Genomic DNA, 72,089 nt, shown 5'->3' with positions numbered 1-72,089 from the left:
AACCGGGGTCTGAACACATGGTCTGACAGGGCCATAGACCGCAATAGTGACAGGCAGAGCGAACGTGCACCCTGCCGTGCACTTTTTTCAGGAGTGTATGTGTGGCACCCCAGGGGTCTGGTTTTCCACAGTAATGTAATGTTATGTCTGAGAGCAGGTGGGAGGTCCTTTGGTCAGGGATCCTGTGCATGCCACACCTCCTGCCCAGTCTTGGGAGGGGAAGAACTTCCCCTGTATAAACCCGGGGCTGAGGCAGGGTGAGTCAGACAAGTGGAGTAGAGACAAGAAGCAGCATAGGAAACAGCAGAGTTACAAGGAGTCAGGGGCTGGCAGCCGCAGAGCTCGCCCTGACTAAGAAGACTTCTTTCCGGACCCGGAGTCCGAGGCTGTGGGGACTAACTCCTACCCAGCAGCAGAATCCGTCAGGCAGGGGATTTCAGGTCCTCTGGCCCAGAAGCCCGAAGGCACGGTCACACGCGTGGGACCAGCACCGCCATCGTGGAGCGGAAGCCATTAGAAGGCCCCGAGTCACCGGCCATACGGGTGAGCACCACACGGTACACTCAGGGACGTGGGCTACTTACATCAGCTTCTAGCAAGGTAGCCAGAAGAGTACAGTCAGTTTGGGAGGCCTACAACTACGCCTGGCCAGGGGAGATCCCATCTGCTCAAGGACTGACCAGGCCCCGTTCGCTAGCAAGTACTCCGGGAGGGTCTATCATTGTCACCAGTAAAGACCCTGAACTACACCGTACCGTCTCTGAGTGGTTCCTGCTACCCCCATCATCCACGTCGGCTGCCCTGAGACCATACCCCTCCCGTTGGGGGTTATACTATCACGCTGCATAATCCTACCATCGGCCTCAGCGGTCTGCCCCGCAGCAGCAGCTCCCTGGCTGCACTCAACGGGTGGCGTAGTCATCAACTATTTACTACTAGTAGACTGCCGTCCAGTTTGACTCCCTGGGCACGGACCGGGTCACCGCCACGAGACTACAACCCTCCACGGATCCGGCTCCGGGTAAGCTCCCGCGTGCGCACCGCAGCGCGACACAGGCCCAGGGGCGCGTCAACTTTGGCGTAGTCGGCAGGATTTCGTGCCCGCAACCACCGGGTACTGCGTGCCTGAAAAGCAAAGACTGTTCAAACTTACCAGTGGTGAAGATTCCCGCTATCCGTGGAGGTTTCCCACCATCCGGCGCCATCTTCTACCTTCTTCCCGCCATCCGCGAAGTTTTCCCGCCATCCGGCGCCATCTTCGACCTTCTTCCCGCCATCCGTGGAGTTTTCCCGCCATTGGACGCCATCTTGAGGACGCCGCGCGGGAAGAAGAGGGGCGTGGACTCCGAAAGCGCGCGAGAACTGAAGCCCCGCCTCACGTCCGGACGTTGCGTAAGGTCCTGGAAGGAGCCCAGCAGACGCCGACGTCACAGGAGCGCGACGGAAGGTCCTCAACCCTGACGATCCACTGCGGAGCCGCGGCCTACGGAAGAGGATCATCGCAAGGTAGGCCACGGTCCACTAGGGGGGAGGAAGATGTCGGATACGGAGGAGAGCTTCACTGCCTCAACCCCCGCCAGCGCTACCGCTGCTGCAGTTATGCCCTTCACCATGCCCTATATCCCGGGAGCAGCTTGGCTACCCCAGTACTCAGGGGAGTCACATACCCTGCATGACTTTAGAGAAAAGCTGGATAGCCTCTTCCAGGTGTACCCCCTCACAGAAGAGCAAAAAGTGAGCATCCTGGTGGCCCAACTAACAGGGGCAGCCAAAAGGGAAGTAAAATCCTGGCCACCTGGGAGGAAGACTGTCGCAGGGATACTAACCCGGCTGAAGGACACCTTTGATACCCGCACCTCAGCCGAGATTAAGCTTAGATTCTACGGGTGCAAGCAGCGAGCGCATGAGAGTATAAGGGACTATGCACTAAACCTACAAGAGGCCCTGAGGGCCATAAAGCAGACCGACCCTGATGGGGTGGGAAACGAGGACAGGCTGTTGACTGAACAATTTATAGAGGGTTTATATTGCAATGCCCACCGAACCCAGTTGCGGGCAATGGCCTTACAGGATCCCCATCTGGACTTTGCACAGTTCAAGGACAGAGCCATCCGGGTGCTCCGAGAACCGGCACCAGGTGGCGTTGTGACCCACAGACGCCCCACTACCACTTACTACCAGGAGGCGGCGCCCTTGTCAGCAGGGCCTGTGGGAGCTGATGCGCAGGCTTTGGACAATGACCCGGCTCCAGACCTACACCATCAGGTCCAAGAGCTAGCTAAGAGCGTTGCTGCGCTAACCCGAACTGTGCAGTCTTTACAGGTTTCCACCCCAGGGAAGATCCAGCTGGCATCCGGACCGGAGGACATCCCGTGGCGTCGACCAAGGAGGACCCCACCGGCCAGAGGAAGACCCAGTGACCGATACAGTGAGGACGGACGACCCATCTGCCGCCGCTGCAATCAACCCGGACATATGGCAAGGTACTGTTCTTTAAACGGGCACAACCTGGGGTAGAGGGCCAACCCCCAGGAAAAAGATCACCAGGCCCATCGAACTGGCGCGACAGATATGTGGGAGGACGTCCAGTCTTGCCTGTGGTACTGGATGGCATTCCCATGAGTGCCCTACTGGACACCGGGTCACAGGTCACCACCATCCCGTACGTGCTCTTCAAGCAGTACTGGAATGACTCGGATATTACCCGCTACCCCGACGACGACTTGAGTATCATCGCCAGCAATGGTCAGCCCGTGCCACAGATCGGATTTAAAGAGGTGACCATCAAAATTGGTAGAGTCGAACTGGCCGCACAGGGACTGATCATTGTAGATATTGATAAACATGAGAGTCACCCAAAAATAACTCTAGGAACTAATGTAATTGAAAATTGTCTTGCAGAGGTGATTTTCCTTTTACAGCAGGTTGCCAAGAATGCCAGCTCCGGCGAGCAGCGGGTGCTCCAGAAAGAGATCCGGGCACTGATGCAACGGCAACAAGTGGAACTCTCCGGCGGTGAGATTGGTAGCGTAAGAATGTGTGACCCTTTTCCTATTGCCATGCCCCCAAAAAGTGAAATGATGATTTGGTGCCGGGCAGCTATTGGTCTGAGAGGTAGAGATTACCAGGCAATGGTAGAACCAGTTTACTCAGACAGTAGGCCCACCATTTTGACAGCACGGGGGGTCGTCAATGTACGCCATGGGAGGGTGCCCGTTCGCATAATAAATATCGGGGAGAGGGAAGTGTACCTGCCCCGGTATGCCACGCTAGCCAAATTATATATCACTAATCAAAATTCTATACAATCTGTGGAACCCTTGCCTCCATCTCACCCGGAGGAAGGTAACGGCTCTAAGAAAGACATGGAGGACTGGTGTCAGCAACTACATCTGGGTACTGACTCCACTCCCTCACATCAGAAACAAGGAGTCTATCGGGTGGTTCAAGAGTATGAGAGAGTGTTTAGTAAACACCCGTTAGACTTCGGGCGAGTCAAGGGGGTAGAACATCGCATCCCCACGGGAGATCATCCTCCCATAAAAGAGAGGTATCGACCCGTACCCCCTGCACATTACCAACACGCCAAGGGGATGCTTAGAGACATGAAGGAGGCTGGGGTAATCCGGGATAGTTGTAGCCCCTGGGCAGCCCCATTAGTTTTAGTCAAAAAGAAAGACAACACCATGAGGATGTGTGTAGATTACCGGAAAATCAACCGTATCACACACAAGGATGCGTACCCCTTACCAAGGATAGAGGAGTCATTGGCTGCTTTAAGATCTGCTAACTTCTCTACCTTGGATCTCACTAGCGGGTACTGGCAGGTTCCTGTAGCAGAGGCGGACCGGGAGAAGACCGCATTCACCACCCCGATGGGACTTAGCGAGTTCACCTGCATGCCGTTCGGACTCTGCAACGCACCAGGAACCTTCCAACGCCTAATGGAGTGTTGTCTGGGCCACAGAAACTTCGAGACGGTCCTGTTGTACCTGGACGATGTCATCGTATATTCCAAGACGTATGAGGACCACCTGAAACACCTGGCGGAAGTGTTCAAGGCTCTGGCGAGTTACGGCCTAAAGGTGAAACCCTCCAAGTGTCACCTCCTGAAACCAAAGGTGCAGTACCTGGGACACGTAGTGAGCGCTGACGGAGTGGCTCCCGACCCTGATAAAATCACCGCAATTAAGGAATGGCCAAGCCCCTCCAGCGTAAAAGAAGTGCGGCAGTTCCTCGGGTTGGTAGGCTACTACCGAAGGTTTATTCCCGGTTTCACCAAAAAGGCAGCACCTATGCAGGACCTCCTGATAGGCCAGTCCCGGAAGGCCAAGAACCAGAAGCCGCCCTTCAAATGGGAAGAGCTGGAAGAAGAGTCCTTCCGCCAGCTGAAGATGGCCCTCACGGGGGACGAAATCCTGGCGTACCCGGATTATAGCCAGCCCTTTATCCTCTACACCGACGCCAGTAACATCGGGCTAGGAGCCGTACTGTCCCAGATCCAGCAGGGGAAGGAACGAGTAATCGCCTACGCCAGCCGAAAACTGCGACCCACCGAAAGGAACCCCGAGAATTACAGCTCATTTAAGTTAGAGTTCCTGGCCGTAGTATGGGCAATCACTGAGCGCTTTAAGCATTACCTCGCTTCTTCCCAGTTCACCGTGTACACGGATAACAACCCGCTGACACACCTGGACACGGCAAGACTCGGTGCCCTGGAGCAGAGGTGGATGGCCCGTCCAACTACGAGTTCACAATTAAATACCGGGCAGGACGCTCCAATACCAACGCGGACGCCCTGTCCAGGATGCCCAACCTGCCGGACGGAGGAGAAGATCCGGAGGGACTGGAAGAAGTTGAACTCCCTGCGTTCCACCGTCATGGGACTATTCAGTATTCCCACCGGGTAAGGAGTAAGCAGGCTGCTACGTTGAACCCCTTACCCCACTACAACTGGGCGGAAACGCAAGACAGCGACCCTGCCGTCCGACTGGTGAAGGAGATGCTGACTCGGCCGGAGGCTCGCCTTGAACCAGACGCTCCGGAGGAAGCCAAACAACTATGGGCAGAGAAGAGTCGACTGTTCCTTTACAAAGGGAAGTTGTGCCGCAGAATGGTTAACTCCCGGACGCATGAATTACTCTGGCAAGTAGTGGTGCCACGAAGAGACGCAGCCATGGTGATGGAGGCATACCACGACGGAGCTGGACACTTTGGGTGGAAAAAGCTGGAGTTCCTGCTGCGCGAGCGGTTCCACTGGGTAGGCATGAGGGGAACCATCGAGAAGTGGTGCAGAGATTGTGGCCCGTGCAACCTGAGAAGGAAGGACCGAGCCAGCCAGAAGACTCCCCTGCAGTCCATCGTCACCCGGCAACCGTTGGAACTGGTAGCCTTGGATCATGTAAAACTGACCCCAAGCAGAAGTGGCTACGTCTACGCGTTAACCATCGTGGATCATTACTCCCGGTTCTTGGTTGTCGTCCCCGTCAAGGACTTAACGGCTCAAACAGCAGCTAGAGCCTTCCAGCAGCACTTCTGCCGTCCACACGGGTACCCGGACCAAGTGCTGACGGACCAGGGACCTGCCTTTGAAGCGGAGGTCTTTCAGGAATTCTGCAATCTGTATGGCTGCCGGAAGATAAGGACGACACCCTACCATCCGCAGACTAATGGACTTTGTGAAAAAATGAACCAGGTGGTAATGGATCTTCTAAAAACGTTGCCCCTGGAAGAACGCAGTCTGTGGCCTGAAAAGTTGCCCGATCTGGTGGACCTATACAACCACATCCCGGTAGGTTCCACCAACTGTACCCCGGCTTACCTAATGAGGGCAAGACCTGGTAAGTTACCTGTTGACCTGGAAATGGGAGTCCTGACCCCCGAGGACACTTCACCAGAAACAGACTGGGACACAGAGAGGCAGCAGCAGTACCGGAGAGTACAGGAGAGCGTGGAGCGAAGTCTCTGTCAGGCTAGGGAAAGACAAGAGAAAACTTACAACCAGTATGCTCCCGCTGTTCCCCTGGTACCCGGAGAGCAGGTCTTGAAGAGGAAGAGACGGCTCCACAAGTTGGACGACCAGTGGGAGAAGGACCCGTACACCGTACTGCCCTCAAGCCACGAGAACCCGAAGGTCTGTACCATCAGTAAAGACGGAGGGGAAACCACAGCCATTGTATCCCGGGACCACCTGAAGAAGTGTCCCGAACAACTGAGGAACCCTGAAGAGGAACAAGAAGACCATCGACCCGTGGAAGAAAGGGAAGATATGGTTAATACCGTGCTCGGGGACTTCCCTCAGTCTTGGACTCAAGTCAATGGTGCAGTTGTGGTACCCGTACTCACCTTCCTCCAACCATCATCCCAAGAACCTACGGAGCAACGGGTAGAGCTGGAAGAACAGCCGGTCCAGGAGGCAGAAGACTCCACACAAGCAGAACAGGAGAATCAACCCTCTGCTTATAGTGAGCCTGCCGTACCCCTAGTGAGACAAAGAGCCGGTAGACAGCTGCCCAGTTTACCCTTGACAGCTCCTACACCCTGTAGTTCAGGGCCAGACAGTCAGCTCCGTAGGTCCACTCGGGCCACTAGAGGCCAGTTACCCGCACGCTGGAGAATTTAAAGTGTATAAATTGTTTTATTTATGTTTTTCTGTGTCTTGTTGCTTGTGTATAATTTTGTGTTTCTAGTTATTTTTAGGAATCCTTGGTGGATTTACCGGGAATCCTTGTACATAGTTGGAGCGTAACCCAGGATGGACTAGAGACTGTTAAGGACTCGGGGTAGGACAGACCCCTACCTGGTTACGTCTCCCTGTGTTGGTGAAATGGACACCTTGCTCTCTTCAGAGACTGCACCCGGTTGCGGACACGCCGTAACCATCTTTATATGTTTTCTTATTGTATTATTAATGTTTTTGCCTTGTTATGTTTTTCTAAATGTGTTTAGTCCCGGAGTACTAAATTTCACTAGGGGGGAATGTGGCACCCCAGGGGTCTGGCTTTCCACAGTAATGTAATGTTATGTCTGAGAGCAGGTGGGAGGTCCTTTGGTCAGGGATCCTGTGCATGCCACACCTCCTGCCCAGTCTTGGGAGGGGAAGAACTTCCCCTGTATAAACCCGGGGCTGAGGCAGGGTGAGTCAGACAAGTGGAGTAGAGACAAGAAGCAGCATAGGAAACAGCAGAGTTACAAGGAGTCAGGGGCTGGCAGCCGCAGAGCTCGCCCTGACTAAGAAGACTTCTTTCCGGACCCGGAGTCCGAGGCTGTGGGGACTAACTCCTACCCAGCAGCAGAATCCGTCAGGCAGGGGATTTCAGGTCCTCTGGCCCAGAAGCCCGAAGGCACGGTCACACGCGTGGGACCAGCACCGCCATCGTGGAGCGTAAGCCATTAGAAGGCCCCGAGTCACCGGCCATACGGGTGAGCACCACACGGTACACTCAGGGACGTGGGCTACTTACATCAGCTTCTAGCAAGGTAGCCAGAAGAGTACAGTCAGTTTGGGAGGCCTACAACTACGCCTGGCCAGGGGAGATCCCATCTGCTCAAGGACTGACCAGGCCCCGTTCGCTAGCAAGTACTCCGGGAGGGTCTATCATTGTCACCAGTAAAGACCCTGAACTACACCGTACCGTCTCTGAGTGGTTCCTGCTACCCCCATCATCCACGTCGGCTGCCCTGAGACCATACCCCTCCCGTTGGGGGTTATACTATCACGCTGCATAATCCTACCATCGGCCTCAGCGGTCTGCCCCGCAGCAGCAGCTCCCTGGCTGCACTCAACGGGTGGCGTAGTCATCAACTATTTACTACTAGTAGACTGCCGTCCAGTTTGACTCCCTGGGCACGGACCGGGTCACCGCCACGAGACTACAACCCTCCACGGATCCGGCTCCGGGTAAGCTCCCGCGTGCGCACCGCAGCGCGACACAGGCCCAGGGGCGCGTCATATGCCCACTCAGACACTCTGCCCGTCACCATTGCGGTCTATGGCCCTGTCAGAGTACACATCCAGACCCCGTTTTGCGGGGAATTTTAGGATGTAAACGCTATGTGAACGCACCCTAATGGAAGTCAATGGGAAACTTGAGCAATTTTCCAGCAGAACACCCCCCCCCCCCCCGAGGACTGGAGGGGTCTAAAAATTGCTCAAATCGATGTAAATGATGCGCCCCCTGGGCAATGGGGTACTCAGTAGCCGTGCTGGTCGATGCTAGGGGATGGCACGATGGCAGCGACCCAGTACGTTACCCAGGGCGGTCAATTAAAGGGAAAGTAAAAGGGGAATAAAGTTTTTATAGAGATAATGTTCATGACGCCATCTGTGGTATGCGGCTATATGGGGCCGCCGCTGCGGTGCAGATCCTCTGGAGCTGATGGTAACGCAGCAGAGTTGGTTCAGCTCTCCATAGGCAGAGCTTAGCTCCAGAGCAGGATATAGTGATGCTATGAGGTAAATGTTGCTGGTGCTGTGTAGTGGCTGGTGATGGCTCATAAATGATTCCAGGACACAGTGGGGTTACCAGGGCCAGTGTGTAACCTCCCACGTCGTCCTGTGTTCACCAGGGAAGGGGTTTAGCAACTCTCAAGTCTCTCAGGAGTACTTAAACAGGGCCCCGTTCTATGTTCCTTCCACGGTCGTCTTCCCTTTCCCTACACTGGCTCTCGGCCTCCCGCCCTGTGCCTCACGATCAGTGTCCCAAGCCGGTAGCCTCGGGTCTTGTCAGGCAGCGTGCAGTCCCCTGGACCCTATCCTTTTCGGAGATATAATCGTGGTGGTTGGCTACTGCACCTTGCAAATACAGCAGGCTCCGATTATCTAGCTGAGCCTGATTATTCTCTACTAGTTTAGGGGCCGGTCCCCTCTGCGGCCTGATCCCTCCATGTCCGTGTAGATTCTGGCGCACAGGTGGCTTCCTGCACTCACCGTGCCCCTGGGATCCCCTCTGATTCTGGAGCCTTCACTCTGCTCTCGTCCTCTCTCTCCTGGGCCTCTTTTACCAGGCCCACTCTCCTCTCTCTACTCCTCCTGAGCAGAGCTCATCCAGAGCTCCTGCTCCCAACTCTCTCTCCTTTAACTGAACTCTTCGAGAACCTTCCACCCTCTCTTTTATACTACTACCCTGACAGTGCTCCCCTGAACTGCTTACTCCACCCACACCCACTACATTGTTCCACCCTCCAGCTAGGGTCCAGGGACTGTGCTCTCCCTTAGGAGCAATCTCGCCCTTCCCTACTGGAGTGGAGTGTGTTGGATGCGGGTGTGTGATTCCCGGGTAGTACCCAATCCTTACCTGAGAGTGGGGTACCACACCTCTGGGTGAGATGCAGTACCTCTGTGGCGACTGAACCCGCAGGGGCGCCACATAAACAGCACTGAAATGACATGGGAACAGCATGGGCAAGACCCCTGAAAGCATCTCTGTCTGAATCCCAGGTCGCTGCTGGGAACAGTGTTGTCAGAGTATTACGCCACTTTTACGGACTGACAATAAAACATACAAAACCAATGCTCAAATGTATTTTATTGGAAAGAATGTTAAAAACATTCTTTCCAGGATAATGACTTGTATATAAGGCAAAATGTTCTTCCACACCTTGGGCTATGTTCACATGTAGTGTTTTTGCTGCGTTTTTGCATGTTCGCATGACTTTCAACAGTGAAAAAAACATTCACCAATAAATGTAATTTTAACATTTTACTACCTTATCTGGCCATGTGGTGTGTGAGACATGATCAGAAACATCCTGTTTAATTTGTTATTTCATCAACCCTACTTGGGAATATAGTGGAGCATTTTGCATTTACTCAGCCTGATATGGAGGAGACCAGGATCTTCTGTACTTAGTCTCCTGTCCCGGCTGTGAAATTCTGTATGCAATGTGAGAACTCCCTATTAGTGTTGAGCCACCCCCGTAGTGTTCGAGTTCGGTTCGGTTCGTCGAACACCCGTGTGTTCGCCGAACTGTTCGTCGAACTGTTCGTCGAACACCTTCGAACACCGTTAAAACCAATGGCAGGCAAACAAAAACACATAGAAACACATAGAAAACACCTTCAAAGGTGTCCAAAAGCTGACAAACTGCTCAGAAGACACAACTAACACATGGAAAAGTGACAAGTACATATAGTCATGCGAAAAGAAAAGAGGTGGAGGAGTAAAAGGAGGGGGAGACACAGATATAGGCATGTCATGCCCTTCTAAAATCCAAAAAGTGAGAAGCCGAGACGGCCAGTCCGCTCCTGCCCGTGCCACCTCCGTGTCGCCGGGTTTGTGCCAGAGCCGCGGTGAACCCTGACGGCCAGCCCCCCTCTCCCAATACTGGTGCCTGTCCGCTGGTGGGTCGAGAGAGCCCCCCTGTGGTGGAGGCAGCTCTAAGCTTTTTAATTTAAATTGTCCCTCTAATTTGAATGAATACACTTTAAATCCATTTACAAGGATCTATTGGAGGGCAAGTCTCATGCCAGCAGCCGCGTAATTCCAGCTCCAGTAGCGTCCACTAAAGCTGCTGCAGTTAAAAAGCTTTTATAAGGATCGAGCTCGGCTGTCCACCGCAAGGCATCCTAGTGCCAGTCCCAGCCCCTATGCCTTGGGGTGCCTCCTGATGCTCTTCACTGAGTATCCCGTGGTCCCGAAGCATTTCCTTTGAAAAAATTAAGTGTCCAAACTACAGGTGGTGTAGCTTGCTTAACAGCCGGGATAATCCGCTGACTAGCAGACACTGCTACTAGGCACAAAGTATTTCCTGGGCTAGATGCAGTTAAAAATTTGTAAGTAGATACTCTCGTTGGATGCTGAGAAAGCATTCCATAGAGTCTCCTGGCACGCCATATATGATTCTCTTAAAAAGCTTGGGGTAGGGGTCTAGGGGACCCTTTTATAGCCAAAATCACGGCCCTGTATCACAATACGTCACCTAGGCTGAAGATAAATGGAACTGTAGCACCGAGGGCTCGGTTGCTACAGACGTATTGCACCTCACCCAGAGGTGTGATATCTCACTCTCAGATAAGGATGGAGTGTGGATCAGGACCCGACACCTGCATGCATTACACCACATTGCCGTGGGGCAGGGCGACCAATATGCCCCTGAGATGGGCACGACAGTCCCTGTCCCTGGCTGGAGTGGGGGGAGGGAACACTGAGGAAGGGGAACCCTGCAGTGCAGGAGCAGGGAGGAAGCAGTTCCTGGGTGCATTGAGAAGGGAGTATAAAAGGTGGGCACCATCTTAGTTCAGTGCAGAGAAGTCTGAGCAGAAGTGGCAGGGAGCAGGGGCTCTGCATGAGCTCTGCTCCGGAGGCGGGCCTAGTAACAGAGGCCCAGGCCTGCAAGAGGGAGAAGGAAGGAAGAGGAGCGGAGAAGGCTCCAGGAACGAGGAATGAAGGGATCCCAGGGGTGCGGACGGGCGAGTCGCCACCGCACGCCCGAATCCACCTGCGTGGAGGGGTCAGGCCAAAGGGGGAGACCGGTCCCCGAACTAGTGGAGGCAGGAAACGACCCTCAGCTAGAAACCGGAGGCTCTGACATTTTATGTGGCGCAGCCCCTTGCTCCACCCGCTAGGAAGGCACCACATAGGGTCAGGGAAACTGGCGCCAAGTTTACCAAGAGGAGGCCCGAGGCAGCCGGACAGAAGTGTTGGTAAGAAAGGCCAGACAAAGGACACACAAAGGGGGTCCTGTGAAGCGCTCCAAAGTTATCTGGGAGTTGTCTGAGCCCCTCACCTGGTGAGCACAGTACGACATGGGCAGCCGTTACCTGCAGACGTGGTCTGGATAATAAGAACTGTGAGTAAAGGCCCTGAACTGCATCACTGACTCCGTGTCGTTACTGCTGCTGCCCTGCACCATCACCCCCATCCTCCGCATACACTGCCCTGAGGCTATACTCCTCCCGTGGGGAGTTATGCTACGCTCTGCTGCACCCACAACACCAGCCTTAGCGGTCTGCCCTGTAGCGGCGGTTCACTCTGACCGCAATCCACGGGTGGCGTAGTCGGACATTTAAACATCAAAACCACATAAATAGTTCCGCCACTGGTTTGACCGCCCTGAGCCACGGAACCGGATCGCCGCCACGAAGACTACAACCACCAGCATCCACCAAAAAGGGTCCGGCTCCGGGTGTCCCAAGGCCCAGGGGGTGCGTCAGAACATTTTCATCACCTTTCACAATCACCAATGGGACAAGGCAGGGATGTCCTCTGTCCCCTCTCTTATACATCCTAGTGACGGAGCACCTGCTCTCATCAATTCGCCATAACCCCAATATTAGGTGGATTGAGGTGGGAGGCACCGAGTACAAGTGCTCTCTATTTGCTGATGATGTCCTAGTATATATCACTCAATCACATATATCCATCCCTGCTGTTATGGCTGAAATAGATCACTTTGTTACATGGTAAAATTTTAAAATCAATGCAGCGAAGTCTGAGGCCCTCGATGTCTCCCTCCCTAAATCCATATAGGATTCCATCCAGTCCAACTTTCCCTTTGCCTGGCCCTCACAGGGTATCAAATACTTAGGAATTCCTATTCATAGAGACCTCTCCCATCTATGTTATCTTAATTTTGGGCCCTTTATTGAACAATTCCATACAGACCACGGTTGGCAAGTTAGAACTGTAAGATTCACTACGTGAACCACTGGTGTTTTGTGGAAAAGCACATGTACACCGCGTTCCAAATTATTATGCAAAAAGTGTTTAGGAGTGATAAGGGAAGAATTTGTTTGTTTGTCAGTTAAACTCATTGATGGTGATGTGTGTCAGGGCTCTTTATATCACTGTAAGCAATTGCAGACACCTGTGCTAATTAGTTTGGCAGGTGTGTCCAATGAAAGGCAAGACTACTTAAGAAGGCTCTCTCACATTATTAAGCAGCCTACATTTTCTGCCAAAATGGGAAAGAAAAAGGATGTGTCGGCTGCTGAGAAGCAACAAATTGTGGAGTGTTTAGGTCAAGGCATGACTACAATCAACATTGTGCGATGATCAGGATGAAGTGTCTTGGCAATCAAGAAGTATGTAGCTGATTCACAGTACACACGTGTGCGTGCTGATAAGGGCAAATTGAGGACTCTTTCCTACAGGCAATTACGTCAGGTTGAAAGAGCAGCGGCAAAAAAGCCTTGTCATAGCAGCAGACAAGTTTTTGAAGCTGCTTGTGCCTCCAACGTCCCCCGAACAACAAGATGCAGGGTCCTTCAGAGGTTTGCAGCTGTGCATACGCCATCCTGTCGACCTCCTCTATCCACTTCACACAAGCAGAAACGGCTCCAGTGGGCCAAACATTACATGAAGACTGATTTCAAAACTGTTTTGTTCACGGATGAGTGCCGTGCAGCGCTCGATGGTCCAGATGAATGGAGTGGAGGATGGCTGGTTGATGGACACCCCACGCAAACACGGCTACAGCGCCAACAAGGAGGAGGTGGAGAAATGTTTTGGGCTGGAATCATGGGGAGAGAGATTGTCGGCCCCTTTAGGATCCCTGAAGGCGCTAAAGATGAACTCCATAGTGTATGTGGATTTTCTCAAACAGCACTTCCTGCCATGGTTCAAGAAGAAGAACCGTGTATTTCACAGCAAGATCATTTTTCTGCATGATAATGCACCATCTCATGCTGCACATAAAACATCTGCATCTCTGGCTGATATGGGCATAAAAGGGGACAAACTTATGGTGTGACCCCCATGCTCCCCTGACCTCTACCCCATTCAGAACCTTTGGAGCATCATTAAAAGGAGTGTCTATGATGGCGGGAGGCAGTTCACATCTAAGCAACAGCTCTGGGAGGGTATTCTGTCCTCATGCAAAACAATTGAAGCAGAAACCATCCAAAACCTGACAAATTCAATGGACGAGAGAGTTCAGAAGCTCCTTTCGAACAAGGGGTCCTATGTGAAAATGTAACATCACCTAGAATAAAGTTTTGAGTTGAAAACTGTTTGATTTCAGTTTCTAACAACCTGCTAATGCTTATAATTTCAAAAATGACCATTTTTTTGGTCTTTATTAAAATGAAAAGGTTGATCGAAAAGTTTGGGGGATCTAAGAGTGTGGCAACCCAGTAGTCATGATTACTTCGAATTCTGACAATATGAGGGTCATGCTGCAGGTAGTGCAGCAAGAAGGCACTTATGTGTCTTGCGCATCTCGGAGCCCAAAAATTATTTTCCGGGCTAGATGCAGCTAAAAATTATTTTTAATTTTAAATCTGGTGAAGCTTATTATAGATGGCCTAATAGGATCAGTGCTGCACACTGCTACAAAGCCCAAATTATTTTCCAGTCAAGATACAGATAAACATGATTAGTAATTTGAAAGCTTAAAACGGTTGGTAGGGTGATTTTAACCAATCATCAAGCTTTTACTCTCCCCAGGATGACACAGGGGTAGAAAAGTCGTTTCGGATCCATGATTTGTTCATCTTTATGAACGTGAGTCTGTCTACATTATCAGTGGAGAGCCGCGTGCGCTTATCTGTCAGCACACCACCAGCAGCGCTGAACACACGTTCAGACAGAACGCTGGCTGCGGGGCATGACAAGATCTCCAAGGCGTAAGTGGCTAGCTCCGGCCATTTATCCAGATTGGAAGCCCAAAAAGAGCAAGGGTCCAGTGACACAGTCGTGGCTTCAATGTTTACTTGGAGATACTCCTGTACCATCGTCTCTAGGCGTTGACTATGTGTCAGACTTCTTGTCTCCTGTGGCCTTGCAAAGGATGGGCTAAAAAAGTGGTGAAATGATTCCGCAAAATTGATGTTACCAGCAGATACTGTGGTTCTGTTACGGTTTGAGTGCTGAACACTTGACGGTCCCACGGTTGGCAAGTTGGAACTGTGAGATTCACTACGTGCACCACTGGTATTTTGTGGAAAAGCACATGTAAGATTCTGCAACAGTCTCTGCTGATACTCCTGCATGCGTGCATCCCTTTCTATGGCAGGAATAATTTCTGCAAATTTACTTTTGTACCGGGGATCTAACAGTGTGGCAACCCAGTAGTCAGGATTATTTCTAATTCTCACAATTCGAGGGTCATGTTGCAGGTAGTGCAGCAAGAAGGCACTCATGTGTGTTGCGCATCCAGGAGCACCAAGTCCCTGTTGTGTTGGTGGCGAGGTAACAATCATGCTTCCTTCCTCTGTCCTCTCCCCCCAACCTCGCACAACAGAAATGTGATCAAGGTCTCCCTCATCTGATGAGTCTTCCATCAGTTCGTCCACCACTTCTTCCTGGGCTCCTGCACCTTCCTCACTAGTTTGGCTGCTACCATGTGCCCTGGTAAAATCATCTCCCCCACCCTCACATGCCTGCCGCCTTGGTGCTGCCGACCGTCTGGACCTTGCAGATGTTAGTCCTTCCGCATACAACTCCTCCTCCTCTACTTCCTCCACCTCCTCTTGTGCCACCACCTGACTCCGAATTCTGTTTAACATGTGCTCTAGCATGTAAATCACCGGAATAGTCATGCTGATAATGGCATCGTCAGCACTAAACATCTTCGTCGCCATTTCAAAACTGTGCAGAAGGGTGCATAGGTCCCTGATCTGAGACCACTCCTCCAGCGTGATTTGCCCCACCTCTGAATCTCGTTGGCCCAGGCTATACGTCAGAACGTATTGCACCAGGGCTTGTCGGTGCTGCCACAGTCGCTGCAACATGTGCAGAGTTGAATTCCACCGGGTAGGCACATCGCATTTTAGCCGGTGAAGTGGCAGGCCCAACGACTTCTGTAGAGATGTAAGTCGCTGAGCTGCGGGATGCGAACGGCGGAAGTGAGCACACAGCGACCGTGCCCTCTGCAGAAGGCCATCTAGTCTGGGATAGTGGGCTAAAAATTGCTGGACAACCAGGTTCAACACGTGAGCCATACAAGGCACGTGTGTGACATTGCCCCGGCGAAGGGCCGCACCCAGGTTTGCAGCATTGTCGCACACGGCCTTCCCTGGTTTCAGGTCCAGTGGAGACAACCATTCATGAAATTGGTTCTCCAGAGCTGACCACAACTCCTCAGCTGTGTGACTCACATTTCCCAGACATTTCAATGTAAAAACCGCCTGATGACGTTGAGCCCTACTGCCAGCATAGTAAGGAGGTGTGCAGGATCCCTTCTGCGCAGTTAGAAAGCTTGTGGCATGACCAGACAGGCTTTGGGTGCAGGTGGAAGACCGAGAGGAGGTTGAGGAAGCAGAAGCAGTGGAGGAACTTTGACATAAAGAGGATTGACGCACAACTCGTGGGGACGGCAAGACTTGGACAGCAGCCCCTTGTCCTGCTGTCACCATAGTTACCCAGTGCCCAGTCAGCGACATGTAATGCCCCTGTCCATGCCTACTCGTCCAAGTGTCTGTGGTGAAATGCACCCTGTCACACACAGAGTTTCTCAAAGAAGCGGTGATGTTGTGTGCGACATGCTGGTGGAGCGCAGGCACACCTTTCTTTGTGAAGTAGTGCCGACTGGGCATCTGGTACTGGGGCACTGCGACGGACATAAGGTCTCGAAAATCCTCTGTGTCCACCAGGCGGAAAGGCAGCATTTCTGTAGCCAAGAGCTTGCAGATGGTGAAATTCAACCTCTTAGCTTTCTCATGGCTAGGAGGAAATGGTCTTTTACTTGTCCACATCTGAGGGACCGAGGGCTGGCTATTGTGCTTAGACGGGGTTGATAAGGGTGTCCCCGGCAAACTGCCGGTCTGTGAGGAAGATGCAGGCGGACATGTTAGGTTGCCTTGATCCAAAGGTGGTGCTATCGATGTCGGACAGCGCTCAAGACCAGCTGGTGTTACCACCTCCAAAGAAAATGATGACCTGCCAATCACGCTGGCTGTTGCGGGTAAAGAGGTGGCAGGTCTGCGCCCCAAAACAGGTGTGACTGCTGTCCCCCCAGTCACAGAGGATGAAGAGGCCGCAGATGCACAAGATATGGCAGACGGTGGTTGGCCCGGCCGGCTAGGCCGCATTGTAGCACACTGAGCTTCCCACTGCAACTTATGCTTCATGTCCATGTGCCGGTTCATGCATGAAGTACTCAAACTATGTATTTTTTGGCCTCTACTTAGCTTTTGCTGACAAATGTTACAGATAACACGAGTTGGGTCATCTTTATCGATCCGAAAAAATGCCCAGGCTATGCAAGGCTTAGCACCCATGCGACCTGAAGAGCCACCACGACTTGTGGTGAGAGGCAGAGTTGTGTTTGAGGATGCAGTTGTTGACGTGCTTCCAGTACTACGTCTCTGTCCAGGAAGGCGCAACCTGACCTCGTCGTCACTAGCATCTTCCTCCACCTCCTCTGCTGACCTCATCTCTTGGCTGACTGTGGGTTGACAGTAAGTGGGATCTCCGACCTCATCATCATCACCCTGTGCGTTATCACACCCGTCGTCCTCAGAGCCAACCTGTTCCTGCCCTGACAAAAAACTAAAGTTGTCGCTCCAATCAGGTATTTGAGTCTTATCATCGTCTTCCTCATTGTCTCCACCAACAGGAGTTACAGTTTGGGAATGAGGGTCTACATTATGGTCAGAACCTTCTGCGTCTGGTCCTGGATCCAACTCATAAAGATTCTGGGCATCAGTGCAGATCATTTCCTCGTCTGGATTCACAGAAGCGCTGGAGTCGACCTCTGATTCCCAGGCTATAGTATGAGTAAACAGCTCTGCAGACTCAACCATCTGTTCTACCTCATACTCAGACGGGCAGCTGGAGATTTGGGAGCTGTGAGGAAGCAAGTGCGATTTGGGTGACACCTTTGAGGACTGGAGTATTTGTGATGTTGAAGTTGATGTGGAGGAGAGCCCACTTAAAGGAGCACTTGATATCCGTTGAAGCACCTGCTGTTTTTGTGCCTCATCTGGAATTTGCAGCGATTGGCGTGGCCGTAAGAAAGGGATCTTATCACATTGTCCGCCAAAAGAAGTAGACATTTTAGTTTGGCTGGAAGATGGTCTTTCTTCTGCACCTACCCCACGGACACAACCTTTTTTCCCCTTCCCAACACGCCTATTCCCCTTTCCACCAGCAGCAGGCCTTTTTCCACTCATTTTGGTGGTTAACTAATTCACAACTCTGGAGTTGTTTGCACAAAAAAACAATGGATGGTAACCGAGCAGAGCTGAGTGGCCAAACTGTGGTATTAGGCCAAAACTATTGGCTGGGTTAGATGCAGAAAAAAAATATTTTTAATTTGCAACCTGATGGAGGTCAGTATAGATGGACTAATAGACCAAGTCCCACACACCGCTAGAAGCCCAAATATTTTTTCAGAGCTAGATGCAGAAATTTTTTTTATTCAATTTGCAACCTGATGGAGGTCAGTATAGATGGACTAATAGACCAAGTCCCACACACTGCTAGAAGCCCAAATATTTTTTCAGAGCTAGATGCAGAAAAAAATTATTTTTAATTTGCAACCTGATGGAGGTCAGTATAGATGGACTAATAGACCAAGTCCCACACACCGCTAGAAGCCCAAATATTTTTTCAGAGCTAGATGCAGAAAAAAATTATATTCAATTTGCAACCTGCTGGAGGTCAGTATAGAAGGACTAATAGAACAAGTCCCACACACTGCTAGAAGCCCAAATATTTTTTCAGAGCTAAATGAAGAAAAAAATTATTTTTAATTTGCAACCTGATGGAGGTCAGTATAGATGGACTAATAGACCAAGTCCCACACACTGCTAGAAGCCCAAATATTTTTTCAGAGCTAGATGCAGAAAAAAAATATTTTTAATTTGCAACCTGATGGAGGTCAGTATAGATGGACTAATAGAACAAGTCCCACACGCTGCTAGAAGCCCAAATATTTTTTCAGAGATAAATGAAGAAAAAAATTATTTTTAATTTGCAACCTGATGGAGGTCAGTATAGATGGACTAATAGACCAAGTCCCACACACTGCTAGAAGCCCAAATATTTTTTCAGAGCTAGATGCAGAAAAAAATTATTTTTAATTTGCAACCTGATGGAGGTCAGTATAGATGGACTAATAGAACAAGTCCCACACGCTGCTAGAAGCCCAAATATTTTTTCAGAGATAAATGAAGAAAAAAATTATTTTTAATTTGCAACCTGATGGAGGTCAGTATAGATGGACTAATAGACCAAGTCCCACACACTGCTAGAAGCCCAAATATTTTTTCAGAGCTAGATGCAGAAAAAAAATATTTTTAATTTGCAACCTGATGGATGTCAGTATAGATGGACTAATAGACCAAGTCCCACACACCGCTAGAAGTCCAAATATTTTTTCAGAGCTAGATGCAGAAATTTTTTTTATTCAATTTGCAACCTGATGGAGGTCAGTATAGATGGACTAATAGACCAAGTCCCACACACTGCTAGAAGCCCAAATATTTTTTCAGAGCTAGATGCAGAAAAAAATTATTTTTAATTTGCAACCTGATGGAGGTCAGTATAGATGGACTAATAGAACAAGTCCCACACGCTGCTAGAAGCCCAAATATTTTTTCAGAGATAAATGAAGAAAAAAATTATTTTTAATTTGCAACCTGATGGAGGTCAGTATAGATGGACTAATAGACCAAGTCCCACACACTGCTAGAAGCCCAAATATTTTTTCAGAGCTAGATGCAGAAAAAAATTATTTTTAATTTGCAACCTGATGGAGGTCAGTATAGATGGACTAATAGAATGATGCTATGCCCAAAAGATTTTACTTCACTAGGTGCAGTAAAAAAATTGGTATTCTATACACAGGTGGTATATCTTGCAACACAGATAGGCTACTCCACTGACTAACACACTCTGCAATAGGCCAAAAAGGATTAGCTTTGCTAGATTCAGCCAAATGCAGTGAAAAAAACTTGCACAGCACTGGCACAGACCTGCCTGGCAAAAACTGATAGGAACTGATGTAACCTAGTCCTGAAAAGGACTCCAATTACAATTAGTCTTTACTCCCACAATCTATCTATTTAAGAGCACAGACCTGCTTGATAAAAGTCGTAGGAAATGCTGTAACCTAGTCCTTAAAAGGACTGCAATCACAACTATTCCCTACTCCCAAGCTATCTGTATATTTGTGCGAAAATTGGCTTGAAATTAACAAGGTATAGCGCACACAGCAACAGCGGTGCCGTCTAACACGCAGCTGCAGCAGTGAGAAAATGGTGGCGACGGGGAAAATGGCTTGGTCTTATAGGGCAAGGACATGTGACATACACTGCCAATCACACATGCCCTTGCTTGTGTGAAAAAAAGCACTTCGCTCCGTGTGTGCGCTGCTGATAGGCTGACAGATTGCACCTCCCCACTGCAAATGCGGGAAAGAGAAAAAAAAATGGAGATCTTCATTGTTCCTGCAGAGATCCATCCCCTGCCCCTCCCCCCGCCCCGCTGTACACTCAAACTGCGTATTAACATTAATTTTCATCATTACTGAGAAAAAATCCAGTTATGATTTTGGTGCACGAACAGTTATCAAACATAACCTCGAACAGCCGAATTTTTCTCAAATTGTTCGTGTTCGCCGACCGGCTCGAACACCGCCCAAAACAGCTCGAATTTGAGATTGGCGAACAGTTCGAGTAGAACAACGCTCATCTCTACTCCCTATGTGACGACCACCTCACAGCCCACAACAAGGTACTGGATCATATATAAATAGAACCCACCAGCTCTTTAGGTTTCCCTCAACTAGAAGGTGGAACCTCAGAAAAGCTTTTTTTCACATTAACAAGCAGTGGGTCTCCTAGACTGATAAAGTGTATGCACTAGGTGCAAGGGATGCTAAAAATTAGAAGGAGGCACTCCAATACCCCTTTGAAGAGACATAGTGGAGGGCCTCAGAAAACATTTTGTTTCCCTTTATTTGGTATCCTAGACTGTTAATGCTCATGCACTAAGTGCATGGGCTGGAAAACATTTACTCCGGGGGGTATACAGCTGAAACCAGACGTTTACATACACTATATAAAAAGACACATGTGTACTGTATGTTTTTCTCAATATCTGACATGAAATCAGAATAAACCTTTCCTGTTTTAGGTCAATTAGGATTACCATAATTTTTAATATTTGCCAAATGCCAGAATAATGGGAGAGAGAATGTTTTAAGGCATTTTTATTACTTACTGCAAAGTCAAAAGTTTACATACACTAAGGTTACTATGCCTTTATACAATTCTGGACTGCCCATATAATGATGTCATGTGTTCGGAAGCTTCTGTTTTTTGGCAACATCTGAGTATTAACTCAGATTTCTAATTTAACAATTTCTAATTATAGAAACACACCTGTGGATGTATTTTAATGTACATCTGAAACACACTGCTTCTTTGTGTAGCATCATGGGAAAGTCTAAAGAAATCAGCGAGGATATCAGAAAGAGGATTATGGTCTTGCACAAGTCTGGCTCATACTTGTGCACAATTTCAAGATACCTGAAGGTGCCTCGTTCATCTGTATGTAACACCTGCACATGGAACTGTCAGAGCAGCTACTGGTATACTGGGACTTACAGACACTAATCGTTTTTTCCCTGAGCTGCAGTGGACTACAATTCCCATGGACCCTTGTTTCAGTCAGATGACACAGCCTGGAAGAATAGGAGGGATCAGGGACTTGGGGGAGGGAGCTGGAGAGAAAGTGAAAGTAAAACTTGAGAGGAAAAGGAGTGTGGCAGCTTGTTGTTGTGAAAGACGGAGCGCTGTGGACTTGTATCCCTCTATGCTGCGGAGCGTTGCCGTCCCCTCTGATATACCCGCGCTGCTGGAGAGAGCGCGGCCCTGTCACCCGGTGAAGCAAGTGACATCAAGGACTCGGGGAGTCCAGGGAAGCATACGACCGGTCGAGGCGCACCGTGAGTGCCCTTTTCAGACTTGTGGTTCTACCAGCGCCAGTTACAGTGAGTACACTACGCCCCAGACTTTTTACGTTAATGTTCATCTAAGTGCACCAACGGTTATAAATTTGCGCGCCAACATCCGCGGCAACTGGGCCCCAACGTTTGGACTGAGTTAATACAAGAAAAGGGGAACCCTGCTACGTTACATTTGCAGGGTCGGGGAAGAATTAGATTGTGATGTGTATATGATTTTTATAGAGCACCATTACCTGTATTGTATGTTATTTCTTTAAATCCACCTCATTTCTGCTGCATAGCAATAAACCTGTTAAACCGTTTTACTCCTGTCCCGGATGAGTGTGTACTGAGCTGTGACAGGGGCTTCCCAAATCAGCCCCTGGCAGAAGATACCAGTCTTTCTGCAGTCCCAGTGAGAGCTCCAATCAAGATTCGGGTGGAGGCACTGCGCCCTAGAGAGGTGAGACCCCCCATAACACCCAGCGTACCATGGTAGCCCAAAAGGGGTGTTACAGTGGAGACACTGCTAAGATCCAGAACTAACACAGGAGTATTTACTATGGAGACTTTTAACAGAGCAATAAGTGTATTTGTGGTGTGAAGAGATGGATGTTACAGCTAAACAAAGCTTTGCAGTGAGTGGTGAGCTCTGTGATGCATCTGATGAAGAGATACTGAAAATAGTTAACCGACTCACTGAACTTGCCCACCCCAAAGTGGTCGACCGCAGGAAGGAAAAGGGGGGACAGTTACCCACAGCCCTGATCTCAACCGGGCAGACCTTGAGGAAAGAATACTTCCCATCCATGATAGCCGTGTCCCCAGAGTATGGTCGACAATGGAAGATCACTTGGCCTACTGAGTCCGAAGTGGAGACCCGGCAACAGGAATCAACCACTCAGCCTAGAAAGACTAGTATATGTCCGCCCTCTACTCCACTTAGAGCCAGTCCTGAAGAGACAGCGGCCCCTGCTGATGTGCTTATGACAGCTATGGAAAAGTTAGTCAGTCTGCAAAGATGCAGCCAGAAGGGAACTACCATCGTCTAAGAACTTTCTCGGGTGCCCTCCCCACCCCTGCTGGAGAAGAAGGATATGATACTTGGAGGGATGTCACTTTACTGTGCTTAGAAGAGTGGCAGTGTACTGATGCCATAAAGAAGCAGAGAATAGTAGAAAGTTTGAAGGGTACTGCTATGGAAGTGGTGCAGGCGGCTTGGCGGAGCAAGCCGCTAGCAACTTATCAAGATTATATGAGTGCTTTAGAAGATGCTTTTGGGTCCCCTGAAGATGCTACTGATCTACTCTATAAACTCCGTACCACCTACCAACTGCCAGATGAGAAGATGTCCGACTATCTATACCGACTAGATAAGCTGGTTCATAAAATAGTATCTAAAGGTGGAGTCAGCCCTAAAGAAGTTGATCAGTGTCGTCTGGAACAAGTGCTCAGAGGAGCTCTCACGCATCATCCAATTGCCCAGCGGATGAGGTCTTGTGATAAAGAGAAGATTCCCAGTTCTTTTCATGAATTGCTTAAGGAAGTTCGCAAGGAGGAGGTTATTTTGGCCGCAAGAGAGAAGACATCCCCTCTGGTGACTACTGTTGCCCTGAAGCCAGCAGCCGACTGCCGAGAGATGGAACTGTTGAAAGTCATCGAGAAACAGGGGGAGCAGATTACACAATTGTTAAGTGATCAGGCCAAGACCATACAGCGGCTACAAAGTGCAAAAGAGGTAGCCGAGAAGCAAACCCTGGCTTCAGGAAGAGAGAATGATGACCTGTGTAGAGTGGAGAGAAGGAAACCAGAAGGGTGCTTTGTCTGTGGGAGTCCAGGCCGTATAGCTCGTCAGTGTCCAAAGAGGTGGAGCTCAAAGAACTCTTCACATTTTCCCCATCACCCTCAGAGGCAGTCGGGAAACGGGAAAGGGGGCCAGTAGAACCCCATACTGAGCCCCCATCAGCAACTAAGACCTACTCTACCTCCCCATCCAATAGTGCCTCATCGAAAACACTGCCTGAAGGGTTAGTGGGACCAGCCCCACATGTCCCCGCATACATCAATGGTCAACCTTGTTCAGTATTGCTGGATAGCGGATCTCAAGTGTCCATCATCTTTGAAGGATGGTATAAGAGATATTTATCCAATGTGCCTCTGAAACCGCTGTCTGGACTAGTGGTGTGGGGACTGAGTGAGCACAGCTATCCCTACCGAGGATACGTGTCCGTGACACTACGATTCCCAGAGACTGTTGTTGGAGTGGATAAAGAGATACCCATCATAGCGCTAATCTGCCCGGAGGCAGAGGCAGATGAGAGACCAACACCTGTCATAGTGGGAACAAATGCCAACATCTTCCGTATGTTAGCTCAGTGGTGTCGTGAAGTTGGGGGAGAAAATTACTCGCAGACCCTATCCATCCACCCAGTCTGTCTGGAAGCCTATGTGAGGATGGAGGAGGAGAAGAGGGAACTGCAGTCTGAAAGCTTTGACCCTTGTTTTGAAGGAAGTGAGCTGAAAGGAGAAGAGAGGAGGCTAGTCATTGACGGCATGATGATGCGGGGGGGGGCTTTCTCTTTAGGCGAATGGGACATGGGCCTCGCCCAAGGAGTAGAGCATCGCATTCGGTTGAAAGATCAAAAGCCTTTCCGAGAGAGATCCCGAAGATTGGCCCCGGCGGATATCGAAGATGTTAGGCAGCATCTACGCGGTATGTTAGACACTGGAGTCATCATAGAGTCTAGTAGCCCCTATGCTTCCCCCATTGTTATAGCTCGGAAGAAAAATTGAGCTATTCGGATGTGTGTGGATTATCGTACCTTGAACAAACGTATGGTTCCTGACCAGTACATTGTGCCCCGAATCGATGAAGCTCTAGATTGCCTGCAAGGGAGCCAATGGTTTTCTGTGTTAGATCTCCGGAGTGGCTACTATCAGATACCCATGTCAAAGGAAGATCAAGAGAAGACCACTTTTATCTGCCCCATTGGGTTCTTCGAGTTTCAGAGATTGCCTCAAGGACTGACAGGTGCTCCGGCCACTTTTCAGAGATGTATGGACAAAGTGGTGGGGGACATGCATTTACGTGAGGTCTTGGTTTATCTAGATAATCTTATTGTTTTTGGGAAGACTCTGGAAGAACACAACCAGTGGTTGTTCAAGGTGCTGGATCGGTTGAAGGAGGCTGGGTTGAAGTTGTCCCTTGATAAGTGCCGGATTTGCCAGACGACTGTGAAATATGTGGTGCACATTGTAGTGCCGGCGTCCCTGCCCTCTGCTAGGCAGGGACGCTGTTCCCCTCACCGCTCTGCTCCGTGCCCGGCGTCCCTCTCCCGCTCTGCTGGCAGCGCGCGCTCCTTCCCGGCCACTGTGCTTAGGGCGTGCGCGCGCGCCCTCCCTCCCTCTTAAAGGGGCCGCGCGCGCCGTCCTAAGGAGTCCCCGGCCAATGGCCGGAGGACTTTACCATATATAAGGCACCTCCTCCAAAATGGAGGTGCCCGAGCAATGTTGTTGCACCGTTCTACTCTGCTTCAGCCCTCAGGTCCCGTTGCCAGTTACCTGCCAGTTACCTGCCAGATTCCTGCCAGCTTGCTGTCCTAATCCTGCCTGATTTCCTGTTACCTGCCTGCCTGCCTGAGGTCCGACGGTCTGCCTTACAACTCCGGTCAGTCTGTCTAAGGACCAACTTGCCCGCTCACCTGGGAGCGCACATCAGCTACCTGCCTGCTTGCCTGAGGTCCGACGGTCTGCCTTACAACTCCGGTCAGTATGTCTATGGACCAGCTTGCCCGCTCACCTGGGAGCGCTTCTCCGCTACCTGCCTGCTTGCCTGCCCGGAGGCTCCGCTGTCACGTGCTGTGACCACCAGCTATTCCAGACTCTTGCCCGCTCACCTGGGAGCGCTTCTCCGCTACCTGCCTGCTTGCCTACCTGGAGGCTCCGCCGTCACGTGCTGTGACCACCTGCTATTCCAGAGACTCTGGCTTGCTCACCTGGGAGCACACATCCTCCATCTGCCTTGCTAGCCTACCTGGAGGTTCAGCCATCACAGGTCGTACCTACCCCTTACCTAGAGACTGCCCCGGTCACTTGCCGTGACCTCCAGCCCGTTCTTCCAGAGACTGCCCCGGTCACTTGCCGTGACCTCCAGCCCGTTCTTCCAGAGACTGCCCTGATCACTTGCCGTGACCTCCTGCCCGTACACCCAGAGACTGTCCCGGTCACCTGCTGTGACTGCCTGCCTGGTCGCCACCCGCTCCCTTACAAGGACCGCTCCCTTGTATAGTAGCCCAGAGGTTCCGCCTCCCAGACCCGTTACAGTTTGCTCGGGCCATGGAACCCGGTGGCACCCAAGCTCCCTCGCTCTCGGACCTGTGTCATGAACTGTCCCGTCAAAGGTCCCAACAGGAGTCCATCCTGGGTCACCTGCGGAATGTCAATACTCGCCTGGACACTCTGACTGTTCCACCAACAACCTCCGCCAGTGCCATGTCTCGCAATCCGGCAGCTCCGCTGTCCACTAACACCATGATATCCTACCCCGGACCTCGGCTTTCTGCACCTCCTCGCTTCGGAGGCGACTCAGCCCAGGCTCGGGGCTTCATAAATCAGTGCACCCTGCACTTTGAACTATTGTCCCACCAGTTTAACTCCGACCGAGCCAAAATTGCATTCATCATGTCCCATCTCACCGGGGAGGCCCTGGCCTGGCTAAATCCTCTATGGGAGAGAGGAGACCCCCTGGTGTCCAACTTGCCTGCTTTTCTCACGGCTTTCCGGAAAGTCTTCGACGAACCCGGACGGAAGACCTCATCCGCATCATCGTTGCTATGCCTCCGTCAGGAAAGTCTCACCGTGGGCCAATATGCCATACGGTTCCGTACCCTTGCCTCGGAGCTGGCCTGGGATAACGACGCTCTGGTTTCCGTCTTCTGGGAGGGTCTGTCCGGCCGTATTAAAGATGAACTTGCCGGTCGGGACATTCCTACCACTCTCGATGACTTAATAACTCTTGCCACCCGGATTGACCTCCGGTTCCAGGAGCGTGCCAGAGAGGTCACCCGTGAGAGGAGGTTACCACGTCTAGCTCCTACTTTTCAGAAACCCGTCACTCCTTCTGTCTCTAACCAGGTACACCCTCCTGAGCCTATGCAGGTCGACCAGACCAAGATGGTCAAGACCCGTCAGGACTTACGCCGTGCCGAGGGGACCTGCTTCTACTGTGGCAGTAAGGAGCACCGGATCCGTGCCTGCCCGGAGAGGTCGGGAAACGCCTGTGTCTAGGTTCGCTCAGAGAGGTCCACCTAGACAAGAATAAATCCTCTCCATCCCTGCTGTTGTCAGTTTCAATCGTCTACGGGGAGAACCGTTATTTCGAACTAGCCCAACTGGACTCTGGAGCAGCCGGGAATCTTATTTCACAGTCCCTGGTAGAGAAATACCGCATCCCCACCAAACCTCTGGCTGCACCCTTGTCTGTTGCTGCCGTGGATGGGGGGCTCTTACCACGCCCCATCCAACTCATCACCGAATCCATTACTCTGCAGGTGGGAATGCTGCATTCTGAAAGTATCTCCTTCCATGTTCTGCCTGGACTCTCTCACACCCTCTTGCTAGGCCTACCTTGGCTCCAGAAACATGCACCCGTTCTTGACTGGCAGACCGGAGAAGTCCTTCGCTGGGGACAGGGCTGCCATAAGACCTGTCTGGTTCCCGTTCATCTCGTCCGTCCTTCTCCTACCCCAGCTAATCTACCTGGACTTCCGATTCCTTATTGGTCTTATGCTGATGTCTTTAATAAAAAGGAGGCAGAGACACTACCCCCTCATAGACCATACGACTGCCCTATCGACCTGTTACCTGGTACTTCTCCTCCCCGTGGGCGTATTTATCCATTATCCGCTGCTGAGACCCGGTCGATGTCCGAATATATTGAGGAGAATCTGGCCAGGGGATTCATCCGGAAATCTACCTCCCCGGCGGGAGCAGGCTTCTTTTTCGTCAAAAAGAAGGACGGCTCTCTCCGTCCCTGTATAGACTATAGAGGCCTTAACCAGATCACGGTGAAGAATAAGTACCCCCTTCCGCTCATTCCGGAGTTATTTGATCGTCTGAGGGGGGCTAGAATCTTCACCAAACTGGACCTCCGTGGGGCGTACAACCTGGTTCGTATCCGTCAGGGGGATGAATGGAAGACGGCATTCAACACCCGGGACGGCCACTATGAATATCTGGTAATGCCCTTTGGCCTCTGTAACGCTCCTGCCGTCTTTCAAGAGTTGGTCAATGACATCTTCCGGGACCTTCTCTACTCCTGCGTAGTGGTGTACCTGGACAACATCTTGGTCTTCTCTCCGGATCTCCAGACTCACCGGAGGGATGTTCGTCAGGTCCTGCTCAGGCTCAGGCAGAACCATCTCTACGCTAAATATGAGAAGTGCCTCTTTGAGCAGACCTCGCTTCCGTTTCTGGGCTACATTATCTCTCAGACCGGCCTACAAATGGATCCTGAGAAACTGTCTGCCATCGAGAAATGGCCCCGACCAGAGGGGTTGAAGGCTATTCAACGGTTCCTGGGCTTCGCCAACTATTACCGCCTCTTCATCCCGCACTTCTCTTCCCGGACTGCCCCAATTTCCGCGCTCACCCGTAAGGGTACTAATCCCAAAGAGTGGCCGCCCGAAGCAGAGGAGGCCTTTCTTTCCCTAAAACAGGCCTTCTCTTCCGCCCCGGTGCTGCATCGCCCGGACGGCAACAAGCAGTTCTTCCTGGAAGTTGACGCCTCCTCCTCTGGAGCCGGAGTGGTACTTACTCAAAAATCATCTTCCGGGAGAATGGTAACTTGTGGCTTCTTCTCCAAACTCTTCTCCTCTTCTGAGCGCAACTATTCCATAGGAGACCGAGAGTTATTGGCCATCAAGCTGGCGTTGGAGGAGTGGCGTTACCTACTCGAGGGGGCTCTTCATCCGGTAATAATTTACACTGACCACAAGAACTTGGCTTACCTCCAGCATGCCCAGTGACTTAACCCGCGCCAAGCCCGGTGGTCCTTGTTTTTTGCTCGCTTTGATTTTGTTCTTCATTTTCGCCCGGCTGACAAAAACGTCAAAGCAGACGCCTTGTCCCGATCCTTTCTGGTGTCCGATCTCGAGGAAGAACCTAAACATATCATCGATCCCGCCAGAGTAATGCAGGTGGCTCCCGTGAGTCTAAATCGTCTCCCTCCCGGTAAGACGTTTGTTTCAGTACCTGATCGGGAGAAGATCCTACACTGGGGCCATTCGTCTAAACTAGCTGGCCACGCCGGTCAGAAAAAGACCCTCCAGCTTATTGCCCGGCACTATTGGTGGCCTACCCTGCACAAGGACATAATAGACTTTGTTTCTGCCTGTGTGTCCTGCGCCCGCAACAAAGTCCCGAGACATCTGCCAGCCGGACGCCTCCTTCCGCTTCCTGTACCTGCTGCCCCCTGGCAGCATATAGCAATGGACTTTATAACTGATCTCCCCGTCTCTGCCGGTTGTACAGTCATTTGGGTGGTCGCTGACCGCTTTTCCAAGATGGCTCACTTTATTCCCCTGCCAGGCCTTCCGTCTGCACCCAAGCTGGCTAAAGACTTTATCCGCCACATCTTCCGTCTTCATGGCCTGCCCCTCCACATCGTGTCGGATCGTGGGGTACAGTTCACCTCACGTTTCTGGAGAGCCACTTGTAAACTACTAGACGTCACCCTGGACTTCTCTTCCGCTTACCACCCACAGTCCAATGGTCAAGTGGAGCGGATCAATCAGAACCTGACCAGTTACCTCCGGCACTTCGTTAATGCCCACCATTCTGACTGGGTGGATCTCCTACCATGGGCCGAGTTCTCTTATAATAATCACGAGAGCGAATCCTCCTCCAAATCCCCGTTTTTTGTAGTCTTTGGTCAGCATCCTCGGATTCCTTTTCCTGTCTCCACCTCTGTGGACAACCCGGCTGCGGAATCTCTCGTTAGCAAATTTTCCTCCATATGGGAGAGTACCCGGTCCGCACTCCTTCTGTCATCCGAGCGTATGAAAAGACACGCTGACAAAAAACGCCTGGATCCTCCACAATTTCGTCCAGGAGATAAAGTCTGGCTCTCATCTAAATATGTTCGACTCAAGATACCTTCTTACAAGTTAGGGCCTCGGTTCATCGGTCCTCTGGAGGTCATCAGTCAGATCAACCCGGTGGCCTATAAATTGAAACTCCCGGCCAACTTACGGATCCCTAACTCCTTCCATGTATCTCTCCTCAAACCCGTGGTGCTTAACTCTTTTTCCAAGTCTACAGGTACGCCTCCTGCTCCGGTTTCTGCTGAGGACGAGTTTGAGGTAGAGAACATTCTTGCCACCAAAAGGGTAAGAGGAAAGACCTTTTTTCTGGTAGATTGGAAGGGGTTTGGTCCTGAGGAGAGAACGTGGGAGCCCCGGGAGAACATCCATGCCCCTCTCATCCTAGCTAAATTTCTATCTGGCCTAAAAAAGGGGGGGCCTAAAGGGGGGGGTACTGTAGTGCCGGCGTCCCTGCCCTCTGCTAGGCAGGGACGCTGTTCCCCTCACCGCTCTGCTCCGTGCCCGGCGTCCCTCTCCCGCTCTGCTGGCAGCGCGCGCTCCTTCCCGGCCACTGTGCTTAGGGCGCGTGCGCGCGCCCTCCCTCCCTCTTAAAGGGGCCGTGCGCGCCGTCCTAAGGAGTCCCCGGCCAATGGCCGGAGGACTTTACCATATATAAGGCACCTCCTCCAAAATGGAGGTGCCCGAGCAATGTTGTTGCACCGTTCTACTCTGCTTCAGCCCTCAGGTCCCGTTGCCAGTTACCTGCCAGTTACCTGCCAGATTCCTGCCAGCTTGCTGTCCTAATCCTGCCTGATTTCCTGTTACCTGCCTGCCTGCCTGAGGTCCGACGGTCTGCCTTACAACTCCGGTCAGTCTGTCTAAGGACCAACTTGCCCGCTCACCTGGGAGCGCACATCAGCTACCTGCCTGCTTGCCTGAGGTCCGACGGTCTGCCTTACAACTCCGGTCAGTCTGTCTATGGACCAGCTTGCCCGCTCACCTGGGAGCGCTTCTCCGCTACCTGCCTGCTTGCCTGCCCGGAGGCTCCGCTGTCACGTGCTGTGACCACCAGCTATTCCAGACTCTTGCCCGCTCACCTGGGAGCGCTTCTCCGCTACCTGCCTGCTTGCCTACCTGGAGGCTCCGCCGTCACGTGCTGTGACCACCTGCTATTCCAGAGACTCTCGCTTGCTCACCTGGGAGCACACATCCTCCATCTGCCTTGCTAGCCTACCTGGAGGTTCAGCCATCACAGGTCGTACCTACCCCTTACCTAGAGACTGCCCCGGTCACTTGCCGTGACCTCCAGCCCGTTCTTCCAGAGACTGCCCCGGTCACTTGCCGTGACCTCCAGCCCGTTCTTCCAGAGACTGCCCTGATCACTTGCCGTGACCTCCTGCCCGTCCACCCAGAGACTGTCCCGGTCACCTGCTGTGACTGCCTGCCTGGTCGCCACCCGCTCCCTTACAAGGACCACTCCCTTGTATAGTAGCCCAGAGGTTCCGCTTCCCAGATCCGTTACACACATAGTCAGCAGAGAAGGAATTTTCACCGACCCCGCCAAAGTGGAGGCTGTCGTAAACTGGCCTAAGCCCACCAAGCTGAGGGAGCTTAGGTCCTTTTTAGGATTTTGTGGATACTACCGAAGATTTGTACCCCAGTACTCTCGGATTGCGAAGCCGTTAACTGCCCTTACCCAGGGGTATCCCCCTTCCGGCGGGACAGCCCACCCCTCAAGGTCAGGAAAGAGAGACTACTTCCGAGTTAATGAACTTTTTGGGAAAAGATGGACACCTTTATGCGACGAGGCATTCGAGAAACTGAAGTCATGTTTGACCCAAACTCCAGTGTTGGCCTATGCAGATCCCAGTAAACCATATGTGTTACATATAGATGCTTCTCTCGACGGACTAGGAGGGATTCTCTGTCAGGACCATGATGGCTGTCTACGTCCCGTTTACTACATTAGTCAAGGATTGACTCCCAGTGAACGCAACTACCCAGCTCACAAACTGGAGCTGCATGACTACCTCTATGGGGTACACTTCGTGGTTCATACCGACAACAATCCATTAACCTATGTGAGAACCACCGCAAAATTGGATGCCACGGGGTACCGGTGGCTTGCCGCACTCTCTCTGTACGATTTCAGCTTAAAATATCTACCAGGGATCAGTAACATTGATGCAGACACACTCTCTCGCCTGCCTAGTGAACCCTTAAATGAGGAAGAAGAAGGAGGATGGATAGAGGTCCCTGCCCCTGAGGTGAAGACTCTGTGCCATAGACATCAAACTGATGCCCTCCCTATGCAGTGCTGTGCTAAATTCTTAGGAGCATCTAGTGAAGCGCTCCCGTTGTCGTACTGCCGAGTGACCAATGTAACCCCAGACTCTCTCCCTCAACTGACTCGTAATCAAGTCAGAACAGCGCAGCAGGAGGATCAGTCAGTGGGGGTAGTTCGATGGTGGGAAAAGAGGGGCTGGAGGCCCGAAAAGAATGCATTAAGAACAGAGGAGTCTGTCCTGCTGACTAGGCAGCTAGAATCGCTAGTAGTAAGAAATGGACTACTATACTGGGAGGCAAAGGGCCAGAAGGGAGGAGTCCGCAGACAGCTGGTGTTACCCACCCGATTTCGGAGGATGGTCATGAAGTCCCTGCATGATGACCATGGACATCTTGGCATCGAGAAGACCACGGGTCTTGTGGCCGACTGATTTTACTGGCCCCGCATGGAAGCGGATATTGAAGAATACTGCAAATCATGCTCCCGGTGTGTGTTGAGAAAAACTTTGCCTTTGAGAACAGCCCCCCTTGTGAACATTACCAGTGATGGCCCACTTGAACTAGTGTGCATTGATTTCCTCTCCATCGAGCCTGATGAAAGCAATGTTAGTAATGTGTTAGTGGTCACTGACCATTTCACCCGATATGCCCAGGCCTACCCCACTAAAGATCAAAGGGCAATTACTGTGGCAAAAGCATTATGGGAGAAGTTCTTCGTACATTACGGGCTGCCTGCCCGCATCCATACCGATCAAGGAAGAGATTTCGAAAGTAGACTAATCCAGGAGCTATGCGCTCTCTGTGGGATCAAGAAATCCAGAACCACACCATATCACCCCCAAGGGGATCCTCAACCTGAGAGATTGTCGTACCCTTCTGAACATGTTAGGCACTTTAGATCCCAGGAAGAAGGGACACTGGAGCAGGCATGTGAGCCAGTTGGTTCATGCCTACAATTGCACCACAAATGAGTCAACTGGATACTCTCCTTATTTCCTCAGGTTTGGAAGAAAAGCCCGACTACGAGTGGATATTAGTTTTGGGACATCCATTGACCGTTCTAATGGGAAGACCTACTTAAAATATGTGTCCCAGTTGAAAGAAGATTTGACAAAAGCTTACAGATTGGCAGAGCAGGCCTCTGGTCGGTCAGGGAAGCGTAATAAGACTCGCTACGACTGTAGGGTTCGAGAACAAGTTTTACTGCCTGGAGATAGAGTCCTTATCCAACTTCTAGGCCTTCCTGGGAAGCACAAGCTTGCTGATCGGTGGTGTCCTGACCCTTACGTGGTGATGGAGAAGTTGCCCGGTGTCCCGGCCTACAGAGTGAAGCCTGAGAAAGGGGGCGGAGCTGTTAAAACCTATCATCGACACCATCTGTTGCCTGTGGGAAAAAACATTCCTTTACCCCCATTGCCAACTCAAGGAGGTCATACAACTCTTCCGTGCAATAGGAGAAGTCGAAGGTGTAAAAAACCACCCCAGACTGGAGTTGCCTCAAGAGGAAGTGACAGCGAGTCTGGGGATGAATGGGGACCTGACGGTCAATGGAGCTACAGGTGCACCGAGGACCCATGCCCCATGGGCATAGACCCTGAAAACCAGACCCCTGAAGTAGAAACAAAGAAAAGGGACATTTGTCAGGAGGCGAGTGCACCCTGCCCACAATTGGGGGAAAGTTCAGAAGAGGGACATTTATTGAATGAAGAGATCCCTCTGGAGGAGCACGTTCCTGAGAGACAAGAGTCGGGGGCTGAGGAGGGGGGGCCCTCAGTACACACTCGTCCCAAGCGGGACACTAGGCCACCCATGATGTTGACCTGTGATAGAATGGGACATACCACTGAGGTCCCCAGGATGATACTAGAGATGAGCGTTGTTCGACTCGAACTGTTCGCCAATCTCAAATTCGAGCTGTTTTGGGCGGTGTTCGAGCCGTTCGGCGAACACGAACGATTTGAGAAAAATTCGGCTGTTCGAGGTTATGTTCGATAACTGTTCGTGCACCAAAATCATAACTGGATTTTTTCTCAGTAATGATGAAAATTAATGTTAATACGCAGTTTGAGTGTACAGCGGGGTGGGGGGAGGGGCAGGGGATGGATCTCTGCAGGAATAATGAAGATCTCCATTTTTTTTTCTCTTTCCCGCATTTACAGTGGGGAGGTGCAATCTGTCAGCCTATCAGCAGCGCACACGGAGCGAAGTGCTTTTTTTCACACAATCAAGGGCATGTGTCATTGGCAGTGTATGTCACATGTCCTTGCCCTATAAGACCAAGCCATTTTCCCCGTCGCCACCATTTTCTCACTGCTGCAGCTGCGTGTTAGACGGCACCGCTGTTGCTGTGTGCGCTATACCTTGTTAATTTCAAGCCAATTTTCGCACAAATCTACAGATAGCTTGGGAGTAGGGAATAGTTGTGATTGCAATCCTTTTAAGGACTAGGTTACAGCATTTCCTACGACTTTTATCAGGCAGGTCTGTGCTCTTAAATAGATAGATTGTGGGAGTAAAGACTAATTGTAATTGCAGTCCTTTTCAGGACTAGGTTACATCAGTTCCTATCAGTTTTTGCCAGGCAGGTCTGTGCCAGCGCTGTGCAAGTTTTTTTCACAGCATTTGGCTGAATCTAGCAAAGCTAATCCTTTTTGGCCTATTGCAGAGTGTGTTAGTCAGTGGAGTAGCCTATCTGTGTTGCAAGATATACCACCTGTGTATAGAATACCAATTTTTTTACTGCACCTAGTGAAGTAAAATCTTTTGGGCATAGCATCATTCTATTAGTCCATCTATACTGACCTCCATCAGGTTGCAAATTGAATATAATTTTTTTCTGCATCTAGCTCTGAAAAAATATTTGGGCTTCTAGCAGTGTGTGGGACTTGTTCTATTAGTCCATCTATACTGACCTCCATGAGGTTGCAAACTGAATATAATTATTTTCTGCATCTAGCTCTGAAAAAATATTTGGCCTTCTAGCAGTGTGTGGGACTTTCTCTACTAGTCCATCTATACTGACCTCCATCAGGTTGCAAATTAAAAATAATTTATATCTGCATCTAGCTCTGAAAAAATATTTGGCCTTCTAGCAGTGTGTGGGACTTTCTCTATTAGTCCATCTATACTGACCTCCATCAGGCTGCAAATTAAAAATAATTTTTATCTGCATCTACCTCTGAAAAAATATTTGGCCTTCTAGCAGTGTGTGGGACTTTCTCTATTAGTCCATCTATACTGACCTCCATCAGTTTGCAAATTAAAAATAATTTATATCTGCATCTAGCTCTGAAAAAATATTTGGCCTTCTAGCAGTGTGTGGGACTTTCTCTATTAGTCCATCTATACTGACCTCCATCAGGTTGCAAATTAAAAATAATTTATATCTGCATCTAGCTCTGAAAAAATATTTGGCCTTCTAGCAGTGTGTGGGACTTTCTCTATTAGTCCATCTATACTGACCTCCATCAGGCTGCAAATTAAAAATAATTTTTATCTGCATCTACCTCCGAAAAAATATTTGGCCTTCTAGCAGTGTGTGGGACTTTCTCTATTAGTGCATCTATACTGACCTCCATCAGTTTGCAAATTAAAAATAATTTATATCTGCATCTAGCTCTGAAAAAATATTTGGCCTTCTAGCAGTGTGTGGGACTTTCTCTATTAGTCCATCTATACTGACCTCCATCACGTTGCAAATTAAAAATAATTTTTTGTCTGCTTCTAGCTCTGAAAAAATATTTGGCCTTCTAGCAGTGTGTGGGACTTTCTCTATTAGTCCATCTATACTGACCTCCATCAGGTTGCAAACTGAATATATTTTTTTCTGCATCTACCTCTGAAAAAATATTGGGCTTCTAGCTGTGTGTGGGACTTGTTCTATTAATCCATCTATACAGACCTCCATCAGGTTGCAAACTGAATATAATTTTTTTCTGCATCTACCTCTGAAAAAATATTTGGGCTTCTAACTGTGTGTGGGACTTGTTCTATTAATCCATCTATACAGACCTCCATCAGGTTGCAAACTGAATATAATTTTTTTCTGCATCTACCTCTGAAAAAATATTTGGGCTTCTAGCTGTGTGTGGGACTTGTTCTATTAGTCCATCTATACTGACCTCCATCAGTTTGCAAACTGAATATAATTTTTTTCTGCATCTAGCTCTGAAAAAATATTTGGCCTTCTAGCAGTGTGTGGGACTTTCTCTATTAGTCCATCTATACTGACCTCCATCAGGTTGCAAATTAAAAATAATTTTTATCTGCATCTAGCTCTGAAAAAACATTTGGCCTTCTAGCAGTGTGTGGGACTTTCTCTATTAGTCCATCTATACTGACCTCCATCAGGTTGCAAATTAAAAATAATTTTTTGTCTGCATCTAGCTCTGAAAAAATATTTGGCCTTCTAGCAGTGTCTGGGACTTTCTCTATTAGTCCATCTATACTGACCTCCATCAGGTTGCAAATTCAAAATAATTTTTTGCCTGCATCTAGCTCTGAAAAAATATTTGGCCTTCAAGCAGTGTGTGGGACTTTCTCTATTAGTCCATCTATACTGACCTCCATCAGGCTGCAAATTAAAAATAATTTTTATCTGCATCTACCTCTGAAAAAATATTTGGCCTTCTAGCTGTGTGTGGGACTTGTTCTATTAGTCCATCTATACTGACCTCCATCAGGTTGCAAACTGAATATAATTTTTTTTCTGCATCTAGCTCTGAAAAAATATTTGGCCTTCTAGCAGTGTGTGGGACTTTCTCTATTAGTCCATCTATACTGACCTCCATCAGGTTGCAAATTAAAAATAATTTATATCTGCATCTAGCTCTGAAAAAATATTTGGCCTTCTAGCAGTGTGTGGGACTTTCTCTATTAGTCCATCTATACTGACCTCCATCAGGTTGCAAATTAAAAATAATTTTTTGTCTGCATCTAGCTCTGAAAAAATATTTGGCCTTCTAGCAGTGTGTGGGACTTTATTAGTCCATCTATACTGACCTCCATCAGGTTGCAAACTGAATATATTTTTTTTCTGCATCTACCTCTGAAAAAATATTGGGCTTCTAGCTGTGTGTGGGACTTGTTCTATTAATCCATCTATACAGACCTCCATCAGGTTGCAAACTGAATATAATTTTTTTCTGCATCTACCTCTGAAAAAATATTTGGGCTTCTAGCTGTGTGTGGGACTTGTTCTATTAATCCATCTATACAGACCTCCATCAGGTTGCAAACTGAATATAATTTTTTTCTGCATCTACCTCTGAAAAAATATTTGGGCTTCTAGCTGTGTGTGGGACTTGTTCTATTAGTCCATCTATACTGACCTCCATCAGGTTGCAAACTGAATATAATTTTTTTCTGCATCTAGCTCTGAAAAAATATTTGGCCTTCTAGCAGTGTGTGGGACTTTCTCTATTAGTCCATCTATACTGACCTCCATCAGGTTGCAAGTTAAAAATATTTTTTATCTATATCTAGCTCTGAAAAAATATTTGGCCTTCTAGCAGTGTGTGGGACTTTCTCTATTAGTCCATCTATACTGACCTCCATCAGGTTGCAAATTAAAAATAATTTTTTGTCTGCTTCTAGCTCTGAAAAAATATTTGGCCTTCTAGCAGTGTGTGGGACTTTCTCTATTAGTCCAGCTATACTGACCTCCATCAGGTTGCAAACTGAATATATTTTTTTTCTGCATCTACCTCTGAAAAAATATTGGGCTTCTAGCTGTGTGTGGGACTTGTTCTATTAATCCATCTATACAGACCTCCATCAGGTTGCAAACTGAATATAATTTTTTTCTGCATCTAGCTCTGAAAAAATATTTGGCCTTCTAGCAGTGTGTGGGACTTTCTCTATTAGTCCATCTATACTGACCTCCATCAGGTTGCAAATTAAAAATAATTTATATCTGCATCTAGCTCTGAAAAAATATTTGGCCTTCTAGCAGTGTGTGGGACTTTCTCTATTAGTCCATCTATACTGACCTCCATCAGGCTGCAAATTAAAAATAATTTTTATCTGCATCTACCTCCGAAAAAATATTTGGCCTTCTAGCAGTGTGTAGGACTTTCTCTATTAGTCCATCTATACTGACCTCCATCAGTTTGCAAATTAAAAATAATTTATATCTGCATCTAGCTCTGAAAAAATATTTGGCCTTCTAGCAGTGTGTGGGACTTTCTCTATTAGTCCATCTATACTGACCTCCATCAGGTTGCAAATTAAAAATAATTTATATCTGCATCTAGCTCTGAAAAAATATTTGGCCTTCTAGCAGTGTGTGGGACTTTCTCTATTAGTCCATCTATACTGACCTCCATCAGGCTGCAAATTAAAAATAATTTTTATCTGCATCTACCTCCGAAAAAATATTTGGCCTTCTAGCAGTGTGTGGGACTTTTTCTATTAGTCCATCTATACTGACCTCCATCAGTTTGCAAATTAAAAATAATTTATATCTGCATCTAGCTCTGAAAAAATATTTGGCCTTCTAGCAGTGTGTGGGACTTTCTCTATTAGTCCATCTATACTGACCTCCATCAGGTTGCAAATTAAAAATAATTTTTTGTCTGCTTCTAGCTCTGAAAAAATATTTGGCCTTCTAGCAGTGTGTGGGACTTTCTCTATTAGTCCATCTATACTGACCTCCATCAGGTTGCAAACTGAATATATTTTTTTTCTGCATCTACCTCTGAAAAAATATTGGGCTTCTAGCTGTGTGTGGGACTTGTTCTATTAATCCATCTATACAGACCTCCATCAGGTTGCAAACTGAATATAATTTTTTTCTGCATCTACCTCTGAAAAAATATTTGGGCTTCTAACTGTGTGTGGGACTTGTTCTATTAATCCATCTATACAGACCTCCATCAGGTTGCAAACTAAATATAATTTTTTTCTGCATCTACCTCTGAAAAAATATTTGGGCTTCTAGCTGTGTGTGGGACTTGTTCTATTAGTCCATCTATACTGACCTCCATCAGGTTGCAAACTGAATATAATTTTTTTCTGCATCTAGCTCTGAAAAAATATTTGGCCTTCTAGCAGTGTGTGGGACTTTCTCTATTAGTCCATCTATACTGACCTCCATCAGGTTGCAAATTAAAAATAATTTTTATCTGCATCTAGCTCTGAAAAAATATTTGGCTTTCTAGCAGTGTGTGGGACTTTCTCTATTAGTCCATCTATACTGACCTCCATCGGGTTGCAAATTAAAAATAATTTTTTGTCTGCATCTAGCTCTGAAAAAATATTTGGCCTTCTAGCAGTGTCTGGGACTTTCTCTGTTAGTCCATCTATACTGACCTCCATCAGGTTGCAAATTCAAAATAATTTTTTGCCTGCATCTAGCTCTGAAAAAATATTTGGCCTTCAAGCAGTGTGTGGGACTTTCTCTATTAGTCCATCTATACTGACCTCCATCAGGCTGCAAATTAAAAATAATTTTTATCTGCATCTACCTCTGAAAAAATATTTGGCCTTCTAGCTGTGTGTGGGACTTGTTCTGTTAGTCCATCTATACTGACCTCCATCAGGTTGCAAACTGAATATAATTTTTTTTCTGCACCTTGCTCTGAAAAAATATTTGGCCTTCTAGCAGTGTGTGGGACTTTCTCTATTAGTCCATCTATACTGACCTCCATCAGGTTGCAAATTAAAAATAATTTATATCTGCATCTAGCTCTGAAAAAATATTTGGCCTTCTAGCAGTGTGTGGGACTTTCTCTATTAGTCCATCTATACTGACCTCCATCAGGTTGCAAATTAAAAATAATTTTTTGTCTGCATCTAGCTCTGAAAAAATATTTGGCCTTCTAGCAGTGTGTGGGACTTTCTCTATTAGTCCATCTATACTGACCTCCATCAGGTTGCAAACTGAATATATTTTTTTTCTGCATCTACCTCTGAATAAATATTGGGCTTCTAGCTGTGTGTGGGACTTGTTCTATTAATCCATCTATACAGACCTCCATCAGGTTGCAAACTGAATATAATTTTTTTCTGCATCTACCTCTGAAAAAATATTTGGGCTTCTAGCTGTGTGTGGGACTTGTTCTATTAATCCATCTATACAGACCTCCATCAGGTTGCAAACTGAATATAATTTTTTTCTGCATCTACCTCTGAAAAAATATTTGGGCTTCTAGCTGTGTGTGGGACTTGTTCTATTAGTCCATCTATACTGACCTCCATCAGGTTGCAAACTGAATATAATTTTTTTCTGCATCTAGCTCTGAAAAAATATTTGGCCTTCTAGCAGTGTGTGGGACTTTCTCTATTAGTCCATCTATACTGACCTCCATCAGGTTGCAAGTTAAAAATATTTTTTATCTGTATCTAGCTCTGAAAAAATATTTGGCCTTCTAGCAGTGTGTGGGACTTTCTCTATTAGTCCATCTATACTGACCTCCATCAGGTTGCAAATTAAAAATAATTTTTTGTCTGCTTCTAGCTCTGAAAAAATATTTGGCCTTCTAGCAGTGTGTGGGACTTTCTCTATTAGTCCATCTATACTGACCTCCATCAGGTTGCAAACTGAATATATTTTTTTTCTGCATCTACCTCTGAATAAATATTGGGCTTCTAGCTGTGTGTGGGACTTGTTCTATTAATCCATCTATACTGACCTCCATCAGGTTGCAAATTAAAAATAATTTTTATCTGCATCTACCTCTGAAAAAATATTTGGGCTTCTAGCTGTGTGTGGGACTTGTTCTATTAGTCCATCTATACTGACCTCCATCAGGTTGCAAACTGAATATAATTTTTTTCTGCATCTAGCTCTGAAAAAATATTTGGCCTTCTAGCAGTGTGTGGGACTTTCTCTATTAGTCCATCTATACTGACCTCCATCAGGTTGCAAATTAAAAATAATTTTTATCTGCATCTAGCTCTGAAAAAATATTTGGCCTTCTAGTAGTGTGTGGGACTTTCTCTATTAGTCCATCTATACTGACCTCCATCAGGTTGCAAATTAAAAATAATTTTTTGTCTGCATCTAGCTCTGAAAAAATATTTGGCCTTCTAGCAGTGTGTGGGACTTTCTCTATTAGTCCATCTATACTGACCTCCATCAGGTTGCAAACTGAATATATTTTTTTTCTGCATCTACCTCTGAAAAAATATTGGGCTTCTAGCTGTGTGTGGGACTTGTTTTATTAATCCATCTATACAGACCTCCATCAGTTTGCAAACTGAATATAATTTTTTTCTGCATCTACCTCTGAAAAAATATTTGGGCTTCTAGCTGTGTGTGGGACTTTCTCTATTAGTCCATCTATACTGACCTCCATCAGGTTGCAAATTAAAAATAATTTTTATCTGCATCTACCTCTGAAAAAATATTTGGGCTTCTAGCTGTGTGTGGGACTTGTTCTATTAGTCCATCTATACTGACCTCCATCAGGTTGCAAACTGAATATAATTTTTTTCTGCATCTAGCTCTGAAAAAATATTTGGCCTTCTAGCAGTGTGTGGGACTTTCTCTATTAGTCCATCTATACTGACCTCCATCAGGTTGCAAATTAAAAATTATTTTTATCTGCATCTAGCTCTGAAAAAATATTTGGCCTTCTAGTAGTGTGTGGGACTTTCTCTATTAGTCCATCTATACTGACCTCCATCAGGTTGCAAATTAAAAATAATTTTTTGTCTGCATCTAGCTCTGAAAAAATATTTGGCCTTCTAGCAGTGTGTGGGACTTTCTCTATTAGTCCATCTATACTGACCTCCATCAGGTTGCAAACTGAATATATTTTTTTTCTGCATCTACCTCTGAAAAAATATTGGGCTTCTAGCTGTGTGTGGGACTTGTTCTATTAATCCATCTATACAGACCTCCATCAGTTTGCAAACTGAATATAATTTTTTTCTGCATCTACCTCTGAAAAAATATTTGGGCTTCTAGCTGTGTGTTGGACTTGTTCTATTAATCCATCTATACAGACCTCCATCAGGTTGCAAACTGAATATAATTTTTTTCTGCATCTACCTCTGAAAAAATATTTGGGCTTCTAGCTGTGTGTGGGACTTGTTCTATTAGTCCATCTATACTGACCTCCATCAGGTTGCAAACTGAATATAATTTTTTTCTGCATCTAGCTCTGAAAAAATATTTGGCCTTCTAGCAGTGTGTGGGACTTTCTCTATTAGTCCATCTATACTGACCTTCATCAGGTTGCAAATTAAAAATAATTTTTATCTGCATCTAGCTCTGAAAAAATATTTGGCCTTCTAGCAGTGTGTGGGACTTTCTCTATTAGTCCATCTATACTGACCTCCATCAGGTTGCAAATTAAAAATAATTTCTTGTCTGCATCTAGCTCTGAAAAAATATTTGGACTTCTAGCAGTGTGTGGGACTTTCTCTATTAGTCCATCTATACTGACCTCCATCAGGTTGCAAATTCAAAATAATTTTTTGTCTGCATCTAGCTCTGAAAAAATATTTGGCCTTCTAGCAGTGTGTGGGACTTTCTCTATTAGTCCATCTATACTGACCTCCATCAGGCTGCAAATTAAAAATAATTTTTATCTGCATCTACCTCTGAAAAAATATTTGGCCTTCTAGCTGTGTGTGGGACTTGTTCTATTAGTCCATCTATACTGACCTCCATCAGGTTGCAAACTGAATATAATTTTTTTCTGCATCTAGCTCTGAAAAAATATTTGGCCTTCTAGCAGTGTGTGGGACTTTCTCTATTAGTCCATCTATACTGACCTCCATCAGGTTGCAAATTAAAAATAATTTATATCTGCATCTAGCTCTGAAAAAATATTTGGCCTTCTAGCAGTGTGTGGGACTTTCTCTATTAGTCCATCTATACTGACCTCCATCAGGTTGCAAATTAAAAATAATTTTTTGACTGCATCTAGCTCTGAAGAAATATTTGGCCTTCTAGCAGTGTGTGGGACTTTCTCTATTAGTCCATCTATACTGACCTCCATCAGGTTGCAAACTGAATATATTTTTTTTCTGCATCTACCTCTGAATAAATATTGGGCTTCTAGCTGTGTGTGGGACTTGTTCTATTAATCCATCTATACAGACCTCCATCAGGTTGCAAACTGAATATAATTTTTTTCTACATCTACCTCTGAAAAAATATTTGGGCTTCTAGCTGTGTGTGGGACTTGTTCTATTAATCCATCTATACAGACCTCCATCAGGTTGCAAACTGAATATAATTTTTTTCTGCATCTACCTCTGAAAAAATATTTGGGCTTATAGCTGTGTGTGGGACTTGTTCTATTAGTCCATCTATACTGACCTCCATCAGGTTGCAAATTAAAAATAATTTTTATCTGCATCTAGCTCTGAAAAAATATTTGGCCTTCTAGCAGTGTGTGGGACTTTCTCTATTAGTCCATCTATACTGACCTCCATCAGGTTGCAAATTAAAAATAATTTTTTGTCTGCATCTAGCTCTGAAAAAATATTTGGCCTTCTAGCAGTGTGTGGGACTTTATTAGTCCATCTATACTGACCTCCATCAGGTTGCAAACTGAATATATTTTTTTTCTGCATCTACCTCTGAAAAAATATTGGGCTTCTAGCTGTGTGTGGGACTTGTTCTATTAATCCATCTATACAGACCTCCATCAGGTTGCAAACTGAATATAATTTTTTTCTGCATCTACCTCTGAAAAAATATTTGGGCTTCTAGCTGTGTGTGGGACTTGTTCTATTAATCCATCTATACAGACCTCCATCAGGTTGCAAACTGAATATAATTTTTTTCTGCATCTACCTCTGAAAAAATATTTGGGCTTCTAGCTGTGTGTGGGACTTGTTCTATTAGTCCATCTATACTGACCTCCATCAGGTTGCAAACTGAATATAATTTTTTTCTGCATCTAGCTCTGAAAAAATATTTGGCCTTCTAGCAGTGTGTGGGACTTTCTCTATTAGTCCATCTATACTGACCTCCATCAGGTTGCAAGTTAAAAATATTTTTTATCTATATCTAGCTCTGAAAAAATATTTGGCCTTCTAGCAGTGTGTGGGACTTTCTCTATTAGTCCATCTATACTGACCTCCATCAGGTTGCAAATTAAAAATAATTTTTTGTCTGCTTCTAGCTCTGAAAAAATATTTGGCCTTCTAGCAGTGTGTGGGACTTTCTCTATTAGTCCAGCTATACTGACCTCCATCAGGTTGCAAACTGAATATATTTTTTTCTGCATCTACCTCTGAAAAAATATTGGGCTTCTAGCTGTGTGTGGGACTTGTTCTATTAATCCATCTATACAGACCTCCATCAGGTTGCAAACTGAATATAATTTTTTTCTGCATCTAGCTCTGAAAAAATATTTGGCCTTCTAGCAGTGTGTGGGACTTTCTCTATTAGTCCATCTATACTGACCTCCATCAGGTTGCAAATTAAAAATAATTTATATCTGCATCTAGCTCTGAAAAAATATTTGGCCTTCTAGCAGTGTGTGGGACTTTCTCTATTAGTCCATCTATACTGACCTCCATCAGGCTGCAAATTAAAAATAATTTTTATCTGCATCTACCTCCGAAAAAATATTTGGCCTTCTAGCAGTGTGTAGGACTTTCTCTATTAGTCCATCTATACTGACCTCCATCAGTTTGCAAATTAAAAATAATTTATATCTGCATCTAGCTCTGAAAAAATATTTGGCCTTCTAGCAGTGTGTGGGACTTTCTCTATTAGTCCATCTATACTGACCTCCATCAGGTTGCAAATTAAAAATAATTTATATCTGCATCTAGCTCTGAAAAAATATTTGGCCTTCTAGCAGTGTGTGGGACTTTCTCTATTAGTCCATCTATACTGACCTCCATCAGGCTGCAAATTAAAAATAATTTTTATCTGCATCTACCTCCGAAAAAATATTTGGCCTTCTAGCAGTGTGTGGGACTTTCTCTATTAGTCCATCTATACTGACCTCCATCAGTTTGCAAATTAAAAATAATTTATATCTGCATCTAGCTCTGAAAAAATATTTGGCCTTCTAGCAGTGTGTGGGACTTTCTCTATTAGTCCATCTATACTGACCTCCATCAGGTTGCAAATTAAAAATAATTTTTTGTCTGCTTCTAGCTCTGAAAAAATATTTGGCCTTCTAGCAGTGTGTGGGACTTTCTCTATTAGTCCATCTATACTGACCTCCATCAGGTTGCAAATTAAAAATAATTTTTTGTCTGCTTCTAGCTCTGAAAAAATATTTGGCCTTCAAGCAGTGTGTGGGACTTTCTCTATTAGTCCATCTATACTGACCTCCATCAGGCTGCAAATTAAAAATAATTTTTATCTGCATCTACCTCTGAAAAAATATTTGGCCTTCTAGCTGTGTGTGGGACTTGTTCTATTAGTCCATCTATACTGACCTCCATCAGGTTGCAAACTGAATATAATTTTTTTTCTGCATCTTGCTCTGAAAAAATATTTGGCCTTCTAGCAGGGTGTGGGACTTTCTCTATTAGTCCATCTATACTGACCTCCATCAGGTTGCAAATTAAAAATAATTTATATCTGCATCTAGCTCTGAAAAAATATTTGGCCTTCTAGCAGTGTGTGGGACTTTCTCTATTAGTCCATCTATACTGACCTCCATCAGGTTGCAAATTAAAAATAATTTTTTGTCTGCATCTAGCTCTGAAAAAATATTTGGCCTTCTAGCAGTGTGTGGGACTTTCTCTATTAGTCCATCTATACTGACCTCCATCAGGTTGCAAACTGAATATATTTTTTTTCTGCATCTACCTCTGAAAAAATATTGGGCTTCTAGCTGTGTGTGGGTCTTGTTCTATTAATCCATCTATACAGACCTCCATCAGGTTGCAAACTGAATATAATTTTTTTCTGCATCTACCTCTGAAAAAATATTTGGGCTTCTAGCTGTGTGTGGGACTTGTTCTATTAATCCATCTATACAGACCTCCATCAGGTTGCAAACTGAATATAATTTTTTTCTGCATCTACCTCTGAAAAAATATTTGGGCTTCTAGCTGTGTGTGGGACTTGTTCTATTAGTCCATCTATACTGACCTCCATCAGGTTGCAAACTGAATATAATTTTTTTCTGCATCTAACTCTGGAAAAATATTTGGCCTTCTAGCGGTGTGTGGGACTTTCTCTATTAGTCCATCTATACTGACCTCCATCAGGTTGCAAATTAAAAATAATTTTTATCTGCATCTAGCTCTGAAAAAATATTTGGCCTTCTAGCAGTGTGTGGGACTTTCTCTATTAGTCCATCTATACTGACCTCCATCAGGTTGCAAACTGAATATATTTTTTTTCTGCATCTACCTCTGAAAAAATATTGGGCTTCTAGCAGTGTGTGGGACTTTCTCTATTAGTCCATCTATACTGACCTCCATCACGCTGCAAATTCAAAATAATTTTTTGTCTGCATCTAGCTCTGAAAAAATATTTGGCCTTCTAGCAGTGTGTGGGACTTTCTCTATTAGTCCATCTATACTGACCTCCATCAGGTTGCAAATTAAAAATAATTTTTATCTGCATCTACCTCTGAAAAAATATTTGGGCTTCTAGCTGTGTGTGGGACTTTCTCTATTAGTCCATCTATACTGACCTCCATCAGGTTGCAAACTGAATATATTTTTTTTCTGCATCTACCTCTGAATAAATATTGGGCTTCTAGCTGTGTGTGGGACTTGTTCTATTAATCCATCTATACAGACCTCCATCAGGTTGCAAACTGAATATAATTTTTTTCTGCATCTACCTCTGAAAAAATATTTGGGCTTCTAGCTGTGTGTGGGACTTGTTCTATTAATCCATCTATACAGACCTCCATCAGGTTGCAAACTGAATATAATTTTTTTCTGCATCTACCTCTGAAAAAATATTTGGGCTTCTAGCTTTGTGTGGGACTTGTTCTATTAGTCCATCTATACTGACCTCCATCAGGTTGCAAACTGAATATAATTTTTTTCTGCATCTAGCTCTGAAAAAATATTTGGCCTTCTAGCAGTGTGTGGGACTTTCTCTATTAGTCCATCTATACTGACCTCCATCAGGTTGCAAGTTAAAAATATTTTTTATGTGTATCTAGCTCTGAAAAAATATTTGGCCTTCTAGCAGTGTGTGGGACTTTCTCTATTAGTCCATCTATACTGACCTCCATCAGGTTGCAAATTAAAAATAATTTTTTGTCTGCTTCTAGCTCTGAAAAAATATTTTGCCTTCTAGCAGTGTGTGGGACTTTCTCTATTAGTCCATCTATACTGACCTCCATCAGGTTGCAAACTGAATATATTTTTTTTCTGCATCTACCTCTGAAAAAATATTGGGCTTCTAGCTGTGTGTGGGTCTTGTTCTATTAATCCATCTATACAGACCTCCATCAGGTTGCAAACTGAATATAATTTTTTTCTGCATCTACCTCTGAAAAAATATTTGGGCTTCTAGCTGTGTGTGGGACTTGTTCTATTAATCCATCTATACAGACCTCCATCAGGTTGCAAACTGAATATAATTTTTTTCTGCATCTACCTCTGAAAAAATATTTGGGCTTCTAGCTGTGTGTGGGACTTGTTCTATTAGTCCATCTATACTGACCTCCATCAGGTTGCAAACTGAATATAATTTTTTTCTGCATCTAGCTCTGGAAAAATATTTGGCCTTCTAGCAGTGTGTGGGACTTTCTCTATTAGTCCATCTATACTGACCTCCATCAGGTTGCAAATTAAAAATAATTTTTATCTGCATCTAGCTCTGAAAAAATATTTGGCCTTCTAGCAGTGTGTGGGACTTTCTCTATTAGTCCATCTATACTGACCTCCATCAGGTTGCAAACTGAATATATTTTTTTTCTGCATCTACCTCTGAAAAAATATTGGGCTTCTAGCAGTGTGTGGGACTTTCTCTATTAGTCCATCTATACTGACCTCCATCACGCTGCAAATTCAAAATAATTTTTTGTCTGCATCTAGCTCTGAAAAAATATTTGGCCTTCTAGCAGTGTGTGGGACTTTCTCTATTAGTCCATCTATACTGACCTCCATCAGGTTGCAAATTAAAAATAATTTTTATCTGCATCTACCTCTGAAAAAATATTTGGGCTTCTAGCTGTGTGTGGGACTTTCTCTATTAGTCCATCTATACTGACCTCCATCAGGTTGCAAACTGAATATATTTTTTTTCTGCATCTACCTCTGAAAAAATATTGGGCTTCTAGCTGTGTGTGGGACTTGTTCTATTAATCCATCTATACAGACCTCCATCAGTTTGCAAACTGAATATAATTTTTTTCTGCATCTACCTCTGAAAAAATATTTGGGCTTCTAGCTGTGTGTGGGACTTTCTCTATTAGTCCATCTATACTGACCTCCATCAGGTTGCAAATTAAAAATAATTTTTATCTGCATCTACCTCTGAAAAAATATTTGGGCTTCTAGCTGTGTGTGGGACTTGTTCTATTAGTCCATCTATACTGACCTCCATCAGGTTGCAAACTGAATATAATTTTTTTCTGCATCTAGCTCTGAAAAAATATTTGGCCTTCTAGCAGTGTGTGGGACTTTCTCTATTAGTCCATCTATACTGACCTCCATCAGGTTGCAAATTAAAAATAATTTTTATCTGCATCTAGCTCTGAAAAAATATTTGGCCTTCTAGTAGTGTGTGGGACTTTCTCTATTAGTCCATCTATACTGACCTCCATCAGGTTGCAAATTAAAAATAATTTTTTGTCTGCATCTAGCTCTGAAAAAATATTTGGCCTTCTAGCAGTGTGTGGGACTTTCTCTATTAGTCCATCTATACTGACCTCCATCAGGTTGCAAACTGAATATATTTTTTTTCTGCATCTACCTCTGAAAAAATATTGGGCTTCTAGCTGTGTGTGGGACTTGTTCTATTAATCCATCTATACAGACCTCCATCAGTTTGCAAACTGAATATAATTTTTTTCTGCATCTACCTCTGAAAAAATATTTGGGCTTCTAGCTGTGTGTGGGTCTTATTCTATTAATCCATCTATACAGACCTCCATCAGGTTGCAAACTGAATATAATTTTTTTCTGCATCTACCTCTGAAAAAATATTTGGGCTTCTAGCTGTGTGTGGGACTTGTTCTATTAGTCCATCTATACTGACCTCCATCAGGTTGCAAACTGAATATAATTTTTTTCTGCATCTAGCTCTGAAAAAATATTTGGCCTTCTAGCAGTGTGTGGGACTTTCTCTATTAGTCCATCTATACTGACCTTCATCAGGTTGCAAATTAAAAATAATTTTTATCTGCATCTAGCTCTGAAAAAATATTTGGCCTTCTAGCAGTGTGTGGGACTTTCTCTATTAGTCCATCTATACTGACCTCCATCAGGTTGCAAATTAAAAATAATTTCTTGTCTGCATCTAGCTCTGAAAAAATATTTGGCCTTCTAGCAGTGTGTGGGACTTTCTCTATTAGTCCATCTATACTGACCTCCATCAGGTTGCAAATTCAAAATAATTTTTTGTCTGCATCTAGCTCTGAAAAAATATTTGGCCTTCTAGCAGTGTGTGGGACTTTCTCTATTAGTCCATCTATACTGACCTCCATCAGGCTGCAAATTAAAAATAATTTTTATCTGCATCTAGCTCTGAAAAAATATTTGGCCTTTTAGCAGTGTGTGGGACTTTCTCTATTAGTCCATCTATACTGACCTCCATCAGGTTGCAAATTAAAAATAATTTATATCTGCATCTAGCTCTGAAAAAATATTTGGCCTTCCAGCAGTGTGTGGGACTTTCTCTATTAGTCCATCTATACTGACCTCCATCAGGTTGCAAATTAAAAATAATTTTTTGTCTGCATCTAGCTCTGAAAAAATATTTGGCCTTCTAGCAGTGTGTGGGACTTTCTCTATTAGTCCATCTATACTGACCTCCATCAGGTTGCAAACTGAATATATTTTTTTTCTGCATCTACCTCTGAAAAAATATTGGGCTTCTAGCTGTGTGTGGGACTTGTTCTATTAATCCATCTATACAGACCTCCATCAGGTTGCAAACTGAATATAATTTTTTTCTGCATCTAACTCTGAAAAAATATTTGGGCTTCTAGCTGTGTGTGGGACTTGTTCTATTAATCCATCTATACAGACCTCCATCAGGTTGCAAACTGAATATAATTTTTTTCTGCATCTACCTCTGAAAAAATATTTGGGCTTCTAGCTGTTTGTGGGACTTGTTCTATTAGTCCATCTATACTGACCTCCATCAGGTTGCAAACTGAATGTAATTTTTTTCTGCATCTAGCTCTGGAAAAAAATTTGGCCTTCTAGCAGTGTGTGGGACTTTCTCTATTAGTCCATCTATACTGACCTCCATCAGGTTGCAAATTAAAAATAATTTTTATCTGCATTTAGCTCTGAAAAAATATTTGGCCTTCTAGCAGTGTGTGGGACTTTCTCTATTAGTCCATCTATACTGACCTCCATCAGGTTGCAAACTGAATATATATTTTTTCTGCATCTACCTCTGAAAAAATATTGGGCTTCTAGCAGTGTGTGGGACTTTCTTTATTAGTCCATCTATACTGACCTCCATCACGCTGCAAATTCAAAATAATTTTTTGTCTGCATCTAGCTCTGAAAAAATATTTGGCCTTCTAGCAGTGTGTGGGACTTTCTCTATTAGTCCATCTATACTGACCTCCATCAGGTTGCAAATTAAAAATAATTTTTATCTGCATCTACCTCTGAAAAAATATTTGGGCTTCTAGCTGTGTGTGGGACTTGTTCTATTAGTCCATCTATACTGACCTCCATCAGGTTGCAAACTGAATAAAAATTTTTTCTGCATCTAGCTCTGCAAAAATATTTGGCCTTCTATCAGTGTGTGGGACTTTCTCTATTAGTCCATCTATACTGACCTCCATCAGGTTGCAAATTAAAAATAATTTTTATCTGCATCTAGCTCTGAAAAAATATTTGGCCTTCTAGCAGTGTGTGGGACTTTCTCTATTAGTCCATCTATACTGACCTCCATCAGGTTGCAAATTAAAAATAATTTTTTGACTGCATCTAGCTCTGAAAAAATATTTGGCCTTCTAGCAGTGTGTGGGACTTTCTCTATTAGTCCATCTATACTGACCTCCATCAGGTTGCAAATTAAAAATAATTTTTTGTCTGCATCTAGCTCTGAAAAAATATTTGGCCTTCTAGCAGTGTGTGGGACTTTCTCTATTAGTCCATCTATACTGACCTCCATCAGGCTGCAAATTAAAAATAATTTTTATCTGCATCTACCTCCGAAAAAATATTTGGCCTTCTAGCTGTGTGTGGGACTTGTTCTATTAGTCCATCTATACTGACCTCCATCAGGTTGCAAACTGAATATAATTTTTTTCTGCATCTAGCTCTGAAAAAATATTTGGCCTTCTAGCAGTGTGTGGGACTTTATCTATTAGTCCATCTATACTGACCTCCATCAGGTTGCAAATTAAAAATAATTTTTATCTGCATCTAGCTCTGAAAAAATATTTGGCCTTCTAGCAGTGTGTGGGACTTTCTCTATTAGTCCATCTATACTGACCTCCATCAGGTTGCAAACTGAATATATTTTTTTTCTGCATCTACCTCTGAAAAAATATTGGGCTTCTAGCAGTGTGTGGGACTTTCTTTATTAGTCCATCTATACTGACCTCCATCACGCTGCAAATTCAAAATAATTTTTTGTCTGCATCTAGCTCTGAAAAAATATTTTGCCTTCTAGCAGTGTGTGGGACTTTCTCTATTAGTCCATCTATACTGACCTCCATCAGGTTGCAAATTAAAAATAATTTTTATCTGCATCTACCTCTGAAAAAATATTTGGGCTTCTAGCTGTGTGTGGGACTTGTTCTATTAGTCCATCTATACTAACCTCCATCAGGTTGCAAACTGAATATAATTTTTTTCTGCATCTAGCTCTGCAAAAATATTTGGCCTTCTAGCAGTGTGTGGGACTTTCTCTATTAGTCCATCTATACTGACCTCCATCAGGTTGCAAATTAAAAATAATTTTTTGTCTGCATCTAGCTCTGAAAAAATATTTGGCCTTCTAGCAGTGTGTGGGACTTTCTCTATTAGTCCATCTATACTGACCTCCATCAGGCTGCAAATTAAAAATAATTTTTTGTCTGCATCTAGCTCTGAAAAAATATTTGGCCTTCTAGCAGTGTGTGGGACTTTCTCTATTAGTCCATCTATACTGACTTCCATCAGGTTGCAAACTGAATATAATTTTTTTCTGCATCTAGCTCTGAAAAAATATTTGGCCTTCTAGCAGTGTGTGGGACTTTCTCTATTAGTCCATCTATACTGACCTCCATCAGGTTGCAAATTAAAAATAATTTATATCTGCATCTAGCTCTGAAAAAATATTTGGCCTTCTAGCAGTGTGTGGGACTTTCTCTATTAGTCCATCTATACTGACCTCCATCAGGTTGCAAATTAAAAATAATTTTTTGTCTGCATCTAGCTCTGAAAAAATATTTGGCCTTCTAGCAGTGTGTGGGACTTTCTCTATTAGTCCATCTATACTGACCTCCATCAGGTTGCAAACTGAATATATTTTTTTTCTGCATCTACCTCTGTAAAAATATTGGGCTTCTAGCTGTGTGTGGGACTTGTTCTATTAATCCATCTATACAGACCTCCATCAGGTTGCAAACTGAATATAATTTTTTTCTGCATCTACCTCTGAAAAAATATTTGGGCTTCTAGCTGTGTGTGGGACTTGTTCTATTAATCCATCTATACAGACCTCCATCAGGTTGCAAACTGAATATAATTTTTTTCTGCATCTACCTCTGAAAAAATATTTGGGCTTCTAGCTGTGTGTGGGACTTGTTCTATTAGTCCATCTATACTGACCTCCATTAGGTTGCAAACTGAATATAATTTTTTTCTGCATCTACCTCTGAAAAAATATTGGGCTTCTAGCAGTGTGTGGGACTTTCTTTATTAGTCCATCTATACTGACCTCCATCACGCTGCAAATTCAAAATAATTTTTTGTCTGCATCTAGCTCTGAAAAAATATTTGGCCTTCTAGCAGTGTGTGGGACTTTCTCTATTAGTCCATCTATACTGACCTCCATCAGGTTGCAAATTAAAAATAATTTTTATCTGCATCTACCTCTGAAAAATTATTTGGGCTTCTAGCTGTGTGTGGGACTTGTTCTATTAGTCCATCTATACTGACCTCCATCAGGTTGCAAACTGAATATAATTTTTTTCTGCATCTAGCTCTGCAACAATATTTGGCCTTCTAGCAGTGTGTGGGACTTTCTCTATTAGTCCATCTATACTGACCTCCATCAGGTTGCAAATTAAAAATAATTTTTATCTGCATCTAGCTCTGAAAAAATATTTGGCCTTCTAGCAGTGTGTGGGACTTTCTCTATTAGTCCATCTATACTGACCTCCATCAGGTTGCAAATTAAAAATAATTTTTTGTCTGCATCTAGCTCTGAAAAAATATTTGGCCTTCTAGCAGTGTGTGGGACTTTCTCTATTAGTCCATCTATACTGACCTCCATCAGGTTGCAAATTAAAAATAATTTTTATCTGCATCTACCTCCGAAAAAATATTTGGCCTTCTAGCAGTGTGTGGGACTTTCTCTATTAGTCCATCTATACTGACCTCCATCAGGTTGCAAATTAAAAATAATTTTTTGTCTGCATCTAGCTCTGAAAAAATATTTGGCCTTCTAGCAGTGTGTGGGACTTTCTCTATTAGTCCATCTATACTGACCTCCTTCAGGCTGCAAATTAAAAATAATTTTTATCTGCATCTACCTCCGAAAAAATATTTGGCCTTCTAGCTGTGTGTGGGACTTGTTCTATTAGTCCATCTATACTGACCTCCATCAGGTTGCAAACTGAATATAATTTTTTTCTGCATCTAGCTCTGAAAAAATATTTGGCCTTCTAGCAGTGTGTGGGACTTTCTCTATTAGTCCATCTATACTGACCTCCATCAGGTTGCAAATTAAAAATAATTTATATCTGCATCTAGCTCTGAAAAAATATTTGGCCTTCTAGCAGTGTGTGGGACTTTCTCTATTAGTCCATCTATACTGACCTCCATCAGGTTGCAAATTAAAAATAATTTTTTGTCTGCATCTAGCTCTGAAAAAATATTTGGCCTTCTAGCAGTGTGTGGGACTTTCTCTATTAGTCCATCTATACTGACCTCCATCAGGTTGCAAACTGAATATATTTTTTTTCTGCATCTACCTCTGAAAAAATATTGGGCTTCTAGCTGTGTGTGGGACTTGTTCTATTAATCCATCTATACAGACCTCCATCAGGTTGCAAACTGAATATAATTTTTTTCTGCATCTACCTCTGAAAAAATATTTGGGCTTCTAGCTGTGTGTGGGACTTGTTCTATTAATCCATCTATACAGACCTCCATCAGGTTGCAAACTGAATATAATTTTTTTCTGCATCTACCTCTGAAAAAATATTTGGGCTTCTAGCTGTGTGTGGGACTTGTTCTATTAGTCCATCTATACTGACCTCCATCAGGTTGCAAACTGAATATAATTTTTTTCTGCATCTAGCTCTGAAAAAATACTTGGCCTTCTAGCAGTGTGTGGGACTTTCTCTATTAGTCCATCTATACTGACCTCCACCAGGTTGCAAATTAAAAATAATTTTTATCTGCATCTAGCTCTGAAAAAATATTTGGCCTTCTAGCAGTGTGTGGGACTTTCTCTATTAGTCCATCTATACTGGCCTCCATGATTTTGCAAATTAAAAATAATTTTTTGTCTGCATCTAGCTCTGAAAAAATATTTGGCCTTCTAGCAGTGTGTGGGACTTTCTCTATTAGTCCATCTATACTGTCCTCCATCAGGTTGCAAATTAAAAATAATTTTTTGTCTGCATCTAGCTCTGAAAAAATATTTGGCCTTCTAGCAGTGTGTGGGACTTTCTCTATTAGTCCATCTATAGTGACCTCCATCAGGTTGCAAATTAAAATTAATTTTTATCTGCATCTACCTCTGAAAAAATATTTGGCCTTCTAGCTGTGTGTGGGACTTGTTCTATTAGTCCATCTATACTGACCTCCATCAGGTTGCAAACTGAATATAATTTTTTTCTGCATCTAGCTCTGAAAAAATATTTGGCCTCCTACCAGTGTGTGGGACTTTCTCTATTAGTCCATCTATACTGACCTCCATCAGGTTGCAAATTAAAAATAATTTATGTCTGCATCTAGCTCTGAAAAAATATTTGGCCTTCTAGCAGTGTGTGGGACTTTCTCTATTAGTCCATTTATACTGACCTCCATCAGGTTGCAAATTAAAAATAATTTTTTGTCTGCATCTAGCTCTGAAAAAATATTTGGCCTTCTAGCAGTGTGTGGGACTTTCTCTATTAGTACATCTATACTGACCTCCATCAGGTTGCAAACTGAATATATTTTTTTTCTGCATCTACCTCTGAAAAAATATTGGGCTTCTAGCTGTGTGTGGGACTTGTTCTATTAATCCATCTATACAGACCTCCATCAGGTTGCAAACTGAATATAATTTTTTTCTGCATCTACCTCTGAAAAAATATTTGGGCTTCTAGCTGTGTGTGGGACTTGTTCTATTAATCCATCTATACAGACCTCCATCAGGTTGCAAACTGAATATAATTTTTTTCTGCATCTACCTCTGAAAAAATATTTGGGCTTCTAGCTGTGTGTGGAACTTGTTCTATTAGTCCATCTATACTGACCTCCATCAGGTTGCAAACTGAATATAATTTTTTTCTGCATCTAGCTTTGAAAAAATATTTGGCCTTCTAGCAGTGTGTGGGACTTTCTCTATTAGTCCATCTATACTGACCTCCATCAGGTTGCAAATTAAAAATATTTTTTATCTGCATCTAGCTCTGAAAAAATATTTGGCCTTCTAGCAGTGTGTGGGACTTTCTCTATTAGTCCATCTATACTGACCTCCATCAGGTTGCAAATTAAAAATAATTTTTTGTCTGCATCTAGCTCTGAAAAAATATTTGGCCTTCTAGCAGTGTGTGGGACTTTCTCTATTAGTCCATCTATACTGACCTCCATCAGGTTGCAAACTGAATATATTTTTTTCTGCATCTACCTCTGAAAAAATATTTGGGCTTCTAGCTGTGTGTAGGACTTGTTCTATTAGTCCATCTATACTGACCTCCATCAGGTTGCAAACTGAATAAAAATTTTTTCTGCATCTACCTCTGAAAAAATATTTGGGCTTCTAGCTGTGTGTGGGACTTGTTCTATTAGTCCATCTATACTGACCTCCATCAGGTTGCAAATTGAATATAATTTTTTTCTGCATCTAACCCAGCCATTAGTTTTGGCCTAATACCACAGTTTGGCCACTCAGCTCTGCTCGGTTCCCATCCATTGTTTTTTTGTGCAAACAACTCCAGAGTTGTGAATTAGTTAACCACCAAAATGAGTGGAAAAAGGCCTGCTGCTTGTGGAAAGGGGAATAGGCGTGTTGGGAAGGGGAAAAAAGGTTGTGTCCGTGGGGTAGATGTTAAAGCAACAGTAACATCTGCAGAAGAAAGACCATCTTCCAGCCAAACTAAAATGTCTACTTCTTTTAGCGGACAATGTGATAAGATCCCTTTCTTACGGCCACGCCAATCGCTACAAATTCCAGATGAGGCACAAAAACAGCAGGTGCTTCAACGGATATCAAGTGCTCCTTTAAGTGGGCTCTCCTCCACATCAACTTCAACATCACAAATACTCCAGTCCTCAAAGGTGTCACCCCAATCGCACTTGCTTCCTCACAGCTCCCAAATCTCCAGCTGCCCGTCTGAGTATGAGGTAGAACAGATGGTTGAGTCTGCAGAGCTGTTTACTCATACTATAGCCTGGGAATCAGAGGTCGACTCCAGCGCTTCTGTGAATCCAGACGAGGAAATGATCTGCACTGATGCCCAGAATCTTTATGAGTCGGATCCAGGACCAGACGCAGAAGGTTCTGACCATAATGTAGACCCTCATTCCCAAACTGTAACTCCTGTTGGTGGAGACAATGAGGAAGACGATGATGAGACTCAAATACCTGATTGGAGCGACAACTTTAGTTTTTTGTCAGGGCAGGAACAGGTTGGCTCTGAGGACGACGGGTGTGATAACGCACAGGGTGATGATGATGAGGTTGGAGATCCCACTTACTGTCAACCCACAGTCAGCCAAGAGATGAGGTCAGCAGAGGAGGTGGAGGAAGATGCTAGTGACGACGAGGTCAGGTTGCGCCTTCCTGGACAGAGACGTAGTACTGGAAGCACGTCAACAACTGCATCCTCAAACATAACTCTGCCTCTCACCACAAGTCGTGGTGGCTCTTCAGGTCGCATGGGTGCTAAGCTTTGCCTAGCCTGGGCATTTTTTCAGATCGATAAAGATGACCCAACTCGTGTTATCTGTAACATTTGTCAGCAAAAGCTAAGTAGAGGCCAAAAAATACATAGTTTGAGTACTTCATGCATAAACCGGCACATGGACATGAAGCATAAGTTGCAGTGGGAAGCTCAGTGTGCTACAATGCGGCCTAGCCGGCCGGGCCAACCACCGTCTGCCATATCTTGTGCATCCGCGACCTCTTCATCCTCTTTGACTGGGGGGACAGCAGTCACACCTGTTTTGGGGTGCAGACCTGCCACCTCTTTACCCGCAACAGCCAGCGTGATTGGCAGGTCATCATTTTCTTTGGAGGTGGTAACACCAGCTGGTGTTGAGCGCTGTCCGACATCGATAGCACCACCTTTGGATCAAGGCAACCTAACATGTCCGCCTGCATCTTCCTCACAGACCGGCAGTTTGCCGGGGACACCCTTATCAACCCTGTCTAAGCACAATAGCCAGCCCTCGGTCCCTCAGATGTGGACAAGTAAAAGACCATTTCCTCCTAGCCATGAGAAAGCTAAGAGGTTGAATTTCACCATCTGCAAGCTCTTGGCTACAGAAATGCTGCCTTTCCGCCTGGTGGACACAGAGGATTTTCGAGACCTTATGTCCGTCGCAGTGCCCCAGTACCAGATGCCCAGTCGGCACTACTTCTCAAAGAAAGGTGTGCCTGCGCTCCACCAGCATGTCGCACACAACATCACCGCTTCTTTGAGAAACTCTGTGTGTGACAGGGTGCATTTCACCACAGACACTTGGACGAGTAGGCATGGACAGGGGCGTTACATGTCGCTGACTGGGCACTGGGTAACTATGGTGACAGCAGGACAAGGGGCTGCTGTCCAAGTCTTGCCGTCCCCACGAGTTGTGCGTCAATCCTCTTTATGTCAAAGTTCCTCCACTGCTTCTGCCTCCTCAACCTCCTCTCGGTCTTCCACCTGCACCCAAAGCCTGTCTGGTCATGCCACAAGCTTTCTAACTGCGCAGAAGGGATCCTGCACACCTCCTTACTATGCTGGCAGTAGGGCTCAACGTCATCAGGCAGTTTTACTTTGAAATGTCTGGGAAATGTGAGTCACACAGCTGAGGAGTTGTGGTCAGCTCTGGAGAACTAATTTCATGAATGGTTGTCTCCACTGGACCTGAAACCAGGGAAGGCCGTGTGCGACAATGCTGCAAACCTGGGTCGGCCCTTCGCCGGGGCAATGTCACACACGTGCCTTGTATGGCTCACGTGTTGAACCTGGTTGTCCAGCAATTTTTAGCCCACTATCCCAGACTAGATGGCCTTCTGCAGAGGGCACGGTCGCTGTGTGCTCACTTCCGCCGTTCGCATCCCGCAGCTCAGCGACTTACATCTCTACAGAAGTCGTTGGGCCTGCCACTTCACCGGCTAAAATGCGATGTGCTTACCCGGTGGAATTCAACTCTGCACATGTTGCAGCGACTGTGGCAGCACCGACAAGCCCTGGTGCAATACGTTCTGACGTATAGCCTGGGCCAACGAGATCCAGAGGTGGGGCAAATCACGCTGGAGGAGTGGTCTCAGATCAGGGACCTATGCACCCTTCTGCACAGTTTTGAAATGGCGACGAAGATGTTTAGTGCTGACGATGCCATTATCAGCATGACTATTCCGGTGATTTACATGCAGGAGCACATGTTAAACAGAATTCGGAGTCAGGTGGTGGCACAAGAGGAGGTGGAGGAAGTAGAGGAGGAGGAGTTGTATGCGGAAGGGCTAACATCTGCAAGGTCCAGACGGTCGGCAGCACCAAGGCGGCAGGCATGTGAGGGTGGGGGAGATGGTTTTACCAGGGCGCATGGTAGCAGCCAAACTAGTGAGGAAGGTGCAGGAGCCCAGGAAGAAGTGGAGGACGAACTGATGGAAGACTCATCAGATGAGGGAGACCTTGATCACATTTCTGTTGTGCGAGGTTGGGGGGAGAGGACAGAGGAAGGAAGCATGATTGTTACCTCGCCACCAACACAACAGGGACTTGGTGCTCCTGGATGCGCAACACACATGAGTGCCTTCTTGCTGCACTACCTGCAACATGACCCTCGAATTGTGAGAATTAGAAATAATCCTGACTACTGGGTTGCCACACTGTTAGATCCCCGGTACAAAAGTAAATTTGCAGAAATTATTCCTGCCATAGAAAGGGATGCACGCATGCAGGAGTATCAGCAGAGACTGTTGCAGAATCTTACATGTGCTTTTCCACAAAACACCAGTGGTGCACGTAGTGAATCTCACAGTTCCAACTTGCCAACCGTGGGACCGTCAAGTGTTCAGTACTCAAACCGTAACAGAACCACAGTATCTGCTGGTAACATCAATTTTGCGGAATCATTTCACCACTTTTTTAGCCCATCCTTTGCAAGGCCACAGGAGACAAGAAGTCTGACACATAGTCAACGCCTAGAGACGATGGTACAGGAGTATCTCCAAGTAAACATTGAAGCCATGACTGTGTCACTGGACCCTTGCTCTTTTTGGGCTTCCAATCTGGATAAATGGCCGGAGCTAGCCACTTACGCCTTGGAGATCTTGTCATGCCCCGCAGCCAGCGTTCTGTCTGAACGTGTGTTCAGCGCTGCTGGTGGTGTGCTGACAGATAAGCGCACGCGGCTCTCCACTGATAATGTAGACAGACTCACGTTCATAAAGATGAACAAATCATGGATCCGAAACGACTTTTCTACCCCTGTGTCATCCTGGGGAGAGTAAAAGCTTGATGATTGGTTAAAATCACCCTACCAACCGTTTTAAGCTTTCAAATTACTAATCATGTTTATCTGTATCTTGGCTGGAAAATAATTTGGGCTTTGTAGCAGTGTGCAGCACTGATTCTATTAGGCCATCTATAATAAGCTCCACCAGATTTAAAATTACTACTCATGTTTATCTGTATCTTGACTGGAAAATAATTTGGGCTTTGTAGCAGTGTGCAGCACTGATCCTATTAGGCCATCTATACTAAGCTCCACCAGATTTAAAATTAATAATAATTATTAGCTGCATCTAGCCCGGAAAATAATTTTGGGGCTCCGAGATGCGCAAGACACATAAGTGCCTTCTTGCTGCACTATCTGCAACATGACCCTCATATTGTCAGAATTCGAAGTAATCATGACTACTGGGTTGCCACACTCTTAGATCCCCCAAACTTTTCGATCAACCTTTTCATTTTAATAAAGACCAAAAAAATGGTCATTTTTGAAATTATAAGCATTAGCAGGTTATTAGAAACTGAAATCAAACAGTTTTCAACTCAAAACTTTATTCTAGGTGATGTTACATTTTCACATAGGACCCCTTGTTCGAAAGGAGCTTCTGAACTCTCTCGTCCATTGAATTTGTCAGGTTTTGGATGGTTTCTGCTTCAATTGTTTTGCATGAGGACAGAATACCCTCCCAGAGCTGTTGCTTAGATGTGAACTGCCTCCCGCCATCATAGACACTCCTTTTGATGATGCTCCAGAGGTTCTGAATGGGGTAGAGGTCAGGGGAGCATGGGGGTCACACCATAAGTTTGTCCCCTTTTATGCCCATATCAGCCAGAGATGCAGATGTTTTATGTGCAGCATGAGATGGTGCATTATCATGCAAAAAAATGATCTTGCTGTGAAATACACGGTTCTTCTTCTTGAACCATGGCAGGAAGTGCTGTTTGAGAAAATCCACATACATTATGGAGTTAATCTTTAGCGCCTTCAGGGATCCTAAAGGGGCCGACAATCTCCCCATGATTCCAGCCCAAAACATTACTCCACCTCCTCCTTGTTGGCGCTGTAGCCGTGTTTGCGTGGGGTGTCCATCAACCAGCCATCCTCCACTCCATCCATCTGGACCATCGAGCGCTGCACGGCACTCATCCATGAACAAAACAGTTTTGAAATCAGTCTTCATGTAATGTTTGGCCCACTGGAGCCGTTTCTGCTTGTGTGAAGTGGATAGAGGAGGTCGACAGGATGGTGTATGCACAGCTGCAAACCTCTGAAGGACCCTGCATCTTGTTGTTCGGGGGACGTTGGAGGCACCAGCAGCTTCAAAAACTTGTCTGCTGCTATGACAAGGCTTTTTTGCCGCTGCTCTTTTAACCTGACGTAATTGCCTGTAGGAAAGAGTCCTCAATTTGCCCTTATCAGCACGCACACGTGTGTACTGTGAATCAGCTACATACTTCTTGATTGCCAAGACACTTCATCCTGATCATCGCACAATGTTGATTGTAGTCATGCCTTGACCTAAACACTCCACAATTTGTTGCTTCTCAGCAGCCGACACATCCTTTTTCTTTCCCATTTTGGCAGAAAATGTAGGCTGCTTAATAATGTGAGACAGCCTTCTTAAGTAGTCTTGCCTTTCATTGGACACACCTGCCAAACTAATTAGCACAGGTGTCTGCAATTGCTTACAGTGATATAAAGAGCCCTGACACACATCACCATCAATGAGTTTAACTGACAAACAAATTCTTCCCTTATCACTCCTAAACACTTTTTGCATAATAATTTGGAACACAGTGTACATGTGCTTTTCCACAAAACACCAGTGGTTCACGTAGTGAATCTTACAGTTCTAACTTGCCAACCGTGGTCTGTATGGAGTTGTTCAATAAAGGGCCCAAAATTAAGATAACATAGATGGGAGAGGTCTCTATGAATAGGAATTCCTAAGTATTTGATACCCTGTGAGGGCCAGGCAAAGGGAAAGTTGGACTGGATGGAATCCTATATGGATTTGGGGAGGGAGACATCGAGGGCCTCAGACTTCGCTGCATTGATTTTAAAATTTGACCATGTAACAAAGTGATCTATTTCAGCCATAACAGCATGGATGGATATATGTGATTGAGTGATATATACTAGGACATCATCAGCAAATAGAGAGCACTTGTACTCGGTGCCTCCCACCTCAATCCACCTAATATTGGGGTTATGGCGAATTGATGAGAGCAGGTGCTCCGTCACTAGGATGTATAAGAGAGGGGACAGAGGACATCCCTGCCTTGTCCCATTGGTGATTGTGAAAGGTGATGAAAATGTTCTGATGCACTCCCTGGGCCTTGGGACACCCGGAGCCGGACCCTTTTTGGTGGATGCTGGTGGTTGTAGTCTTCGTGGCGGCGACCCGGTTCCGTGGCTCAGGGTGGTCAAACCAGTGGCGGAACTATTTATGTGGTTTTGATGTTTAAATGTCCGACTACGCCACCCGTGGATTGCGGTCAGAGTGAACCGCCTCTGCAGGGCAGACCGCTGAGGCTGGTGTTGTGGGTGCAGCAGAGCGTAGCATAACTCCCCACGGGAGGAGTATAGCCTCAGGGCAGTGTATGCGGAGGATGGGGGTGATGGTGCAGGGCAGCAGCAGTAACGACACGGAGTCATTGATGCAGTCCAGGGCCTTTACTCACAGTTCTTATTATCCAGACCACGTCTGCAGGTAACGGCTGCCCACGTCGTACTGTGCTCACCAGGTGAGGGGCTCAGACATCTCCCAGATAACTTTGGAGCGCTTCACAGGACCCCCTTTGTGTGTCCTTTGTCTGGCCTTTCTTACCAACCCTTCTGTCCGGCTGCCTCGGGCCTCCTCTTGGTAAACTTGGCGCCAGTTTCCCTGACCCTATGTGGTGCCTTCCTAGCGGGTGTAGCGAGGGGCTGCGCCACATAAAATGTCACAGCCTCCGGTTTCTAGCTGAGGGTCGTTTCCTGCCTCCACTAGTTTCGGGGACCGGTCTCCCCCTTTGGCCTGACCCCTCCACGCAGGTGGATTCGGGCGTGCAGTGGCGACTCGCCCGTCCGCACCCCAGGGATCCCTTCATTCCTCGTTCCTGGAGCCTTCTCCGCTCCTCTTCCTTCCTTCTCCCTCTTCCAGGCCTGGGCCTCTGTTACTAGGCCCGCCTCCGGAGCAGAGCTCATGCAGAGCCCCTGCTCCCTGCCACTTCTGCTCAGACTTCTCTGCACTGAACTAAGATGGTGCCCACCTTTTATACTCCCTTCTCAATGCACCCAGGAACTGCTTCCTCCCTGCTCCTGCACTACAGGGTTCCCCTTCCTCAGTGTTCCCTCCCCCCACTCCAGCCAGGGACAGGGACTGTCGTGCCCATCTCAGAGGCATATTGGTCGCCCTGCCCCACTGCAATGTGGTGTAATGCATGCAGGTGTCGGGTCCTGATCCACACTCCATCCTTACCTGAGAGTGAGATATCACACCTCTGGGTGAGGTGCAATACCTCTGTAGCAACCGAGCCCTCAGGGTGCTACAGTTCCATTTATCTTCAGCCTAGGTGACGTATTGTGATACAGGGCAGTGATTTTGTCTATAAAAGGGTCCCCTAGACCCCTACCCCAAGCTTTTTAAGAGAATCATATATGGCGTGCCAGGAGACTCTATGGAATGCTTTCTCAGCATCCAACGAGAGTATCTAATTACAAATTTTTAACTGCATCTAGCCCAGGAAATACTTTGTGCCTAGTAGCAGTGTCTGCTAGTCAGCGGATTATCCCGGCTGTTAAGCAAGCTACACCACCTGTAGTTTGGACACTTAATTTTTTCAAAGGAAATGCTTCGGGACCACGGGAAACTCAGTGAAGAGCATCAGGAGGCACCCCAAGGCATAGGGGCTGGGACTGGCAGTAGGATGCCTTGTGGTGGACAGCCGAGCTCGATCCTTATAAAAGCTTTTTAACTGCAGCAGCTTTAGTGGATGCTACTGGAGCTGGAATTACGCGGCTGCTGGCATGAGACTTGCCCTCCAATAGATCCTTGTAAATGGATTTAAAGTGTATTCATTCAAATTAGAGAGACAATTTAAATTAAAAAGCTTAGAGCTGCCTCCACCACAGGGGGGCTCGCTCGACCCACCAGCGGACAGGCACCAGTATTGGGAGAGGGGGGCTGGCCGTCAGGGTTCACCGCGGCTCTGGCACAAACCCGGCGACACGGAGGTGGCACGGGCAGGAGCGGACTGAACGTGTCGGCTTCTCACTTTTTGGATTTTAAAAGGGCATGACATGCCTATATCTGTGTCTCCCCCTCCTTTTACTCCTCCACCTCTTTTATTTTCGCATGACTATATGTACTTGTCACTTTTCCATGTGTTAGTTGTGTCTTCTGAGCAGTTTGTCAGCTTTTGGACACCTTTGAAGGTGTTTTCTATGTGTTTCTATGTGTTTTTGTTTGCCTGCCATTGGTTTTAACGGTGTTCGAAGGTGTTCGACGAACAGTTCGACGAACAGTTCGGCGAACACACGGGTGTTCGACGAACCGAACCGAACTCGAACACTACGGGGGTGGCTCAACACTAGTTGATACACCCTAATTCAAATTCTGTTTGGCCTTATTTCCCGGTATCTCCCATGTGTCCAGGAGGTGGTTTGTGTGCATGTAAATTTGGTGTTAGTCAGGATGCCTTAACCCCCATTCATGTTTCAGGCGGTGAGTCCTCATATCGTGATGGGACACTTTCAATGACTCACCAGGGGGAGAATGTAACACCTGCACATGGAACTGTCAGAGCAGCTACTGGTATACTGGGACTTACAGACACTAATCGTTTTTTCCCTGAGCTGCAGTGGACTACAATTCCCATGGACCTTTGTTTCAGTCAGATGACACAGCCTGGAAGGATAGGAGGGAGGAGGGACTTGGGGGAGGGAGCTGGAGAGAAAGTGAAAGTAAAACTTGAGAGGAAAAGGAGTGTGGCAGCTTGTTGTTGTGAAAGACGGAGCGCTGTGGACTTGTATCCCTCTACGCTGCGGAGCGTTGCCGTCCCCTCTGATATACCCACGCTGCTGGAGAGAGCGCAGCCCTGTCACCCGGTGAAGCAAGTGACATCAAGGACTCGGAGAGTTCTGCCGGCACTCCCACCGTATAAAGGCCTGAATCCTGCCGCCCCCAGCTGGGGTCCAGGGAAACATACGACCGGTTGAGATGCACCGTGAGTACCATTTTGAGACTTGTGGTTCTACCAGCGCCAGTTACAGTGAGTACACTACGCCCCAGACTTTTTACGTTAATGCTCATCTAAGTGCACCAACGGTTATAAATTTGGGCGCCAACATCCGCGGCAACTGGGCCCCAACGTTTGGACTGAGTTAATACATGAAAAGGGAAACCCTGCTACGTTATATTTGCAGGGTCGGGGAAGAATTAGATTGTGATGTGTATATGATTTTTATAGAGCACCGTTACCTGTATTTTATGTTATTTCTTTAAATCCACCTAATTTCTGCTGCATAGCAATAAACCTGTTAAACCATTTTACTCCTGTCCCGGATGAGTGTGTACTGAGCTGTGGCAGGCGCTTCCCGAATCAGCCCCTGGCAGAAGATACCAGTCCTTCTGCAGTCCCAGTGAGAGCTCCAATCAAGATTCGGGTGGAGGCACTGCGCCCTAGAGAGGTGAGACCCCCCATAACACCCAGCGTACCGTGGTAACCCAAAAGGGGTGTTACATGTACAACAATTATATGCAAGTACAAACAAGATGGGAATGTCCAGCCATCCTACTGCTCAGAAAGGAGATGGGTTCTCTGTCCCAGAGATGAACGTGCTTTGGTCCCACATGTGCATATCAACCCAAGGCCAAAATCAAAAGACCTTGTGAAGATGATGGCAGAAGCTGGTAAGATTGTGTCAATATCCACAGTGAAACGAGTACTGTATGAGCATGGGCTGAAAGGCCACTGTGCCAGATTAATGTTCGCAATTGCGCACAGGAACAAATATCTTAGTTTTTGGAGACATGTCCTGTGGTTTGATGAAACTAAAATTGAACTTTTTGGGCATAATGATCATCATTACATTTGTAGGAAAAAGGGAGAAGCGTTTTCCTAAAAAGACTATCCCAACTGTGAAACACGGGGGTGGCAGCATCATGTTGTGGGGTTGTTTTGCTTCAGGAGGGATTGGTGCACTTCACAAAATAGATGGCATCATTAGAAAAGATGATTATGTCACAATACTGAAGCAACATCTCAAGACATCTGTCAAGAAGTTAAAGCTTGGTGGAAATGGGTCTTCCAAATGGACAATGTCCCAAAGCATACTGCCAAAAAGGTAACAAAGTGGCTTAAGGATAACAAAGTCAATGTTTTGGAGTGGCAATCACAAAGCCCTCTTGAAAATTTATGGGCAATGCTGAAAAGGCAGGTGCGAGTGAAGCGACATACAAACCTGGATCAGTTACACCTGTTCCAAATTCCGACCAACTATTGTGAGAAGCTTGTGGAAGGATATCCCAAACATTTGAACCTAGTCATTCAGTTTAAGGGCAATGGTACCAAATACTAATGAAATGTATGCAAACTTTTGACTTTGCAGTAAGTAATAAAAATGCCTTAAAACATTCTCTCTCTCTCATTATTCTGGAATTTGGCAAATATTAAAAATTATGGAAATCCTAATTGACCTAAAACGGGAAAAGTTTATTCTGACTTCTTGTCAGATATTGAGAAAACCATGCATATGTGTCTTTATATAGTGTGTGTAAACTTCTGGTTTCAACTGTACACATCTATAAAAGAATATTAGATGTAGGCCTCTAAAAATTATTAATGCAGACATCATAAACACCCTTAAAAAATTTCTAGCGAGGGTAGCATAATCACCCTGTTGATATGGTGGTGGAGGAGGAGGAGGAGAAGGAGGAGGACAACACATAGAAGACAAAATCATGAAGCGTATACCCATTTTTGGGTGGAAAGGGGTGCATGGGAATACACCAGAAAGAAAATAAAACATTGGATTTGAGTTTATGTACCACTGTTCTCATCCGGTGGTATTGAGAAGTCTGGGCCAATCCAGAACTTGTTCATTTTGACAAGAGTCAGTCTGTCAGCAGTTTCAGTTGACAGGTGGATGCGCCTATCAGTTATAATATCCCCGGTGGCACTAAAAGCCCACTCTGACAAAACACTAGTGGCAGGGCAGGCCAGGACCTCCAAGGCGTAGAGAGATAGTTCATGCCACGTGTCTATCTTGGATACCCAATAATTGTAAGGCACAGAGGAATCATGTAGGACGCTGAGGTACTCCTTCAGCATCTTCCAAAACTTTTCCCGTCTTGTCTGAGTACCCCGTGCATCAGGACCTGGGCAGTGGGAGGGTTTAAGAAAACTGTCCCAGACCTTTGATAGTGTTCACCTGCCTCTGCTGCATCTGGTGTGTGTGTATCTGGTGTGTGTCTCCCTTGTATCTAGTCCTTGTTTGTCCAAGGAACTCTGTCCTCTGCCGCTAGCGTTGTCAGATGGAAATTTTCTTAATAAATCTTCAACTAGGGGCTTCTGGTACTGCAACATTTCGTAGACCTCTCTGCTATGGGAAGTAGAGATGGAAAGTTCTCCTTGTAGCATGAATCTAGAAGGGTGACCAACCAGTAATTAGTGTTAACCAAAATGCGTACAACGTGAGGGTCACTGGAAAGTAACGTAACATAAACTCAACCATGTGTGCCAGACTGCCAATAGCCAAGATTTCCCTGTCTCCACCAAGAGGACAACTGTCCCTCTTCTCCTCCTCGTCCTCCCTGTCTTCAGACCATCTACGCTGAACAGACGGGATGATGGTGGTATGGGTAGTACCGGCTCTAGCGTAGGCAACAAGCTCCTGTTCCTCTTCCTCCTCATTATCACCCAATCAGCGTTGAGAAGATGAGATGAGGCTAGGCTGTGTAGCATCACCCCTGTATAGGTAAACTTTCCTTTACTCCCTTCTTCCAATCACTCACCCGCTCTTGTCACCTGCATCTTAAAAACATCTCCAGAATCTGACCTTTTCTCACCTTTGAAACCGCTAAAATTCTTACTGTTGCTCTTATTCACTCTCGTCTGGACTACTGCAACTCTCTACTGATCGGTGTCCCTCTTACCAAACTTTCTCTTCTCCGATCCGTCCTGAATGCGGCAGCCAGGGTCATATTTATGTCCAGCTGTTTCACAGATGCCTCCATCTTGTGCCAGTCATTACACTGATTACTAGTGATGAGCGAGCACTAAAATGCTCGGGTACTCGTTGTTCGAGCTGAGCAAATTGGAATGCTTGAGTGCTCGGATCGAGTAACGAGCCCAATGTAATTCTATGGGAAACTCAAGCATTTTTCCAGCGGCTCCCCCCGGCGGTCTGCAGAGGGCCTAAAAATTGCCCAAATCGATGGGAACAATGCTCAAATGACATGGTAACAGCATGGGGAAGACCCCTGGAAGCATTTTTGACTCCCAGGTCACTGCTGCCAACAACGTTGTCAGAGGTATTACGCCACTTTTATGGACTCACAATAAAACATACAAAAATAAAACCAATATGGATTTTCCTGGGAAATATGTTAAGGAACATCCTTTCCAGGGTAATGACTTGTATATAAGGCCAAATAAATAACCAAAAACAAAAATACTCCTCCACACCTTGGGCTATGTTCACACGTAGGGTTTTTTTGTGCATTTTTGCACTTTTGCATTGCTTTCAACCAAGACAAAAGCATTCACCGGGAAATGTAATTTTAACATTTTACTACCTTATCAGGCCATGTGGTGTGTGACACATCATCAGACACATCCTGTTTCATTTATGATGGAGGGACTCTGAAAGTCACAAAGACTATTTTTATAGGGCCATCAGACGGCCCTTACTATTTTTAAAGAGCCAACAGTCGGCTATGCTTTGTTGCTCCCATTATTAATGAGTGGGTCTCCTATACTGTTATTGTGTATGCAGTGAAGTAAAGGCTGCCAAAAATTTGGAGGAACTCCAATGCCCCTTGCAAGAGACGTAGAGGTCGGAGGGCCTGCTGCAAAAAATGCTCCCATTATTAGGAAGTGTGTTTCCCATACTGTTTGCCTATGCAGTGAAGCAACGACTGCCAAAAATTTGAGGAATGCCAATGCCCCTTGCAAGAGACGTAGAGGTCAGAAGGCCTCCTGCAAAAAATGCTCCCAATATTAGGAAGTGTGTCTCCCATACTGTTTGCCTATGCAGTGAAGCAATGGCTGTCAAAAATTTGGAGGAACTACAATGCCCCTTGCAAGAGACGTAGAGGTCAGAGGGCCTCCTGAAAATAATGTTCCCATTATTAGGAAGTGGGTCTCCCATATTGTTTGCCTATGCAGTGAAGGAATGGCTGCCAAAAATTTGGAGGAACTCCAATGCCCCTTGCAAGAGATGTAGATATGTTGATATGGTACATACGGTGGTGATATGGTGGTGGAGGATGAGGATGCGGAGAAGGAGGAGAACAAGAGCCAATAGACAAAATCAGAAAGTGTATACCCATGTCTAGGTGTGAAGACATGGGTATAGACACTCACAAAAAAAGACACTTGTTTTGAGTTTATGTTACGCTGCTATCATTCGGTGGTGTTGAGAAGTCTGGCCCAATCCAGCCCTTGTTCATTTTTATAAGAGTCAGCCTGTCAGCATTTTCAGTTGACAGGCGGATGCGCCTATCGGTTATAATTCCATTGGCGGCACTAAAAACCCGCTCTGATAAAACGCTAGCGGCAGGGCCGGCCAGGACCTCCAAGGCGTACAGAGCCAGTTCATGCCACGTGTCCAGCTTGGATACCCAATAATTATAAGGCACAGAGGAATCACGGAGGACATTGGTATGTTTGGCAAGGTACTCCCTCAGCATCTTCTGAAACTTTTCCTTCCTTGAGAGAGTACTCCGCGCATCAGGGCTTGTGCGATGGGAGGGTCTGAGAAAACTGTCCCAGAACTTAGACAGTGTTCCTCTGCCTCTTTTCGATTGCATTTGTGTCTCTCTCACCTGTACTCCTTGGTTGTCCAACAAACTATGACCTCTGCCGCCAGTGTTTTCAGATGGTAATTCTTTTAATAATTCTGCAACAAGGGCCTTCTCGTACTGCACCATTTTATTAGGCCTGTCCTGCAAGGGAATAAGAGACAGAAAGTTCTCCTTGAAGCGTGGGTCTAGAAGTGTCACCAACCAATAATGACTGTCACCCAAAATTTGGACAACGCGAGGGTCACGGGAAAGGCAGCGTAACATAAACTCAGCCATGTGTGCCAGACTGCAAAGAGGCAAGACATCCATGTCCTCACCAAGAGAACAACTGACCATGCTCTCCTCCTCATCCTCCTCCTCCCTGTCCTCAGGCCATCCACGCCGAACAGACGGTATGACAGTTGTGCAGGTAGTACCGTCTATAGAACATGAAACTAGCTTCTGTTCTTCCTCCTCCTCCTCCTCTTCCTCATTGTTACCCAATCCATGTTGGATGAGATGAGGAAGAGGAGGACTGTGTGGAATCACCCTATATGGTTCCTTGCTCCATCTCATCGTGCTCCGCCTGCAATGCATCCTCTTTAATTGTGAGCAGAGAGCGTTTCAGAAGACAGAGAAGTGGGATTGTGATGTTGATTATGGCATCATCTTGGTGGAGTCCTCAAAGTTTTGGAGGATGGCACATATGTCTGACATCCATGTCCACTCCTGAGGTCTTATGTGTGAAGCCTGACCTGAATACCGACAGCCTTGTTGATGCTGATAGTCAACAACTGTCCTCTTCTGCCCCCAAATCATTCCCAACATCTGCAGTGTAGAGTTCCAATGCGTGGGGACATCACAGATTAGTCGGTGAGCTGGAAGCTGTAAATGATGCTGAAGCAAGGCAAGGGCGGTGGAAGATGTAGCTGACTTTCTAAAATGGGCACACAGGCGGCGTACTTTAACAAGCAGATCCGACACATTCACGTAGGTTTTGAGAAACCCCTGAACCATGAGGTTAAGCACATGGGCCAGGCATGGTACGTGTGTGAGCTCGTCTCAGAGCCACCACCAAGTTCTGGCCATTTTCACACACGACCATGCTTGGCTGTAGGTTCAGCTGTGTCAGCCACAGATCCGCCTGCTCTTTCAGAGCTGTCTACAACTCTTCAGCGTTGTGCGGTTTGTCACCTAAGCATATTAGCTTCCGCACAGCCTATTGCCGCTTGGCCGAGGCAGTGCTGCAGTGCTTCCAGCTTGCGACTGATGTGGTCATTTCGGAGATGAGGCTGAAAAAGTGGAGGAGGTGCAGGAGCTGTAGAATGTGGGGGTAACCCTGATTGACCCAGGGCCCGCAATCCTCGGCGTCGGAAGGACGTGTTCCGTCCCAAGATCCGACTGGGTCCCGGCTTCCACTATATTAACCCAGTGTGCCATCAGCAAGATGTACCGTCCCTGCCCACAAGCATTTGTCAACGTGTCCGTGGTTAGGAGGACTTTCCCAGTAACTCTGTTGTTGGGGGTACATCTAATATTGTGGGACTTGTGCTCATGTAATGCGGGATGGCACAACGGGAGAAATAGTGGCGACTGGGGACTGAGTACCAAGGGACAGCCGCCGCCATAAGGTTGTGGAAAGCTTCTTTCTCCACGAGCCTAAAGGCAACATTTCAAGTGCAAGCATTTGCTAAATATGTGAATTTAGTAGTGTGGCCTGTGGGGCACAAGCTGCGTATTTGGACTTGCGTTCCAAGGACTGGGTTAGGGAC

This window comes from Phyllobates terribilis, unplaced genomic scaffold (assembly GCF_046119375.1).
Source record: "Phyllobates terribilis strain yellow unplaced genomic scaffold, ASM4611937v1 Scaffold_11__3_contigs__length_659146591, whole genome shotgun sequence".
Lineage (NCBI taxonomy): Eukaryota > Metazoa > Chordata > Amphibia > Anura > Dendrobatidae > Phyllobates > Phyllobates terribilis.
This window is presented reverse-complemented; position numbering follows the sequence as displayed.